Source organism: Ambystoma mexicanum, chromosome 8 (assembly GCF_040938575.1).
Source record: "Ambystoma mexicanum isolate Mex_15411 chromosome 8, UKY_AmexF1_1, whole genome shotgun sequence".
Classification (NCBI taxonomy): domain Eukaryota; kingdom Metazoa; phylum Chordata; class Amphibia; order Caudata; family Ambystomatidae; genus Ambystoma; species Ambystoma mexicanum.
In genome coordinates this window covers 868,165,198-868,237,286 of record NC_090929.1, presented here as the reverse complement: position 1 = coordinate 868,237,286, position 72,089 = coordinate 868,165,198, and positions in this window count along the sequence as shown.

Here is a 72,089-nt window from a genome sequence, read left to right as displayed (position 1 = left end):
GGGAGACTATGATGCTATTGCCATCAATGTTAAAGGACTTGTAGGAGTTATTTAATTTAGATGGCCAGAGTTGTGATCCTATAAAGAGCAACTCGGTCTTATCATCATTGAGACACAGTCCGTGATGAGCGATCCATGCTTAAATCGTATAGGTAGATGTTATTGAGTGTAGCGGTGTCAGTGGCATGATCAGCAGTGATAGGGATGAGGATTTGGTGTCATCTGCATAATTAGTGTAGGTGACACCCAAATCCTCCAGGCCAGCAAATAGGGGTTTGGTGAAGATATTATATAACGTTGGGGAGACGCATGACCCTTGGGGTACTCCACATGTAACCGTTGTAGGTTGGGCTTCAGCCTTAGGGGAGAAGATTCTCATTGTTCTATCGGTTAAAAAGGACTACATCCATTCTGTGGCGTTCAGGGAGAAATGAGTATTTGCACAGCATTTGTTTGGTCCATGAGATCAAACACAGCTGAAAGGTCCAATAGGAGAAGAAGGGCTAGTTTTCCTTTATCTTTTATCTTTTAATTCGTCCATTTGGATTTTTAAATCCAAAAGGGCTGTTTCAGTCCCATGTCTAGGGCAGAACTCGGACTGACATAGTCCAAGAAGCTTACTGGTTTCTAACTACTTTTGAATTTGGTGATATGCTATCCTGGCTAGTATTTTAAAAGGAAGGGCACAGTTGTGATTGGGCGGTAATTAATTGGTATGTTTGGGTCAAGTGTGGGCTTCTTCAGTAAGGGGTAACACCCACATGCTTTTTAAGTCTGTTCGGACACAATTATTTCTGAACGAGGCATTAATGAGCATAGTGATGAAGGGAATCAATTGTGGTGGGCAGTCTTTGATGACTGTACGTGGGCATGGGTCACCTTGGCACCTTAAGGGTTTAAGGCTAGAGATAATATGCAGGACTTCTGGGTTCATGACATCAGTGAATTCAAATTTAGGAAGGCCCTTGTTGGCTGTGACATTCGGGAGCTTGATATTTGGTTCAGTTGAACCCCGGACTAGATTTTCTTTTGCTGTAATTTTAGATTGAAGTAGGGTCATTTTATCTAGAAGAGCATTCTGGATATTGGAACACCAGATAGCATCATTATTTCAACTTTCTGCTTGGGGGGATTCTAGTTTTCTGGGAATAGAGAACAGTTCCTTACTTTTAGAATCGGCCTTGTCAATTATTTCATTGTATACTGAACTTTGTGTCAGGAGGACCTCTTGTTTGTTTGTTTTTGTTTTTTGTTTATTTTATTTGTATAGCGCACCTGACCCAGAGGTATCTGGGCGCTTTTAAGTACAGGTACATGAATAGGCAAAAACAGTTGAATATACATTGGGAGGGTATAATACATTGGTAGGTACATGCATCAGTGCCAGACAATTTAGCATATGGTTATGATCTATACACATATTACGTAATGGTTGTTTAGTTCTTGCTGAGTAGCCTTGCTATAACTCTGCTCCTAAAGTGGTCAAATACTTGTAGGGTCCTGATGTCGGATGGGAGGGAGTTGCAAAGATGGGAGGCTAGTACCGGGAAACTAGAACCACCAAATCTTTTTAGGTTAAACCTAGGGACAGCCAGGCAGGAGGTGTATGTAGAGCTAGTGATGCGTGTGGAAGTTCTCCAAATGAATTATTCCGTGAGATAGGGAGGGGATGTGTGGTTTAGTCCTTTGAAGGTCAGACATAACGATTTGAGTTTGATCTTATCATTGATAGAGAGCCATCTGTGTTGAATTCTGGTTGCAGTGATGTGTTCATATCTGGCAATATTTAAAGCGGCTCTGAGAGCGTTATTCTGCATAGTCTGGAGTTTGTTAATCACTGTTTTGTTGGCACCTAGGTAAAGCCCATTGCAGTAGTCTAATTTAGAGCCTATGAGAGCTCTGGCTAGGGTGAGGCAGTTACCAGTAGATAACATGGATCTGCAGGCTCTTACCAGTTTGCCTATGTAAGCAGTGGCTGAGGCGGTCATGTTAACTTGTTTGCTGAGGTTAGAAGTGGCATCAAAGTAGAAGCCAAGCGTTTTTACAGCTTTGGTGATGTGGATGTTGTTCCCATATATATTGAAGATATTGTAGTTAGGGTCAAATTTGTTTAAATTCGCTGGGGAGCCCACTAGGAGTAGTTCTCTCTTATCATCATTCAGGCAGAGGCCATGGGTGGCCATCCATGCCTGAATTATGGTGTAGATTTTGTTTATCCGGCATACGTCTGTGTCAAAAGAGCCCGTCAAGAGTAGGGGTATCTGGGTGTCATCTGCATAGTTGGTGTAGGTGACACCCAGACGATCCAATTTAACAAACAGCGGCTTTGTAAAGATGTTGTACAAAGTGGGTGAGACGCAGGACCCTTGGGGCACACCGCAGGTTATCGGTATTGGGTCAGCTGCTGCGGTGGGTGAGAATACTTGCATGGTCCTTTTGTTTAGGAATGATTGTATCCATGTGATTGCAGATTTGGAAAGTAAAGTTGCTGTTTCCAGGTGATCGCAGAATACTTTATGATCAACCAGGCCAATCTACCTTTGTCCTTCAAGTCATCAATCTGGCTTTTTAAGTCAACTACGTAGGTTTCTGTCCTGTGAGGAGGTCTAAAACCAGATTGTCGCAATCGCAAGAGTTTGTTGGCTTTGAGATAGTCCTGGATTTGTAAGTAAGCAACCTTATCTAGAATCTTTAGTAAAAATGGGACCGTAGTGATCAGTCTGTAGTTGGTTGGAATCGTGGAGTCGGGAGTTTGTTTTTTAAGTAGAGGGAGTACCCAGGATTCCTTCAGGCTGCTAGATACTACACCGCTAGTGAAGGAGGAATTGATGAGTTTGGTAATAAATGGGGCCAAGTCTCTGGCTGCATCCTTGACATCCTTATGCTGGACAACTATTGCCCTGGCAGTTGGATGGTTTCAGGGAGGCAATGATTTTTTGTTCATCCAGTACAGATACATTGGAGAATTTGAAGCCATGAAGCAATGGGGGTGGGGTTGGGTGGTTCTGTACTTCCATCAGGTGTTTAGTATTTGTTTGGTTAGTAAGTAGTTTGCGTTTCTCTGCTATTTTGGTCTGAAGATTGGTAATTTTATTGGCCAACGCACTTTGAATGTTGGTACATTCTTTTGTGCATATATCTATAGATGGGTTGTGTGTCTCCATTTCTCGCAGGATGGAGAAGAGTTCTTAATTTCTAGAGCCTGCTTGATTTATTCTGTTATTATAGGTCTCTCGTTTGGTGTGGATGATCTCATTTTTGTATTTAGTGGATATGGAGACTAAGTTGGGTTTGTTCTCAGGGGAGGGTGTGAGTTTCCAGAGAGTTTCTAGTTTTCTTTTTTCAGTACGGAGCACTTTTAATTCAGGGGTAAACCATGAATTCACATGGGCTCTCGGTTTTGCTTTGCGTATTTTGAGAGGTGCTATTGAATCAATAGCTTTGATCATGGACGCATTATAGGCATCTACGAGGACGTTGGGGTCACTTGTGTTTGGTAAAGTATTGAGAGTGGGGATAACAAGGGGCGTGATTGCCTCAGCCGTAATGTTCTGCTTGTTTCTGGTAGGGCATGAAGGTGCTGTGGGACAGGATTTGTTATGAGTTTATGCTGTGGTCATCTCATACTGGATAAGGTAATGGTCTGTTCAGGTTTGTGGTGTAATGCCATTTACTGAGATGTTACAGTTTAAATCTGCTACCCAATCCAAGGTTCTTCCTTTCTCATGAGTGGGCTGGGTGATTATTTGGGAGATTCCATGTTCAATCAAAGTATTAGCTAGTGAGTTGGCTGGGATGTCGGGTCGTTACAGCCTAAATTAAAATCTCCTAGGATTAAGGTTTGCGAGGTGGTTTTGATATTTTCAGACAGTAGGGTCATTATATATTCTTCGAAGGCATTTGAGGGTCCTGGAGGTCTATAGATAAGATGAATAGAGGTGGTATTTTTGTGAGAGGTTTGGAGTTTTGCATAGAAGATTTTGCAAGAGGATAATGTGGGTGAGGGGATAAGTCTCATATCAAGAGAGTTCCTGAAGATGAGGGCAATACCTCCTCCTCTTTTTATAGGTCTTTCAGCTCTGATGATGGAATAGTCATCGGGAATGGCTAGTAATAGTGAGGGGGCCCGCTGCTGCATGCAGCCAAGATTCCGTTACTGCTAGGAAGTCCAAATTGTTGGAAAGCATGGTTTCAGCTACGTTGGTAGAGTGTGCTACTAAAGACCTCGTGTTGATTAAGGCTCCTTTCAGGGACTTAGTGGAATTGCCTGGCTTAGTGTTGGCAAGTTTAGTTTGGCTTAAAGTTGCTAGGTTGGCCAGCACAGTAGTGTCAGTATTAACTAGTTTCGTGGAAACGTGCTTTCTAGAGTGAGCAAGGTATGTTGGCCATGGCTTCTTTGGGCGAGTCGTAGTAGATGTGGGGTAAGCATGGCTGTTCTGGTTACCATTAGGGGTAGACTGTAATCTAGTGTGGAGTCTAGCGTTTCTGGATTCAATACTAGGGTAGGTTGAGGGCTGGTTGATAGTAGAATTTGTGGATCTCCTGCAGAAGGTGATGTTGGGTGTGGTCCCCTTGACAGTCCTTGGTATGTTTAGGGTAAGTTTGGGTAGATAAGAGGTAGGTTTGATTATAGCATCTATGATGGTATTTAGTGCTGGTAGAAAAGGCGTGGCCTTGATACTGTGATCATTAGTGTTGAGGGAAGGCATGGTGATTAACGGCTGTGGTGCAAATGACATAAACCAATTGGGAGTTAGTATGAGGGCAGGTAATAGTAGCTGTTGGGTGAGTGGGAGATGCATAATGTGCTAAGTGCATCCAGTTGCGTGAGAATGCACTCTGGGCGGGTACAGCTAGGAGGTGAGCGGAAGTTATGGGCGGGCAGTGATGCTGTTAGGATGCTGAGACAAGTGAGGGTGGACCTGACTGACAAGTATTCATTGAAGTGGTTCGGGAGAAAGGCTAGTCAGGCAGGATCAAATGGTCTAGAGCAGTTTGGGCAGGTAATCCGGTTGCAGAGGCAGTTTAGGACAAGGGCTAGGGGAAAGCTATGGGTGACATGTGTTACAGCAGACTGGTTGGAATCAACATGCAATCACGTCATAACATTTCAAATAAACAGTAACTCGTCCGATGCAGTTCAGACAGGTTGGTCTAACGTAGAATCACTAGTACATTTTTTTCACTGCACCAACTCACAATTTCTTTATGAACTGATGGAATATCTAGATCAGTCATTAAAGAATAGGCTTGGCATAATACACTTTAAAACAGGATTGTAAGGGGAGGCTTGAAGCTGATTAAGCCACAAAGGATTATGTTGTATCTGTACTATCTTATATTTTGCTAAGATTTTAAACATTGTGAATACTATGCAAGTTGTTTATGTATTATGTTAATGGAGAAATCTGAATATAATTTTAAAGAAGAAGAAGTATATTTTAAAACACTAACAGGCTACCAACCATAGACTTTGGCTTTCACCACTGGCTACAGCTTTAAGTTGTGTCCCCTGTATATAATATACACTAATCAACCATTAGCCATGAGCTTTAGCACAATATTGGCCAGTGGCACAATCATTGGCTGCGCCCACTATATATTCTAATATATAATTGGGCCTCTGTAGTCATGGCTTTTGACCATGAACAGTTTGTACATCTTTTGGCCATATCCACTATATTTTAAATGACTAACATTCCATAAGAGATTGACTTCAGATGCGCGCACTATGTATTATACAACACTAACCAGCCCCAATCTATGGCCTTCGGCCGCGTCCACTGTATATTAGATACACTAACCAGCAACTAGCCATGGGCTTCAACACAATACTAGCCAGTGGCTATGGCCTTTGGCTGTGCCAACTGTATATTCTAATATGTGAATGGGCATTAACTGTGGCCTTTAACTATGGTTACTAACTACAGTTTTTATGTTGTCCACTTTATATTTTGGTAGGGGATGATACAGCTACAGCACATCATTTCATTTGTGTGTGTTATTTTTTGTGCTTAGGCGTTCCCTTGTTTTATTTGAAGTTTTAAAGTTTGGCTTAGTTTGTTTTTCAGTTTGCATAAAAATGTGCGTGTAGCCCCGGCTATTAAGCAAGATCTGCAGCCGCGTCAAATAGCCGTCGCTATGAAAGATGCTGGGTGGGGAAAAAAAAGATTTCTGTGAGTTTGATTGTTTATTATTAATTATTATTATTAGTATTAATACAAATTTACATATTTGAAGGTTTATTTGAGAGATGTGTGTGTTAGTTATGTTAACCACTGCTATCAGATGGTGTTCTTTATAATTTTTTTCTTCAGTTCTAATTGTGTGGCAAGTATATTTCAATGTACTTTTTAACTTTCACTAACATGGACCTACACAATTAGATTTGTCAATGAATGGCAATTATATGTAGGCATTTCCTTTTTGTATTCATGTTAGTGAGGTTCAAGGTTTATTTGATTGTATTTGTTATACTTTTAATGCACTTTCAGCTATGCAGTATCTTTTCTTTCATACATCCAGTGAAGGAATTTGCAGCCTCTCTACCTTACACATTAACCATACCCTCACCTCTTTCTTCTTATTCAATTGACATGTTTATAGGGATTTTGAAGAATTCTTGGCTAGGTCGGTCAGGTCTAACATGGTGACATTTTAGTTTCACTTCAAATTATATAAAATAGGCAAATGTTTGCTTTCCAAGATTTTTCTGTAAGGTCGCGTCTCAGACGTTTAGTGGTAAAGCCAAGAAAAAAACCACTCAAAAAGTATTCAAAAAGTATTCAAGAAAAGGAAAAAAGACAGAGAATGAGACTGCGCCCAGTTTTAAGAAAATAATATTTAATGCGTTGAGGTGCCCTTTGTGATGACACGTGTTTCGGTCCCTTAATAGACCTTTCTCAAATCAGGGCTGATTATAGTGAATATACAGTAATTAAGTGCCAAAAATAACAAAAAGACATTATGCTAGATCACATATTGTACATTAGCAAAAGAATGAACATAGAACAAAGAAAAAAGTCACATATCCAATTCATATGGATGATAAATCAAAAAGCAAAACAATAATGCAAAAATAAGATGAGAGACAAAAATAGGTGGGGGATTGGGAGGGACAGGAAGGGTCAAGAGAAAGGCATAAAAGGCTCAATTCGGGGCAGTAACACGGCCCCTCCTGGGTCCTTCCTCATTGGCCACGCCCCCTGGACAAATTACACCGGCCCGACCCCGAAGCGGTGAAGCCCGCGGCGGGGCAAGGGCGCAGTGTTTGGCGCCGCAGGTGTTCGGCATTCGTGGTGGGAGGCCCTTTCCGGATGCGGCTGGGGAGAAAGTAAGTGTAGGGGAGTGCTTACTTCGGTGGCTGTGCCTAAAGGAGTAAAGGTCCGGAACTGTTATTGTGATTGAGGTCTTGGCTCGGGGGGATCCGCCATGCACCTATTAAATTCATTAAGGTCCCACAATGGCCATGTAGAACTCAAGAAACCCTCTCCCATCTTGCCTTTCACCCTGCTCCTGTGCTGCTCTGAGCCTGCCCCCCTTAGTATTGAGCAGCCATCAGCGCGAAAAATTGTGGTTATTAAGAGACAGAGCCACTAAGGAGGAACAACTGGAGCTAAGGCCCTTACTGCGGACTCCTCGCTCACCGATACTGCCTTTGCTTTTGGGGAAGTGACTTCTTCTAGCTTCCCCACTACTCTCTCGACAGAAATAGAAGCCCAGCAAGCCCTCCAAGTTCTAAGGGACAGTAAAATTGATCTGGAAGGTCTTCGTATTGGAACCTATGGAGGGGCTGGGGGTCAGGTTGGCCTGTATCATCTACATGGGGGTTGGGGGGGCTTAGCAACTAAGGTGGTAACCAAGGAGTCATCTATAACCGTAGAAGTTACTACGGATGGACGGCTGAGTTTGGGAGACCTCGCGGACATAGCCCCAAGCAAAGGTGGCACGCTAGTCTGTCCACCCCCCGTTGCAGTGGAGCTCCGTGCCCCTACTATGACATCCTGCCCATCATTCCCGCTTCCTGCTTTTGGTGAACCATGCCCGGGGACGGAGGGGGGATTGGTCCGGCACCCAGAGTCTACCGGTGGCTGTCAACCATCCAGCCTCCCCCTTGGTACTTCCCCTTGCACCTCATCGGGTGCGTTTTGTCCAGAACTTGCACATGCTTTGGATGTTGTTGAGGATCTCGATCCTAACTTTGGCTCTGGAGTGGTTGGGGGTTTGCCCAGTTCCTCTGCTGCCCCTTCTTCCCACAGAGGATGGACAGTCTATCGACGGCTCAATACATAACCATCCCCTATGCTCTTGTAGCACCTGTAGTGAGCAAGGGTCTTCATCCAGTTCAGTAGCCAGCTCCTATCTCCATCTCTCCCCACTTAGGACTATCAATCGACAACGTCGTAGAACTATCATTGACATTGGAACAGCTACTGACCCCCCAGCCAGCGGTTTCTTTATACCTAGGGGGGCCGGCTGTCAATGTAATCAAGTGCTGGTGGAGCTAGCAGCTATCAGAACTTTGCTCTCAACCCTTATAGAATCTAAGGGTTGGGCTATGAGGGATGGGGTGCCTCCGATTACTCCAAATATGTGCAAGGGCCCGCCCGATCCTCCATGGGTATATCATGGGGAACAGGCTACCCTGTGCCCTCTAACTGTACTTCCTACAATCACCTCCCTTAGCTTGGGGCTCGGGAATGCAGGACCAGCAAATTCCACCAACTCCAGTGCAAGAAGTGCTAAATTTAGAGAGCCTCACAGGGCGCCCAACCCCAAGGCAAAGCCTACCCCCTTGCGGGTCTATGCTCCACAAAGAGAGAGCCCACAATGTCCCAACCCAGGGAAAAAGAGAGTATATGGTACACGGGGTAGTGGGGTTCCCTCCCTGCCCCTACCTCAATGTCAGCCCAGACATGTTAGGGTGTACCTTCATGGGGTTCCCAAACTGGCGAGGGATGTGCAAGAATCAAAGGATGCCCTGTTAAATAAAACCTTACACTTGCTACGGTCCACTACAGGTTGTGCCTCAGTGTATAGGGAATCCATGGTGGGTTGTGATAGAGTACCAAGTGGGGGGAATCAGTTCTGTGATACTGTGGAATTGGCCTTTAGGGACCAGAGTGTGGCAAACGAAGTCCTGGGACAATGTGAGGGAGCTGGCAGGACGCACATGAGTGGGATCTTAATTAGTCCACATCCCTATACAGGGTCTGGGTGCACCTGGCGGCCAATTCTGAGGCCATCTCCATTGTCTGGCGCTAACCTTATCCCTTTGGGTCATGATCGGACAAGCACCTTGGTAGAGAGGCCACCGTAAAGGGCCGTTTTGGGACAGAATTAGGGATTTAATGAACTGTGGAGTTATTCTTTCTGTTTGGGAGTAGTAATTGTAATTGCTTATATGTGATGTTTTTGCATTTTTTTGCGTTTGATGGATTTTTTTGAAAAACCGAATACACTTGTTTGATTTGACTTGTTAATGCTTTGTCCATTATCTCATAATACCTTCTTACAGTGTATGGTGAGTAATAGTTGTATTACCTCTTATTCTTTGAACTGCCCCTATTATTTTAGCTTTTGCAGAGAATATCCGCTTCCATTAACGGGTTAGATCCCTTTGAAGAAATGACATAAATTACAATTAACTAAAGCATTCTGCAGATGCCGCTCGGCATTGTTAGTCTAATGTAATAGGCAAAGTTTCACCCAAGGTAATGCGCATCTTAATCCAGTTTCCTAGTTCCCAGTTAGTATACATAATTAGTTTTCCTTAAGGATTAGTAGATGTTGCCAGTGGCTTTTTTTTTAAATCCTGTGTTTAATAGTCGTGTGATCACAATATTATTTCAGTTATATAGATTAAATCTTAGTATTCCGCCAGACTTGAGCCAGTGTTCTATTTAAAGATGCAGCACACACAGTGCTCGCAGTCTTTCATTAAATTGAAATCGTAAAGGGAGAAAGAGAAAAACCGCTGCACTTCTGAGACGGTCTCTCACCTGAAACTGCATGAATCGAGTATAATCGTGCGCCGAGTGTCCAAAGGGGGCGTCCAAAGTCGTCCCCTTCGTTGTTAAACTAAGAGTGAGTCGCCATGACGACGTACTCCAAGAGTAGTCCGTTCTCTAATTTTGAGGCCATTGTTGTTATAGTATCGAAAGCAGCGGCCATTACTAAATGGAGGAAGTTATATGCTTCATGTATTACTCGACCTAGTCCATTTAAAGAACTAGGTCATTTAGGTGCTTGTTAGAGAGTGCTAATTGTTTAGATTCAAATCATCTCAAAATTCACCGATCATTTACTTGTTTATAAAAATGATCTGTATATTGTAGTAAGTCAAATTTAATTCCTTGTTCAAATACAGTCTGTGATAGTTGCTTGGGTGATGGCTGCCTACTGCATAACATTATCTCAAAATATAGTTAGCTGCCATTAGTGCTACCAGGCCAAAAGTCTCGAGCATATTTTTAGGTGACATAAGTGTGTACAGAGGTTATATCCTAAATCTTAAACAATTATCAAAAGAACAAATATCAAAAAAGATTGTGCAAGCGTGATGACGTAGTGTCAGGGTGCTACATTAGTATGGTACCAAATTCTCAATCTTCGCCAATCTAGAAATGATTACATATTTGTTGATATTTAACAGGTGGTTGATCAGTACTGATGTACATAACATTTGGGATGGAACATTGTTCACTTAAAAGGACTGTTGGCAATAATGTATATAAAGTAATTTTTTGGGGTGTGGTAGATAACTCGTCAGTGGAATCTCAGGTGTCCTGATTTGTCATGGGTACTGTTTCTATCTGTGTGACTGTTTTGTTTCCCATGTTCTCTGTGTTTACTTAACCTACCCCATTCTCTCTTGTTTTCCAAGTTTACTTAAACTACCCCATTCACTCTATTGAAATTCTTTAGCATAATAGCACTTGTTTGTTCTCACTCAGTTTATATATGTATGTTTATTGATTATAGTTACAATTTGTATACTTGTATTGTACCCCTACAGTGTTAGTAAATTAGTGATGGCAATGTACATTATGGAGAGGGTCATTTCTCAATGTCTAGTGTGGCATCTCCTGGAGGAAGCCAATTGTGGCATAGGCATCACATTATTCTCATAACTGAAACATAAGGACACATTTCTTTTAAAATACTAGTGTTTCTTCCTATGTGATTGTTTTCAACCCCTTCTTCTCCGTGTTTACTTATTCTACCCTATTCCCTCTTGTTCTAATTCAAAACAAATGTTGGTACACAAAATTGGGATGAACTGGGTGAAGACTTCTGGCAGATGCATTGGCATTAGAAAGAAAAGATCCTGGGAAGGGCTTTCGCTCATCCAAGTGGTACTGCTGCAGATGGGAACAGCACATAATTAGACACTTCATCAAAGCCTCCTTTCTGAACCTCTCCAGTATGTCTGATGACTCTTAAATGGAGTGCTGCACATATTCAGGTGTTTCAAGACTTTGGCTGTTCGTGGCAGCACCTTCAATCTGTGAAGGTTGATTCTACACAACCACTGCTCACAGCTTCAGTGAAGAGGGAAGACCACATGTAAATCAAAAAGGCTGGAGCTCAGGATGGGGCAGTCCATCCAGAAGTATGTTTTTTTCCCAATTACCCAATGATTAGTATGTGCAAAGAGAACAACAATGTACTGTGTTCCAATGTTGTATCTAATATTGTGTTTTTTTTACATTACATTTGAGGGTCAAAACATGTATGGATTGCTTTTCATTTAGTGTGTTCTTTAACTACTTGTGTTTTCTTTTTTTACAGATAGAAGGAACTTAATGTATATGAACTTGTCTGAATGTATACAAACAATAGGTGTGCCCCAGTGGGCAGGCATGGGCGGGGGCAATATAAACATTAAATACAAGGAACCTCAGAAAGGAACCCACGCACAAGACAGTCCTAATTTCTGTCAATGATTTTATGGTTGAATCTCCATCTTATTTATAAGGCATATGCTTTCAAGGAAAGTCACAGGAACAACAGAGCCAAAGAAAAAACCTAAGGAGTACATGAAAATAGATTTATTATACAAAGAAACATATTCTTTAATGTATTTCAAAAATGTTTTTTACACGTTTTTAAAAAAACAACATAACAAAAGATGAAAAGGAGACATACAACAAAGCATATGTACATTATGATTTCAACAAATAATTGGAATAGAAAATAATGCAATAAGACAATTAGTAAAAAGAACAGAGAAAACCACACAAAGGCAGTTGTGCCTGTTGGGTTTTAACCAGGGCGTGTAAAAAATTACCCTGGTTAGTACAGAATTGAATTATTCATAATCAACTAATGACATGTAGTTATTTGCCATATCATTGACTGCCAACGTGTATGAGAAATCATGGAGTAGTTCCCGGGGGTGCTTCCAGGAGGGAGCGGGACCCAGCAACGGGAAAAACACGTTTCGACAGGCCTAAATAGGTTGGTGTGGTAGAAGCCTTCCTCAGGGCAGAGTTGATGTAGTCTAGAAGTGAATCCCCTATGAATCTATAAAGGACAGGGGAATGTCGTGCGGCTGCTGTCCCGGGGTGTCGGGACTCTGGTACTGCTGGTGTAGGTTGCTGAGCCCCATCATTAACAACGAGATAGCCTCTGCCATTCCCACGAGAAGTAAGAAAAAGATCACAGTGGAATATCTGATTCCTCTGATCCTCCCTACACTTAACCAACTCCCCGCCACCCTCAACCCCCATGACCTCGTCGAAGGCTATAACAAAATCATGCACACAGCCTTAGACTCCATTGCACCTTCAAAACTAAGAAAATGCAAACCCAAAAAGCACCTCAACCACTGGTTCTCTAATCACCTTAAAAGTCTCAGAACAGAAAAACGCAAAAAGGAACAGGCCTGGAGACAATCTCCCACAGACCTCAATAAATCAATACTCAATAAAATAAGGTCCAACTACAAAAAAGAAATTATAGCTGCCAAACAAGAATCCTACACCATAAGAATCGCACAATCTAACTCCAGTACCAAAGAGCTATTCACAATAATTAAAGAACTGGAAACACCAGTGCTAATTCCTGACACCTGTATGAAGGACAAACAATGGTGCACTAGTGTCCAAAATGCCCTAAACAATAAAATCACAAACCTTCAAACTAAAATTAAAAACAAGAAAGAATCCTTAACTAAACAGACCAACCATACCAACACAACCCCGCACCCCACGCCCCAACTCCCGTTGCCTACCCCCTCCCGCTTTAGCTTCTCCAAGGTCTCCACTCTAGAAGTGGAAAAAATCATCCTTAGTCTAAAGCCATCCAATTGTCAGGGTGACCTCTGCCCCCCTCAAATCATTAAAGATGCGGCAAGAGACCTCTCGCCATTCATCACAAGACTTATCAACGCTTCCTTCTCCTCAGGCACCGTCCCCAGCAACCTCAAAGAGTCCTGGGTCCTCCCCCTTCTCAAAAAACTTTCCCTCGACCCATCCATTCCCACCAACTACAGACCCATTACCACCGTTCCCTTCCTGCTCAAGATTTTAGACAAGACATCCTACCAACAAATACAAAAATTCCTCGAATCAAACCATCTACTCGGTATTCGGCAATCAGGTTTCAGACCCCAACACGGGACAGAAACAGCCCTTATCGACCTGAAGGCTCCAATCGACACTCTGAGAGACAATGGGAAAACTGCCCTACTGCTCCTCCTAGACCTATCCGCAGCATTTGACCTGGTCGACCACAAAATCCTATGCAATCACCTCGACTCTGCTGCCCACTTCTCCCAAGAAGCCATCGGCTGGATTGAGTCCTTCTTAGCAATAGATCCATGCATGTCTTCTCTACCACAGCGGCCTCAGACCCCGTCCCCATTACATGCGGAGTTCCCCAGGGTTCTTGCGTCTCACCTACACTGTAGAACGTGTTCACGAAGCCCTTGTTTGATGATCTAGATGGTCTGGGTATCACCTACACTAACTCTGCCGATGATACCCAGATCCTCATCCCGTTGACGGGAGACTACACCCATGATTTGGCCTTGGTGAACAGGGTGTACCTCATCATCCAGGCATGGATGGCATCACACAGTCTATGCCTGAATGATGACAAGACTGAACTCATCATACTTGGATCCACTGCAAACCTAGCCAAACTAGACCACAATTACACCAGCTTCAGAATAGACAGGAACCTAATTAAAGTAGCCAAGGAAGTGAAAACATTGGGAATATACATTGACTCCTCCCTCTCTTTCCATAAACAGATTAGCTCCTTGGCCTCCTCCACGGCTTACACATGTAAGCTCATAAGAGCAGCCAAACCTTTCTTATCCACCCAGAGCTGCATTACATTATCCAGAGCCCTTATACTATCAAAACTGGATTACTGCAATGCCCTCTACGTAGGAGCTAGCAAACAGATTATCAACAAAATACAGACGCTGCAAAATGACGCTTTCAGAGCAGCGCTCAGCATCCCTAAGAAAGAACACATCTCCAACACTAGGAGAGCCCATAACTGGCTCAAAACTACAGACAAAATCATGCTCAGAGTAGCCTCACTTACACACAAGTGCCTCAACAACGCCGCCCCCAGCTACTTAGTCGACAGAATAAGCAAATACTCGTCCAACAGACCTACCAGAACCTCCAACGCTAATCTACTCACTGTCTCCAGATTCAAACGCACCAAAATGGGGGGCAACAGCTTCCAAGTGAAAGCAGCCCAGCACTGGAACTCCCTACCACCCCCACTAAGGACACCCCAAACCTACTCACACTTTAGGTGCAACTACATACACTGGATAAAGAACAATGACTGCTAATCCCATCCTACCCAGACCCGGTACACACCTTGTAAATAAGTTTACTCGTAAACCTGCATACCCACCTTGTAAATATATATACACTTGTAACCTGCATACTTCCTTGTCTTTATCATGATTGCTGTAACTGTTTTCTACCCAATTGTAATTACTGTAAATACTGCAATGCAATGCTATGGGAAGTGTAACTAAGCTTTGAATAACCTTGCTGCTCCTGCGCCCTCCTACCCTCGGGTTTGGTGCGCATTACAAATAAATAAACTAAACTAAACTAAACTGAGCTTCTGCTTGCTCTGTCAGTCAAACACTGGGAGCACGGTAACAGTCGGTACTCAGTAGGAGATAGGAAACATGTACGCCGCAGGTCAGTTCCAGGAGGACTGATGTGGCGTGAAAACGATGTGGCAGCACAATTGTAGCTTACGCGTTATTGCAGGGGCGTAGAAAGCAGAGATGCAGATTGGAAAAGAAAGGCAGAGCGCGAGCAATGCCGTTTCATGAGGGAGACTCGCAGCAGGACGTCTGCGTCCGTGAAGCAGCTGCAAGTGAACGTCGTCTGAATGCAGCCAAGTTAGCCCCATGTTCCGTATCCTCTGCTTTCATTTTCATCATCCACTTAACATAACTCCATGATCATTAATTTACTGTAGTGACACATTTTACCTACTATTGTATCACTACTGACTCGTTCGTCATTCCTGTTTCATACTCAGATTTTGTTTTTATCTAATAACCACGGCTATACCAAAAAGGGAGTGACTGGTGTTTTGAGGATTGTGCCAAGCCACAGTAATGGCTGACGTGTTTACCCATGACTACCCTGCACCCACCTGGTGCACAGCATTGCTACCCATTGCTAAAAGTGGCACCCTGTACAGCTGCGACTACACACCAGCAAATGGCATGTTGTGTGTTTGTGAAAGTGTGTGGGCCATGTGCAATAACAGCCAAACCGGTGAGGCTTCTCTATAACCACGGCTATAGCAAGCACATGTGTTGGCGCGTCAATGCTTTCTGTCTTTTCATTGGTTGTTGTGGTAGACGCAGCTATTGTTATAGCTGCATCTATTGGACCATACATTTTCTGTGCAACAATCATATTTTTATGTGGATGAAACAGGTCAGAATTGCATCTGCGTTTGTTATTGTATGCGCTTAGGTGTTGCCCTGTTTTTATTTGAAGTTTTGAAGGTTAGCTTAATTTGATTATGAGTTTGTAGAAAATGTACGTGTAGCCACAGCTACAAGGCAAGTTGTGTAGCCCCGTTGAATAGCCACGGCTACTAGAGCTGCTGGGCCGGGTTTTGTATGTGTTTCAGTGTTGTAATCGGCTGGTGTTAATGTTCTAAATGTGTACTTCTTTGTGATAGGTTGCAGTGAATATGTGTCAGCCATTTTATACGTTTTCTTACAATATAGTCCTCTTTTTCTGCTTTTGATTTTGGAAAGTATAAAACCAACAGTTTTGTCTACTTTTCTCATTTTCACTTCAGAACTCACACTGTGCTCATGGTGCATTTCTGGTTACCTATGACAAAATATTATTGCCATGTATCAGGTATTTGTCATTGTTTAGTTGATAGTTTTATTTGATAATATGTAGATAATGGGGCTTTGTGATTTGTGAACAATTGTTGGAAGTTGTTTATTAGGAAAGAAAATGTATTTTAGTGAGGTGCTTGATATAGAATCACTAAGTTTACTTCCTGCACACAAAATAAAAGAATGATCACAGAGCAGTACAAAGGTAATTTTATTTACAATGCTTTTATAATAATATATTTTGGTTTTTATTAAAGAGATTATTGGGGAGATCTGAAAATGTGTCTGCTTTAAAAAGACTTGCTATGACGCAGTGGGCCTCATTACGACCCAGGCGGTAAGTTACCGCCTGGGTCGTACCCTTACCACCATGGTGTAAACTACGTTTACACCATGGTGGATGGCGGATTTACCACCCCATTCCAAGGTGAGTGGGGCGGTAAATCCCCATTTCCCATTTTACCCTTCCCCATTCCCATTTTTGCCCCATAGGGCATAATGGGAGTGGGGAAGGTGCTAATTACGCCACCGTAAATTACGGTGGCGTAATTAGCACCATGGTCCCTTAGCGCCATGGATTTTAACGCCTGCAAAAAGCAGGCGTTAAACTCACCATGGCGCAAAGGGACCTCGGAATCAGGCGTTAAGGGTCGGCGCCGTTTACGGCGCTGTTAACCCCTTAACGCCTGATTCGTAATGAGGCCCAGTGTGTTACTGTGTGGTTATCTATACCAGAAAATATATTGTTTTCATTTGTTGTTTTTTGTTTTGCGAAACCTGGTGTTCAATTTCATCAAAATATGTTTGATTTTTTCTATTTGTAAAGATACACTCATAAAGAATATAGGAATGGTATTAGTTGTGCAAACTCCTATTATGTAAAAAAGAAATAGAATGTTTTACCCTTGTTCGAATTGCCCCAATAAATACAGGCGCACTATGGCCTTCAACAATACATGCAATTTCAGTCCACAATTAATATTTGAAGTATGGGTTTTTTGTGCCTACTCTATTCATGATTTTGTTTCTGTTTTTTTTTTGTAAAATAACAGGGTCAAAAGAATTGCCACTGCAAAAAATGCTTATATATTTGTACTGGCAGCAATTGCCTTGGTGTTCTAAAATCAATCTTTTGTAACCATGTAGGGTGCAATTTCACACCATGATGCAGTTAACATATTTCAAACATATTAATTTGCAGTCGTGCAGATGCGGTATAGGTAGGATAGGAGGAGGAACAGAGGAATCAACCGAAGTGGAGGAGAGTGACAGAGACGTGTTTTTCTGCAGCAGATACCTGTGTGCAGATTATAGGCCATGGGTTTGTACATTTTGATGGAAATTAGTCTTCCGATAGGGTTCCTCTATATTGTGTTAAGGAAATGGATGAGGGCTTAATCAAATTAGAGGTTGCAAAAGTTTAGGATGGTTTATTGAAATCTTCCATCTGTAATAGCTTACAATATGAAACACAATGAACTTTTCTAATGTACTTCTTACTCAAATGCTCCTTGACAAAGAAATACTGTCTATAGTTTTCTGGGCACACTGGTTCTTCCATGGAGTTAAGGCAAATATTTTTAGCATACCAAAGCACATATTCATAGCTTTCGCTAATTGCATTGTCTTCTCTGTGCTGAGCAGGTTTTCTGATAGGTCTGAGCAAATGAGTAGCACTGTTTTGGAAGGAATGGTATTCATTTTGCTAAATCCTATTATGTAAAAAAGACATAGGGCCTCATTACAACTCAGGCGGTAAGGGGTTTACGGCGCCGTAAACAGCGCCGACCCTTACCGCCTGAGTACGAGGTCCCTTAGCGCCATGGCGGATTTAACACCTGCTTTTAGCAGGTGTTAAAATCCATGGTGCTAAGGGACCATGGAGTTAATTACGCCACCGTAATTTACGGTGGCGTAATTAACGCCTTCCCCACTCCCATTATGCCCTATGGGGCAAAAATGGGAATGGGGAAGGGTAAATGGGATTGGGGACTTACCGCCCCGCCAAACTCGGAATGGGGCGGTAAGTCCGCCAACCACCATGGCGTAAACGTAGTTTACGCCATGGTGGTAAAGTCACGGCCCAGGCGGTAACTTACCGCCTGGGTCGTAATGAGGCCCATAGAATGTTTTTTTCTGGTGCAAATTGTAACAATAAATACAGGTGCACTATGGACTTCAGCAATACAATTTCAGTCCACAATTAATATTTAAAGTATAGGTTTGTTGTGCCTACTCTTTTCATGAGATTTATTTTCTGTTTTTTTATGTAAAATAAGGGGATTTAAAATCATTGTCCTTTTAGTAAAATGTATATATATATTTGTAGTGGTAGCAATAACTTTGGTGTTCTAAAACTGTTCTTCTGTAATCATGTAGAGTGCAATCTCACACCATGATGCAGTTATCATATTTCAAACTCATTACTTTGCAGTCGTGCAGATTGGGTATAGGTAGGATAGGAAGAGGTTGGGTGGAGGTGGCTGGAACACAGAAAGCAATTCAAGTGGAAGTTAGAGATGCAGACAGGCTTTTTAGCAGCAGAGAGCAGATTATAGGCCTTGGGTTTGTACATTTTGATGGAAATGAGTCTTCTTATAGGGTTACTCTATATTGTCATAATGGAACTGGATGAGGTGCTTAATCAAACTAGAGGTTGCAAAAGTTTGGGATGGTTTATTGGAATCTTCCATCAGCAATAGCTTACAATAGGAAACACAATGAACTTTGTTAATGTCCTTTTTACTCCAATGGTACGTGACAAAGAACTACTGCCAGCTGTTAGTGACAGTTTTCTTGGCATACTGGTTCTTCCATGCAGTTAAGATGAATATTTAGCATACGCAAGCACATCTTCATACATTTATTTCATTGCTTTTACCTCTCTATGCTGAGCAGGTTTCCTTTAAGGTTTGAGCAAGTGATTCGCAAATTGCCCAACACAAACTCACAACGTCCAATGCAATTTAGACATATCCTTGGTGTTTATTTTATTCAAATGTTGAAATGTTACAGCAGGATATGTAGTCGAGGATTTTTAAGCTAGTGATATATATACAAATCAAACAAAACAGAACAAGTAACAAATGTTTATTTTTCACCAAACAGGTGTTTCTTAAATAGAGGATGTACAAAGTCTGAAAGAATTCAGAAAAAATGAATATATTTTTTGGGGTTTTATTTGATGAACTATTTGCCAAATCATTTGCCACCGGCTGCTGCTGCCTTTGATGTTCCTAACTCACTCAGTTTAGGATCTATTTATATCATGATGGATTTTTTTTTTTACGTTGCGATTGTACTGTTGGCTTTAGGCAGTAGGCATATGGCTTTTGGGGCCCATCTCGTCAGAACCATAGGGTCTATGCTCCCCCCTTTTCTCTTTCACGTTATCACTTTTATCCAGGTGTATTATCTTTGTGATTGGTACCAGCGCATCCAGTAATTTATCTTGCCATGATTTCCAAGCTGCATCAAGACGTTTCTTCATGTGTTTAGAATACTTGCCCATGCAGGTGAGCATTCTTTCATCTATTTCAGGTGTTTCGGCAATTCCTTCTGGCGGATGTTGTCTTGGACACTCACAGGGTAATTCATAGATTGCAGCACAGAGGCAGCGCACACGAGCAGCGCAGAGAGGCAGCTGTTTAGCGCACAGGGCTGGCGCACGCTGGCGCACCTCATATTCATGGAATATCAAAGCGATTTTGAGGGCTGGCGCAGAGAACATCCCGCAGCGGCAGTTATGCCCCCAAGAACGCCCCTTGCGCAAGGATAAGGCATTGAAATCCCCAATGCAGTGCAAAGGGCCGCGCTAACCCTGCACCAGTTCACAGGACCGGTACAGTGTATTTGGGGGATGCACAGGAAGTTTCACACGCGATAGGCCTTGGCCAAGCGGGCTACGTGTATTCTGAGGGTGCGCGGGAAGTTATACACGCGATAGGCCTTGGCCGAGCAGGGTAGGTGTATTCTGAGGGGTGCGCAGGAAGTTTTACACGCGATAGGCCTTGGCCGAGCGGGGTATGTGTATTCTGAGGGGTGCACGGCAAGTTATACACGCGATAGGCCTTGGGCGAGCGGGGTACATGTATCTTGGGAGTGCGTGGGACGTTATACACGTGATAGTCCTTGGCTGAGTGGGGTACGTGTATCTTGGGGGTGCGCGGGAAGTTATACACGCGACAGGCCTTGGCCGAGCGGGGCACGTGTATCTTGGGGGGGCCCGGAAAGTTATACACACAATAGGGCTTGGGCGAGCGGGGTACGTGTATTGTGAGGGGTGCGCAGGAAGTCATACACGTGATAGGCCTTGACCGAGTGGGGTACGTGTATTCTTAGGGGAGCGCGGGAAGTTATACACACGATAGGCCTTGGCAGAGTGTGGTACGTGTATCTTGGGGGTGCGCAGGAAGTTATAAAAGCGATAGGGCTTGGGCGAGCGGGGTACGTGTATCTTGGGGGTGAGAGGGAAGTTATACACGCGATAGGCCTTGGCCAAGCAGGGTACGTGTATCTTGGGGGTGTGCAGGAAGTTATACACGCAATAGGGCTTTGGCGAGCGGGGTACGTGTATTCTGAGAGGTGCGCGGGAAGTCATACACGCGATAGGCCTTGGGCGAGCGGGGTATGTGTATTTTGAGGGGTGCGCAGGAAGTTATACACGCGATAGGCCTTGGCCGAGCGGGGTACGTGTATGTTGGGGGTGCGCGGGAAGTTATACACGTGATAGGGCTTGTGCGAGCGGGGTACGTGTATTCTGAGGGGTGCGCAGGGAGTATCACACGCAATAGGGCTTGGGCAAGCGGGGTACGTGTATTCTGAGGAGTGCGCGGGGAGTATCACACGTGATTACGGTGGACGAGCGGGGTGCATGTATTCCTGGGGTGCACCAATGCGAATTGGCAGTGTGTGTCCTCCCAGGTGTGCACTCTCCCCCCTACCCAGGCCCTGCAGGCAGCCCACAACACAGGGGACTACCCTGCACCCCTGGCCTTGCCCCCCAGCCAGCCCACATATCACCATGCACAAGTGAGCACCCACACATGTCCCCATGCACCCCCACCCACCCAGCAGTGACAGGCACCTGCCAGCAGGCCCGACTCATGTCCCCCTGCACCCCCACCCACCCAGCAGTGACAGGCACCTGCCAGCAGGCCCTGACTCATGTCCCCTTGCACCCCCACCCACCCAGCAGTGACAGGCACCTGCCAGCATGCCAGCAGTTCCCGAATCATGTCCCCCTCCACCCCCACCCACCCAGCAGTGACAGGCACCTGCCAGCAGGCCCCGACTCATGTCCCCGTGGACCCCCACCCACCCAGCAGTGACAGGCAGCTGCCAGCAGGCCCCGATTTATGTCCCCCTGCACCCCCACCCACCCAGCAGTGACAAGCACCTGACAGCAGGCCCGGACTCATGTCCCCCTGCATCCCCACCCACCCAGCAGTGACAGGCACCTGCCAGCAGGCCCCGACTCATGTCCTCCTGCACCCCCACCCACCCAGCAGTGACAGGCACCTGCCAGCAGGCCCGAATCATGTCCCCCTGCACCCCCACCCACCCAGCAGTGACAGGCACCTGCCAGCAGGCCCCGACTCATGTCCCCCTGCACATAGTGACAGGCACCTGCCAGCAGGCCCCAACTCATGTCCCCCTGCACTCCCACCCACCCAGCAGTGACAGGCACCTGCCAGCAGGCCCCGAATCATATTCCCCTGCACCCCCACCCACCCAGCAGTGACATGCACCTGCCAGTAGGCCACGAATCATGTCCCCCTGGACCCCCACCCACTCAGCAGTGACAGGCACCTGCCAGCAGGCCCCGACTCATGTCCCCCTGCACCCCCACCCACCCAGCAGTGACAGGCACCTGCCAGCAGGTCCCCGACTCATGTCCCCCCAACACATCATCATGATCCACAATCATGGGCCTTATGGCCACCCAAATCCCACTGCACGCCACCCCTGTCCAAAGAGCCAACCAAGTATTCCATCCACCCCACATTGAAATGCCCATTACATGACACAACCCAAATGGCAAGTATGTACATCAACACATGTCCGTCACACACACACACACAGTGGGTGCCAGTGAATATGAAAACCAACATCGTGATATGCATGAAACCAATGAGAGAATACCACAAATTGAAACAAAAATGTATTGAACACAAAATGAAGGGAATTAAATGAAAACACACAATAATGGCAATAAGAAATAAAATGCAGCATGTCCCAAAATTAATAAAATATATGAAATCAGAATCCAAATAAATTCAAATGAAGATGTGTCCAAAGTCTGCGTCCAACAAAGCAAATCCAAAGGGAAAGAAATAAGTAAAATCCATTGCTCCATGGTGAAATAAAAAAAGTAATGATGAAAAATCCACTGTTCAACTATATACAAATAACAAATCCAGGGTCCATGAGCCCAACTATTGAAATGAAACCTACAAAAAAGACTACCTAATTAAGAACTATCAACAAAAGGTGGGGCATAGTCCAAGCGCCCCAAATGAAAGAAAAACATAAATGAAACCTAACACTAACTAACTATATACAATGGTGGCGGGCAAGTCCTACGGCTCACTTGTTGATTTCCCAGGCAACGCCTCAACAAACTCCTGTTCTATGTCCTGGAGGCGGGCCTGTTCCATGGCCCCGAGGTTTCACACGGATAACACCATGTCCACTTCCAACTCGCTACAAATTGCCTCGAGGCACTCGGCCCGCCTCAGCGCCCTGCACATGGAGTCTCTGCCCTGACCATAGTGAGCCGTGCTTCTTCCACCCGCCGCCGCTCCGCATCTATGTGCTGGCCCAACCGCTGCCACACGGAAGACACTCCCAATCCAGGGTCCTCCTACCCTCTGGACGATGCCTGCCCCTCTGATGTTGATGGCCCCGAGCCATCATCGGTCCCACATTGAGCCTGCTGCTGCTGTGCCTGTGCTCTGGCTCTTGATGCCTGCATGTCCTCCTGCTTCTGGGGTGTAGTTGTTGGTGTGGCCACCCCTGCTGGACCTCCGACTCCCGACTGTTGCAGAGATGTTTCCTCCACCACCCTGGCCGCTGGGTCAGAAGCAGCTCCACAGGGTCCAGCAAACAGAGGAATCCAGCACTGGCGACCCGTCCCAGTGGGTTGACGCGGTCAAAGAGGCATCCGAGATGACGTGCAGTGTCTTCATGAAAACACTGCAGGTCATCTCACATGCCCCGTTGACGCAATGCCACCCCAGCCAGGACAGGCTCAACACGATCCCGGATTGCCACATCCGCAGGGAGAGGAAGGCCAGTTGTTGTGCGCTCATCCCCTCCCTGAGAACGGGTCTCGACGTAGGCATCCCTGCTGGTGCGGGATGATGCAGTCACAGGATCGGGGACAGGATTACACACAGGCATCTCGGCGGTGGCCTGTGCTGCCTCCTGTCCCTGCCCATGGACTGCACCATTAGCACCAGTGGAATCCCCCCTCCAGACCCCGTGTCTGTCCCTTCCACGGCCTCCTCCTCAACCAAACCCCCCACCAACCTGGATAACTCTATGCCATCTTCCTTCATCGGACTCTGTGGGGTCTCAGCTGCCCCTTCTGCTGCCTTGGACGCGGCACCAGACTTCTCACTCCTCGACGAGATTACAACCTGGCAGGGGATCCGGGCCTTGCATCTCCGGCTGGCGGTGGGATCCCTGCCGCTTTGCTCCACAGCACTGTCTCTGCCCTCTTCATCAGTTGACGCTGCAGACAGGGAGAGATAGAACACAGGCATCAGGGCACTGTACAATGGTCTGATAAACACATGACAGTTGTACATGAGTGGCAGTGTCAAACTTCAGACATGGCATCACACTCCCCAACACACATGTCATTTCAACTCACATACATGAGAAAACCAACAGGAATGTTGCACCTTGCAGCACCATCCATACACAAACAACAGCATGAGCAGCCGAAGGTGAGCCTCACATCACATGCAACACGGGGAGTGCAGAACACATGCACACACGCCACCATACATACATGCATCTGTACATCTCCACCACCTGTCGCAGTGTTAACATCGCCATCCATGTCACATCTGGCAATCAGCTTCCTACATGTCAGTGTCACATGCATCCATGGTGTATCACAGTTGCACACTTGTCAAATACACACACATGCACATGTACATAGTGCAGATACATACAGGTGGAACCACCATCCATGTGTGACACCACAACCATACCACTGTACATACACAGAAATGTAAAAATGTGTGCACCCACACCTGAATTTGGCCAGCATGCTTACCAACACGTACACCATTGATGTGTCTCAGATGTCAGGGCCACCACTGTAACCAAGGTGGATCTGTTGCATGGGAGGGAGCAACCTGGGCTCGGGACAAAGGTAATGGGACACAGGCAACCATATTTCAGGACTCTGTTGTGCCCTTATTGCAGGAAATGGGCTGGGGGCGGCAGAAAACGCTATCCTGCACCTAGACCGGTGAAAGACTACATTGCCCAGCATGCTCGCGGGTTCGCGAGCCAAACAACTACTTGCCGGACCACGCCCGACCTACAGCGCATGCGCGCGGTGCGCGCAAGGATCCCTGCTTGCGCTGATGGACACGGAGCAGAGAAGACGTAACGGCAGAGGGCTCCTGCAGGCAGCGACTTGCGGGGCCACCCCCGCCTGTGAGAACTGCAGGCCCCGCTCACCCAGACAGATAAGTGCTTCTCCTTCTCAGTGCATGCTTTCGCAAGCGATCAATGTGGATCGCTTGTCAACAGTAAAACGAGACCAGTGTTTGTAGAGGCCCTCGTGGGGAATACTTCCTAGGCAATCAGGCGCGCGTACGCGCCGGACAGCTGGGGAAGGCTTGGGCACGCCACGTGGTGTGGCAAGACTTGGTTGCAGACCTTTTACGAGCACCCGTAACACCGAGTGCAGTAACTCGGCGTCTTGTGGAGTAGGATGTTGATGTTTGTAAACCGTGTGAAAACAACACAGACTTGACCTGGCCTCACGTATGTTTTGGTTCTCTTGTAGCGGAGCTCCGCAGAACTGACAGCACGAACATCTCGCTCTGCGCTGAGGCATTATGGCAAGAACAGGCAGTCGCCTCGCAAGCAATTCCGCAGTAACACTCAGAGCTAAGTGCTGTCTCGATTTCTACCTATTGGGCGAGTAGTAGGGCTGTGGGGGGGAGGTCACAAAGGTTCAGATTGTGCTTGGGAGATACCAACCCAGGAAATGCTTGATTAGGGGCGTGATGGAAACGCTCATGTATATGGTTTTATGTTAATGCTCATATACGGTGTCTAAGCTGGAGGTTTTGGGAGCACGAGTGTGAGAAGGTGTACCTCGAACTCAGGAGCTCCAGCAGGGAACACCAAGGTGAACCTTTCCCCAGTCCCCTTACCCAATCCAAAACCACTCCCTTACCCACTTCCCGGTTACCCTAATTCCCCTTACCTATCCAATCCAGCGGACCCTAACCCTCTTTCCCCGGCGGGTCGCGGTGGCCTGTGTTTCCTAATAAGCCAGGCACCAAGACCCAACGGGGAGGTAGGTGTACGTGCTGCCTCCGCACAAGACGGCGAGCCCGACAGTAGCGCAAGCCCACGTATCTTCAAGCGCCTGGGTAGCACGTCACCATGGAAGAGGTTTTAGCAGCCTTGCAAGATTTAAAGGGGGAGTTACAGGCCACCCGCCAAGATTATGTGAATCTAGCAGGGCAAGTGCATACATTGACCTTGCAGAGCACTGCCCAAGCTACTCCTTTTCCCCCGGGATCACGTTCCTCCCACCCCAGTCCAGGTGCATGTATCTACCGAGCCACCAATACCATTGGCAGCTCCAGAAAGGTACCATGGGGACCCGCAACGGTATAACCAATTTATCATGCAGTGTCAGCTACACTTTATTACCAAACCCAACATATTTCGTAGCGCCCAGTCTCGCACTGCATTTGTAATATCATATCTGGGTGGGGATGCAGCTTCTTGGGCCACGCCCTTGGTAACCAAAGACGATATAATATTATACAATTGGGATACCTTTCTGGAGGAGTTTGGCAAAATATTTAACTGCAAAGCAGGAACCTTGATTAAGGATAAAGAACTACTCACTCTGCGCCAAGGAGCCAAGGACTTAGTTACCTACGTAACCACGTTTAATCGTTTAGCGGTGGAAACGGACTGGCCAGAGGAGAAGCGCTTGGCTTTATTCTACCAAGGGTTGCGGGAAGATATGAAGGACCTCATTGTGCAAGTAGACCCCCAGCCAGAGACCTGCTCTTCGATGATAGATCTTGCTTTGCGATTGGATCAACGACAGAGCGAAAGAAGGCAGGATAGAAGGAAATGGGAACCCAGACCCGTAGCTCGATTTGACCAACACCTAAAGACTACCAAAACTGAGAAGCCAATCGATGAGCCTATGCAGATAGGAACAATTCGTGGGCCATTAACCAAGGAAGAAAAGGACAAGAGGCGTAGGGAAAAGCTCTGCCTATATTGCGGTAAGGGAGGACACTTTGTTAGGGAATGTCCCGCGAAACCTAAAGGGGAAAAGCCGGGAAACGAGAGCGCTCGCCAGTGAGGGTGGTCCAGGCGAGCCAAGCAGAAAACACCCCGAAGCTTTTGGCTAATACCAATCACGTGCAAGTAGTCCATGTAATGATCCCAGGGCAAATTAGCTGGGGCACTCGACAGGTGCCAGTCTTACTGATGATTGACTCTGGGGCCACGGGCAATTTTATTGATCAGAACCTAGTAGAGAAATTAGAAATACCCCTCCTTGATAAGGAACGTCAGGAGGAAGTTAAGTCGGTAGACGGTTCGCCGCTTACTTCCGGTCTCATAACAAAACAAACTAGGTGGGTACATCTGGAATGCACCCCCGAGCATCACGAAGTCATCAGATTCGATGTAATTGCAGCGCCACAGTTCGGAATGATCTTGGGATTACCCTGGTTAAGGAAGCACAACCCAGACGTGAACTGGGCTCAAGGCTCGTTACGTTTCTCATCCAGTCATTGCTCGACGCATTGCCACCAAAACCCAGTTGTGGTCCCGGAAGTGCAACAGATGCCAAGTCAGAAGCACGTGATCGGGAGTATAGAGAGTTTACCAGTCGTCTACCAAGCTTACCGGGATGTTTTTAGTAAAGCCGCAGCGGAAACCTTGCCACCTCACCGCACGTTTGACTGCAGGATCGATCTAGAACCAGGAGCAGCATTACCGTGTAGTTGCATTTATGCCTTGACGGAATCAGAGAACAAACACTTACGGAACTACATCGATACAAATTTAGCTAACGGTTTTATTCGACACTCCATGTCACCAGTGTCATCACCGTTATTCTTCGTCCCCAAAAAGACCGGAGAATTAAGAACATGTATTGATTATAGAGCGATTAACCGAATAACTATAAAAAACCGATACCCGCTGCCCTTAATCCCTACCTTACTGGATCAGGTACGAAATGCTAAGATCTACACTAAGCTCGACCTACGAGGGGCCTACCATCTGGTGCGGGTGCGCGAGGGGGACGAGTGGAAGACTGCATTTAGAACCAAGTATGGGCTCTACGAATATTAGGTCATGCCATTCGGCCTCTGCAACGCACCCGCCGCCTTTCAGCACTTCTTGGATGAGGTTTTGCGGGGTTATTTGGATCTCTTCGCCATTGTCTACATAGATGATATTCTCATTTATTCTCAAACCTTGGATGAGCATCAGGACCATGTAAAAGCTGTTTTGCAGCGTTTAAGGGAGCACCAGTTGTATGCCAAGATCGAGAAGTGTGTGTTCCATCAAACTACAGTGGAATTTTTGGGATTCATTCTCTCCCCAGAAGGCGTAACCATGGACAAAGGCAAAGTGCGAACCATTATGGAATGGCCATCCCCCACGACTGTCAAAGACGTGCAAACAGTGCTGGGATTTGCCAACTTCTATCGGCGATTCATCGATGGGTTCGCAAACATGGTGCAGCCGATTACTTGTCTATTGAGGAAAGGTGTAACGTTTCAATGGGATGCCGCCGCTGAAGCCAGTTTTCTGGCCTTAAAGAAGGCCTTCACCACAGCTCCGGTCTTATTACATGCGGACCCGACTCGTCCTTACGTTGTCGAAACGGACGCCTCGAGTTATGCTCTCGGGGCCATATTGTCCAAACGGGATAACACCGGTCCGTTACATCCAGTGGCGTACTACTCTCGTACCTTGTTACCGGCGGAACGCAATTATGGAATTGCAGACAGGGAATTATTGGCTATTAAGGCGGCATTCGGTGAGTGGCGTCACTACCTGATGGGAGCTCAACACACTATAACAATTTTGACCGACCACAGAAACCTGCAATTCCTGAAATCAGCCAAAGCACTAAGCCCCCGTCAGTTACGTTGGGCCATGTACTTTGCCGACTTCGACTTCATAGTCACATACCGTCCAGCTGCAGAAAACAGGAAAGCGGACATCCTATCTCGTTACCCGGAATTGGAATCCAAGTGCGAGATGGAAGAACCAAAACCTATAGTACCACCAACATGCATCGTGGGTAGTGTGGTAGTTGATGACATGTTTGCCAATATCAGAAAAGCATTGACAGCTCGTGATTTGGCCCAGTGGAACGATCCTGACAAGAAGAAGACTGTAAAGGATGGACTACCTTTCTTCGGCACTGCTCTATATCTCCCCACGTCAGCAACTCGTCAACAAGCCATTGAGTGGTGTCACGATTCCCCATTTGTAGGACACCCCGGAGTAGCCAAGACTTACGAGCTACTAACACGTCATTTTTGGTGGCCTCGGATGAAGCAGGATGTTCAACAATACCTACGTATGTGTGAATGTTGTTTGAGAAACAAGGCGGATCACCAAAAACCAGCCGGGTTACTACGCCCCTTGCCCACGCCGCCAATGCCTTGGCACACAATATCACTGGACTTCATAGTAGACCTACCAAGGTGCCATGGTTATACCACAGTGATGGTAGTTGTGGAATCACTAACTAAGCTGGCGCACTTCGTACCTTGTAAAGGGGTCCCCACGGCTCAGGCTTTGGTTCACCTTTTCCTCCAAAATATTGTCCGTCTACACGGCATACCCCTACATATTGTTTCGGATCGTGGGGCGCAATTTACATCACGCTTCTGGCAAGCTTTTTGCACCAATGCAGGAATGCAGTTGAAATTGTCTACCAGTTATCATCCGAGACGGATGGGCAAACCGAACGGGTGAACCAAACACTGGAGCAATACATACGGTGTATGACATATGATAACGAAAACTTGTGGGCAGACGTCATCTGGTTGGCGGAGCTGGCATATAACAACACCGTGCACGCATCTACCAAAGTATCTCCTTTTTACGGCACTTATGGCTTCCATCCGCGCTTTCAGCCAGTACCAGTGGTAACGAGTACAGAGGTACAGGCTGTTGCCTCGCTCAAGGAACATTTAGAAAAGGTCTGGCAGAGTATGATGGCTAATTTGAATGCAGCTAAAGCATCCTATAAAAAGTACGCTGATGCTGGCAGGGGACAAGCCCCGACATATCGAGTTGGGAATAGGGTGTGGTTGAACACGCACAATCTGCACTTGGTAGGGCCCGCAAGTTCCAGCCCAGGTTTGTGGGTCCATTTCCTGTGGAAAAGATTCTCAATCCAGTTGCTGTCCGCCTTACCTTACCAGCACAAATGAAGGTGCACCCGGTATTTCATGTGGCATTACTCAAACCAGCCCCAGCGTCCATCCTCCCAAAGAGACCTCCCCCAATAACTGTAGCCGGGGTTCCTGAGTTCGAGATAAAAGCAATTTTAGATTCACGTTTTTGCCTGGGACAATTGTATTATTTGGTGGACTGGTTGGGTTACGGGCCTGAGGAACGCTCCTGGGAACCAGCGTCTAATGTTCATGCTGCCCGACTAGTACGCAGGTTCCACAAAGATAATCCCGCTAAAGCAGGACCTGTTGGGAGGGGGAGTACTGTCAGGGCCACCACTGTAACCAAGGTGGATCTGTTGCATGGGAGGGAGCAACCTGGGCTCGGGACAAAGGTAATGGGACACAGGCAACCATATTTCAGGACTCTGTTGTGTCCTTATTGCAGGAAATGGGCTGTGGGTGGCAGAAAACGCTATCCAGCACCTAGACCGGTGAAAGACTACATTGCCCAGCATGCTCGCGGGTTCGCGAGCCAAAGAACTACTTGCCGGACCACGCCTGACCTACAGCGCATGCGCACGGTGCGCGCAAGGATCCCTGCTTGCGCTGATGGACGCGGAGCAGAGAAGACGTATCGGCAGAGGGCTCCTGCAGGCAGCGACTTGCGGGGCCACCCCCCGCCTGTGAGAACTGCAGGCCCCGCTCACCCAGACAGATAAGTGCTTCTCCTTCTCAGTGCATGCTTTCGCAAGCGATCAATGTGGATCGCTTGTCAACAGTAAAACGAGACCAGTGTTTGTAGAGGCCCTCGTGGGGAATACTTCCTAGGCAATCAGGCGCGCGTACGCGCCGGACAGCTGGGGAAGGCTTGGGCACGCCACGTGGTGTGGCAAGACTTGGTTGCAGACCTTTTACGAGCACCCGTAACACCGAGTGCAGTAACTCGGCGTCTTGTGGAGTAGGATGTTGATGTTTGTAAACCGTGTGAAAACAACACGGACTTGACCTGGCCTCACGTATGTTTTGATTCTCTTGTAGCGGAGCTCCGCAGAACTGACAGCACGAACATCTCGCTCTGCGCTGAGGCATTACGGCAAGAACAGGCAGTCACCTCGCAAGCAATTCTGCAGTAACACTCAGAGCTAAGTGCTGTCTCGATTTCTACCTATTGGGCGAGTAGTAGGGCTGTGGGGGGGAGGTCACAAAGGTTCAGATTGTGCTTGGGAGATACCAACCCAGGAAATGCTTGATTAGGGGCGTGATGGAAACGCTCATGTATATGGTTTTATGTTAATGCTCATATACGTGTCTAAGCTGGAGGTTTTGGGAGCACAAGTGTGAGAAGGTGTACCTCGAACTCAGGAGCTCCAGCAGGGAACACCAAGGTGAACCCCAGTCCCCTTACCCAATCCAAAACCACTCCCTTACCCACTTCCCGGTTACCCTAATTCCCCTTACCTATCCAATCAAGCAGGCCATAACCCTCTTTCCCCGGCGGGTCGCGGTGGCCTGTGTTTCCTAATAAGCCAGGCACCAAGACCCAACGGGGAGGTAGGTGTACGTGCTGCCTCCGCGCAAGACGGCGAGCCTGACATCAGACATGAGAGGACTCACATGCGGCAGGCTCATTTCCTTGTACATACACATGCATACATGGCCCAACAAAGACATATGTACAACCTGCACACTCCTGCCACACCTCAACATGCACAGCATCCAATCAGTATGCATGTACACTTAACGCTCGACTACAGATGGGTCTGCCTCTCAAGGACCTGGAGCTGGAACGCTGGGCATATACGTTCCAGGACCCTCATCTGGTTGTTGGTTAGGCAGACCCGGCACCCCCTGGCATCCACTGCCTTCAAGAGGTGCCAGGCATTGTGGAGGGTCCTGGACTTGAAGTCCTCCCAGCGCTTCCGGACATGTTGAATGTCGCGGACTGCCACCCCCTCCACATTGATGGCAGTCACGATGTCCATCCAGATCCTCTTCCGTCCTTCATTGTCGGCGTCCGAACTTCCAAAGATGGCCTATACTGCCCCAGGACTTGCTCCACCAGGATACCAACTTCACTAGCACTGAATCTGGTAGCCCTCTGCCTCTCTGGCTGGGGGTTGCCAGTGGTGCCAGATGGTGTTGTGTCCGACATGGCAACCCCAGAGGCAGGTGTGGGTGGCCAACTGTGTCCTGGGGCTGGGCTGTGGAGCGATGGAATACCAGTCGGGAGCCTTCTGTTCCAGCAGGGGTGGTCACAGCAACTTCACCCCTGCAGATGGCTGACGTGCAGGCACCAAAACACAAAGGGCACGTGGGCAGCAGGCAGGCAGGCAGCAGCAGATGGCAGGTGGGAGCGTGCTCGGGGCTCTGGGGGGCAGGAAAATGGCCTTCTGAACAGCAGCGTGGTCTTCTGTGTGTTGTTGCGTGGCCAGCTTGATACGGAGTGATTTGGCACGTGAAAAAACTGCACGTCTGCGTGTAATTAGAGGAAAGGCCCTTAGTGCGTAAGCGCGTCTGTGACGTGACGCGCAAGGGCATTTCCCTCAACAAGGGTGCATGTTGATTGTACACGTGCAAAAACTGCATGTCCGGATGTCAGTGCGTGCAATTGGAGGAAAGGGCCTTAGCGCGTACGCGCGTAAGTGACGTTGCACGTGTGGGCTGGGTTAAAAGGTATGCGTAGGATGTCATTTTCTTGTACATGCTTTTTGTGGAGAGCGAGCGGGTGATTCTTGTACTTCTTGTCGGTTCACATGCGATTACTTCACAACGGTTCCAGTTCGTACTCCCTGTATACTCAGACAGCGTTCAATTCTTCTTTTGGCGGGGTGTTGCCAACGCACACACGTCCGTCTTTTTCACATTATTTTTCCAGGCAGACAGTGAGTTGCACACTTATTTTTCAACTGTGGTTGCCCCCGTGTATCGCGTACCCATTCATGGTGTCATTAGAGGCTGCGTGTACCACGCGTATGCTTATTTTTGTGTTTCTGGGTGCCACAGCGTAGTGCGGGTTCTTCATTCCACGCACGTGGTCTACCAGGGGTTGCGTGCACATTAAATATTGTTTTCGGTGTGCCGGTGCGTTGCGTGACCCGTCATCTTCCCCCAGGGGTCACAGATAGCCTTGCTAGAGCACTAGGGTACATATTCCATCTAGTACCCTACCCCTTTCACCCCGATTGCCCAGGACAATTGTTTACTGCAACTCCCATATGCACAACAACATCCCTGCCATGGTTGGAAGGCGACCAAGCAGTAAGCGAGGCAAAGGTGGCCGACCTCAAATAGGTGGGCACGGTAGGGGATGTGGCCAGGATGTGCAGAGTGGCCCAAGAGGCCAGTGTGTGGATGACCAATCAGGGACACCTATGCCCCCCCCAATGGTTCAGGGAGATGTAGCTGACACCATCCCAGCTCAGGCCTTGTTAAACCGGCCCATATTGTCAACCGAACCTGCACAGGACGACTCCCAGGCTGACTTCCGTGTCACCAAGTCTAAGCCACGTGTGGCGGTGAAAGTTGCTTTCATCAGGCCCCGTGGATCTAGGGCAGCAATGTCATCTGCTGCCCCAAGTAGCCAGGGTGAGGAGGCTGCAGGGGCAGCTGCAGCTCAATCCACCCCAGCTCCGAGCATCCCAGCTGGGACAGTGTTGGTCCAAGTCCATCACACCGAGGTTGGTCCTGCCAACATCACCCAGCAGCCAATGCCTGCAATGAGACAGTTGGTCATCGTGCCTTTGGCTACTTCCAGTGCCCAGTCCACCTGCACTTCTGCCCCTACCAATCAGAGCAGCGTAAGCCACTCAGGGTCCACACCACCTTCCAAGACGAAGAAGGGTGCTCTTGCGGTACAGGCTGGACCCCAGACACGGCTACCCACTCCGGCACATCAAGGAAGCCTAGTTTCAATGATGCCGAACTAGATGCATTTGTGGGCTATGTGTCGGCCCATGGCCATGAAATGGTTGTGACTGCAGGGTGCAGGACTACGACTGCTGAACGTAGGGCCCACTGGCGGACCACATTAGTTCCCTTGGATTTGTGAAGCGCACAGCTGATGATTGCTCTAAGCGGAGGAATGACCTGAAATGCAGAGCAAAGAACAAGCTGGCTTCAAATCATGCCTCTACTCTGGTGACTGGCGGTGGGTCTCCACCAGAGGAGGAACAACTCACTGAAAATGAGTCTATCGCTGGAGCATTCATCACAGAGGATCAGATCCAAGGCGTGGGAGACCTACCAGATCTTGAAGCAATGTCTGGTGAGTGACCATGCATGTGTGTGAATCCATGTGTATGTTGCTTGGGTGATGTGTTCTGATTGAGAGCCAGGTGAGGCTGTGTAGTCATGACTGCTATGGGTCACCCATGTGGCCCCTGAAAACCATGCCCCGGACTTGTGTTTCCGTTTCACAGTATCCCTTCTGACCACAGTTCACTTTTTGCACGTGATTACTGCCTTGGCCTTCAGCTGTCTTCTTGCCACAACATTGTTCATACTGTTTTGCTGTTCATTATGCCAGATTGATTACATTATTAGCATTTTTACCAGACATTTTTGTGGCCTACTGTCCCAAATGTGACATACTTCAGTCATAGACTACACAGCACAATGGGCCACATTTCTTGACTTATTATGGGAAAGATTTGAACAGTCAGGCTGATTGAGTAATGTGCACCTACACATGGCCTGCACACAATCATTTTGGGCCCTGTTTGAATGTTGAACATGACAATTCTATCCTCTCATGTCGAAGTGATCAACCATTGATGTATCCATGTGCCTGCCATCACTGCATCAGTGAACACTGGCTTTGTTGCAGCGTGTGGCACATGAGTGTTTTCACACTCTTTTTTTCCATGTTTTATGTCATGATGTCCATCTCACATGGATGGGTGACACTATTGATTTGCTACCATCTGGGTGTACTTGTCTAATCTGCCATGGCTATGGTACGTGCCGTCTGTGTGCTGGCATGTGTCATGTATGTGGTTTGTCCATGACACTCACAGGCTAATGTTTGATGCCAGTGCTATCCAGCATGCAGCATATGTGTTGGTTTCAGTGTCTGCTTTTTGCCTCCCCTTCCAACTCATTGACAGTGCATGCATGCCAGAGTTATTGTCATGTGTGACATGTGTCATTTATGTACTGGTCTCTGCCTTGTCATGCCTATGTGCGTGTGCTATGGTGCTCATGCCTGTTTCCACTAGTAATCTTTCATGTTTTTGCAGGTGATGAGGCACTTGATGCTGTTGAGGAGGAGGAGATGGTGCAGAGCAGGAGTACTCACAGCCACAACCGGGCACCAGTGGAGGACGTGGGGTAGTGGTGTGTGAAAACCCAATCATCCTTCAGACCATCCTGTCCATGGGTGTCTCTGGGTACATCTCTGGAGACCTCTATAAATCAGGTGCTGAATCAGACATTGAGACATATGTCCCGTGGTAGGTGAGTGTTTCTGCCATGGATCCTGTTCTGTCCAACCCACCTATACCGGGGGTAGACCCCTGTATGGGGATTTCAGTGTTGGAAAGTCTGCCTTTGGCGGTTACGGATGCAGGGAAACACTCCACAATATTTGTTCCTGTTCCTGGGCCAGCAGATCAAAGGAGGAATGCAGTCCTGCAGCCTCAGCCAGTGCCAGCACAGCAAGGTGTGCATCACCTTGCCCCAAACAGGTGTGGTGCCCGCCAACACGGTGGTCGTGCGCCACCAGGCAATTCTGTGTGGGAGAACTCCAGGTACACTATAGCAGCACAACAGGGGGCATTGTGTGAAATGATGGCTCAGGCAATTGATAGAGTGGCCACTTCCATTCTCCCCCCTGAAAGGCAGATGGAGCTCCAGCAGCAGGCAACAGAGTCCATTTGCCACTTACACAGGGAGGACATGTTGGCGTCTGACAGGGAGCGACGGGCTGGGCTGGAGACTCTGCGCACAGCCATATCTGTAGAGTCAAAGGCCCACAGGGAAGCCCTGAGGTTGGAACACAGCTCCCTCAGAGATAATCTGTGTGAACTTGAGGTGTCTCGGAGTACAAGGGCAGAACAGCAGCTGAAGCAGCTGACACGCACACTGTCAGCTGAGCTCCAGGCAACCCATCAGGAGATCTGGGCATCACACGAGGCCAAGGAGGCAGAAATGCCTGCTACCCATGAGGTGCTGAATGGGGATCTCCGTACCATCATCCTGCAGAACCAAACATTTCAGACACGCATGCTTGCTGCCATGGAGGAGCATGCCAGGGCTTTGCGTGGTCTGCCTCCCATATCACACCCACCTTCTAATGTGCCACCAGAGGGTGATGACAGCGACGGCAGTTCTCCCACTGTAGCGTAGCCATGCAGGCCATGAGCCCATGGAGGTATTTATTTTTTTCTCAACATCCACTCATGGGGGTGTTGGGGTGCACCCTGTACCTCATCCCTCCTGGGTGCCCCACCCCCTGATCCACACATGGCCATTTTTGATTTCTTTTTTTTTTTTTTTTAAACAGTGTGTTTCTTTGTGTGGCTCCTGTAGGCATCCACTGTGTATTCCAGCTGGGCACATGCAGGCTTGTCCTGTCTTTGGGTTAGATGCTTGAGTTCCTGACACACACACCCCTCCTGTTTCTCCTTTCCATGGGCTTGCAAAGGGAGTGACTAAGTGGCAGTAACTTACACAGTGGCATTGGGCTCCCATAAGTTGTGTGGACAGTCTGTAGCCAAAACTGTGTATGCATCCCTATTAGGTATTGTAGAAATCTCCACTGCATGGTGGATTTATGAATGGTTCTACATCCATGACTTTTTCCTTATATACATGTACCTTCTTCATGTTTTAACAAGCCCTTCTACTTTGCAGATGCAGTTCATGTTGTATGCAGTACACTGAAACATTTGCCTACCAGCAACACTCTGCGGTTGGAAGTGGTCGATGTGCTGCCTTAGTGAGGTTGTGACACTTGCACTACTTTGATTTTTAATTCTCATATATTGCCACTGTTTGAACATGTACGGATGTTTTCTCTTGCTGGTAAGTATTTGTTCATGTGTGTTGTTTTTTTCTTCATTATTGAGAGCAAATTGTCTGTGGCCTGTTTCCATTTAGGAGAGTGCACTTTGTGACACTTGTGTCATGCATTGTGCATTCATTTGGTTGCTTTCACACTGCATGCCATGCCATGGTGTGTTGGGGAGGTGTTGGGTGACATGCCACTATTTTGATGTGGTATTTTGCAACCGGGTAGTCATTCATGCTGCATGAATTTGTGCCTTTTTCTGACACAGCATTGGGTGTCTTTGAGTAACTAGGGATGCACACAATGTAGCACTTCCAGGTGAACAATCTCAGGCTGGTATGGTTGTGACAGTTAACTGTCCCTTTTGTCATCATCATTGATTGTGAGCTGGTATGTGCCAGGCCTGTGTGCACTCTGCAGGGGTGGGAATTTAGGTGAAGTAATTTGCCACATGCCCTTTCACCTCCCATGCGCAGCAGCCGTGCATGTGGTTGGGGATGTGGGGGCACCACCATGTCCACCGGCACGCCCTGCCGGGTTGCAACGTTGTGCAGGACACATGCTGCCACTATGATCCTGCACACTACTGGGGGCGCATATAGCAGCTGCCCACCAGAACGGTCAAGGGAGCGAAGGCGTGACTTGAGCACTCCGAATGTGCGCTCCACTATGCCCCGGGTTGCAATATGGGCTGTGTTGTATCTTACCTCAGGTGGTGTGGTGGGGTTCTGAATTGGCATCATCATGTAGGTGCTCAGAGGGTAGGCACTGTCCCCTGGGGAGGTGATAATGGTTGTCATTAGTGGGGTTTTCCCATTTCTCAGTTTCTGACATGCAGGCATGTGCAGAGGCATTTATACTCACCAATTAGCCATGTGTCGCCATGCCGGCCAGCTTCCAGGTCTCGGTTTAGGGGTGACATTCTGAATATGAAACTATCATGGCTGGACAATGGATAGTTGGCATACTGAGGTGATGATTCCCTTGGCATCACATACAACCTGCACGTTGATGGAATGCCAGTGCTTGCAGTTCCGATAGATAGGCTCAGTGGCCCGGGGTGGACGTAGAGCCACATGGGTGCAATAAATGGCACCTAGGACTTTGGGGAAGTGTGCCACCCCGTAAAATTGCTGGACAACACCCTGCCTTTCTGCAGGTGTTTTGGGCATGTATATGTGCCTGCGGACTGAGGGGCGTGCACCCATGATGGCCAAAACCTGGTGTAGGCAGCGTGACTGCATGGCTTGTGACACCCCCTGACTATGGCACTTGTCCGCTGAAATGAACCAGTAACCAAGAAGTGCAGTACATTGAGCACCTTTTCCAAGGTGCTCAGTGCTTGCGAGCACAGGGTGTGTGATGTGAGGTCATCCTCCCACTCCCTCACAAGGTCTAGGATTATGTGTGGTGGAAACCTGTACCTCCCATACACCTGGTCATCAGGCATCCCAAAAAGGCTGGTCCTGGGTAAAAAATGCGGGGCCTGGCTATCCGCCTCCTCCTGCGGTGTCCCACAACCACTGCTGCGAGGAACGGTATATTCATCGTAGCATCTGAGCTTGTTTGTTGTTTGCGCGCACTTTTATGCTGCGCCGGCCCGCTTCCTGCTCGTGTACGTGTTTCTGGATTAGCGCGTCTTTTTTGACGCACACCTTTCCCCTGTTCGATTCCATAGAATACGTGTTCTTAGCGCGCGTGTGGGAGTTGCGAGCATTTACCTCCTGTACTTCCCCCGTAACGCCCACATTTTCACGTGTCGTTCCCCATTCCGCGTATTATGCCCTATGTTCCGCCCACTTTTCTCGTGTGAGCTACACGATGTGCGCTTTACCTGTGCGCGTAGTGCATGACGTTTAGTGACGTGTGAACCTGCGTGCACCACCCACGGATTTGGCGCACATACCAGGTTTTACTAGCACAGCGCATTCCTTGAATTAATGAACGGCTGCATGCGTGGCTTTGGCACGCGTGCGCTGCTATTTTGACGCTTGCACTCCCCTTTTCGGCACACATTTATTCCATGAATTACCCTCTTAGTCTGTAGTTTGTTTCTGGCTTTTTTGGCCAGTCATGTTCTGATCCCCCTCATCAGGTAGGCCGCTTTTTTAGTTGGGGGCTCCCACTCCGATGACCAGAGATGAATGAGAGTATGTGGGTCAAAGTCGTCTGTATTCTCTTTCAGATTTTACCCAGTCTTTCTTTTCTTGAGAGGTCTTTTGTCTTTATTTTTACTGGAAGATGATAGTGTTTTCGCCTCCTCTTCACTGGACTTCTGCTCCCACCAGCCATTGTTTTCCTTGAGCAAGCTGAGTGAGGATATTTTTTGCCATCTGCTTTCTTTCAACGTTGACCTCATTTCTTTTCCCTTGCCACCTTGCTCCAACCACAGCTTTCCCAGAGGTGTGCAGACATCATGTGCCTTCTTGGGTTTCTTTTTTTTTCCCTCCTGTTCTATTCCCGGCTCGCCTGTACTTCTGATCTCATCCATGCCTTGAGAGAAATTAAATACAATCTACATGAGGGATAGATGCTACGAACTATGTCTCAAACTAGCACCTAACACTCTCTTGGTGGTCTGCCCCATAGTGGGCTGCAGCCTTTTTTGGCTAACATGTGGTCTTACCTCTTCACTGGAGCTGTGACCGGTGGTTGTGCAGCAGTGCCACTTGAATGAGTTGGAGGCCTTCCCAGGATTTGTTCTTTCTGATGCAATACATTGGCTGGAAGTCTTTATCCACCTCATCCAAATTTTGTGTACCAAACTTTGTTTTGAATTGGATCACAGAATTAATTGTGCTGATTTTTGTGAAAAAGTTTAAGCATAATTTCCCTCAATTCATATACCTAAGAAAGCACTTAATTTCTTGAGAGCCAACAAACTTCTGTGTCCTGTAGAAGCTTTTTAAACCTTGCCCACATTTATTCACAAATATGAGAAAATAATCGTGATTGAAGAGGTCTACTTTTAATGTAATTGACTGTTTGAAACACTTTGTCCAAACAGGATGCACTGCAGTGCGCAACCATGAATAATGACCCCACCCCCAGAAAAATAATGTTATATTGATCATTGCTACTAGTGCTTGTTGGTGAAAGGTTTACCAAGTAACTGCAAGAACTGTTGGTGCTTTAACGCCTTAATTGTTCCTTATTTTTACCCACTTTTACCCTAATCTCCTTTCGCTTGTCTTTTGTTCAGTTTGTCTATTTTTTATTTTATTGTTTTTTATTTTTTGTAAGTTTTGTTTTTCCACTATATCTTGAATGTGTTAATTGTTCTAATGTTATCCATGTAGACAGTTTAAAGTACAATTAGTACCCAACATGAGATAATCAGATTGTTAAAAATAATTTGATTGGCCCTCACCGGGGCCTTAGCAGTCTCACAAGACACCGGTCACCACTACTTCCCTCAGTGTTCGTTCTGCATGTGACTGCCATGGAAAGGGAGAAGGAACTATGTATACTCCCTTCTCCCTTTCCATGACAGCTATTTTCTTTGGTTTTTTTTCCATCTTTTTAATGGCTGTCATGGAAAGAGAGAACAGACTATATGTAGGCCCTTATCCCGTACCATGGTGGCCATTTTTTTGTTTAGTTTTGTTTACTGTTGTAAAAAGGGTGAACTGACTTCATATTCCAGTCGATTTTCGAAATGCCATGGTGTCTTTCAACTGGATAAAAACACTATTATTAGCCTGGTCTAATGGGCCAGAGTACTAATAGCAATAAGCCCCGAGCCAGAGGGGCATTAGTACATCACATAGTGCTCCAGGGTCTTCGTTAACTATGGGCCTTGGGGGATTACCTCACACAGTAATGCACCCCCGGCTCAGGGGTTGTTGTCATATAATCAGTTTTTGGAACACAGATGTTCAATATGTTAAAGACTTAGGGCCTCATTACGACCCTGGCGGTAATCGCCCGTCATTACCGCCATGGCGTAATGAGCGTTTACGCCGTGGGACGATGGCGTAAAGAGCGCCACATCACGACCCATCGCGCACGAGCATTACGCCATGGCGGTAATGCAATTAACGCCATGGCGGAAAAGGCCCCTACCGTCATCGCTAAGCGAGCAAGGTGCCCTTCCGCCAGCGTAAGTAGCGGCCACCGTAATTTACGGCCACCGTAATTTACGGCCACCGTAATTAGCGGCGGCCGTAAAAGGCCAAACCGGAAATAGCGTCATCGCGCCGGAACGGGAAGCAGCCCGTCGGCCATCTTTAAAAACACAATCCATCGCCATCCTACCAAACAACACCAGACCCAACCCTGACACCTGTCCCAACCAAACACCCACCCATCCAAGTTCCAGAAAATGCCAAAATCCGTGAAAAAGGCATGTGACCGCCAGCGCCAGGAGCGATTCAGCCGGGAGGAACTCTGCATGCTAGTGGAGACCCTGCAGGAGAACGCAGGTGTTGTATTCTCCCCTGAAATGACCAGGACAGCAATCGGGAAGAAGAAGGCCATCTGGGCCCTGGTGGCTGAGCGCGTCAGCGCGGTGGGGACCGTACCCCGCACCCCACAGCAGTGCCGGAAGCGCTGGGATGACCTGCGCATACGGGTCAGAGCCGTCATCTCGGCAAACCGCAACCTTGCCCAGGGAACCGGTGGAGGGTCGGAATCCCCCCTGAAACTCCAACCGTGGGAGGAGATCTGTGCTACCACCATCGGCATGGAATCCATCGAAGGCGTTGGAGGGATGGAAAGGGGAGCCCCGACATCAGGCGATGAAGGTAGGTGCCTCATACAAGACATGCCATAGTCACAGCAGTCCAATCATGTGTAGCACAAGGTTGCCCTAGAGTGTAAATGCAACACAAATCAATACTGCCCATAGCCACATGCGAGCACCACCCTGCATACACTGCTGGCACCCGCATACCTGCATCCACATACCACACCAAAAGGAGACAACCTGCATGGCACTGCCTGAAATCTGCCTCATCCACTGGCCAAAATAATGTCAACCATTGTCATTCAGAAGTCCGTAGACCCATCAATAACACCCTCCCACCTTTGCTCCACCACAGGCACAGAATCACACCCAGAGGACCAGGACACCCCTGCGCCGAAGAGAGCGAAGTCCAACGACAACCTCCCTGCACCCTCAACCTCAGCTGCAGTGAGGCAGACCCCACGACAAGCAGGTCCCACTGCAGGCATACCGGAGGTCCCACCGGCAAGCACCCCTGTTGGCAGCAGGCCAGCAGCAGCTGCTCCACCTCCACCGACATTGCCTGCCACAGAAGGCAGGGGGTCAGCGGCCAGCAGCAACATCGGGGAGACAGCTGCAACAGCTGCATGTTCTGACTCGGACATGGAGCAGGAGGTCAGAAGCCCCACTGACCAACTACATTCCCCCTGTTTCTCAGACGCCAGCCCCCATGAGGGCGACACACAGGGGCACACTGAGGCAGAGGAGTGGCCTTCCACCCCATGCCCTGTCCACACTCCACAGAAGGGGACCAGCCCCTCCATCACTCCACCTGCACTGGCCATGGGCCAGCACGGCCAGCTGTCCCTCGAGGACATCACTCAGCGGCAGCATCAACTGTCCGCAATGCTGGATGAGCATGCTGCGGAATGTGTGGGGGCTAGGTTCAGCATTGAACAGGCCACGGAGACACTAAGGGCGGAAGTGGCGCAGAGCACTGCCACCCTGAGGGATGCCATGCAGGCCATGTCCAGGGACATCTGTGCCGAACTTGCGGGCTTGCGTCGTGCGGTCACTGACCTCACCCACACACGACAGGAGCTGCATGCACAGGGGCAGCCAGGGACATCCTCCACTGCCAGTTCTGCGCAGAGCAGCCCCGTGCGCCGTTCTGGACGCAACCTGCGCTCCACAGCCAGGGGTGCCCCGGGTGCCGGGAGAGGGGGCTTGTGACGGCCTGTGGACACGGTCACAGGCATCTGTTGACAGCTACATGGGGTGTGTTGGGGTGTGCAGGGGGGAGGTGGGAGGTGGGAGGGGGTGTGTTGGGGTGTGCAGGGGGGAGGTGGGAGGTGGGAGGGGGTGTGTTGGGGTGTGCAGGGGGGAGGTGGGAGGTGGGAGGGGGTGTGTTGGGGTGTGCAGGGGGGAGGTGGGAGGTGGGAGGGGGTGTGTTGGGGTGTGCAGGGGGGAGGTGGGAGGGGGTGTGACACGACAGTTCATAGTTCCAATACACTTTTTTCTTTCAAAAAAAGAAATGTGTGGACATTTTCATTGCGTATGTGTGCTTTATTGGTGTACAGTCCACAGTGTGCATGTCCCAGAGACACACAGTGCCCCAAGTGCAGTCTCCATGCGATAAACACCAGCCGTGTGTGCTAGAAGCAGTGGTCGATGATACTTTGGCGCATGGCACGCCCCTCCTGTGCATCGCCTCCTCCATGTGGTGGCGGCCCATCTGCACCCTCCTCATCCTCATCGTCAGGTGGTTGCAGTTCTGCGTCAGGGGGCAGGGGCACATTCCGTCTGACGCACATATTGTGCAGCATGACACATGCCATGACGATCTTTGCCACCTTCTCATGGCCATACAGGAGTGCCCCACCAGACCTGCTGAGGCTTCGGAACCGTGCCTTCAGGAGGCCGAATGTCTGCTCTATGACCACACGAGTACGTGTATGTGCACGGTTGAAGTCCTCCTCGTGCTGGTTCTGCGGGTTCCGGACTGGCGTGAGGAGCCACCTCTTCAGGGGATAGGCTGCATCACCTGTATGTAGGCGAGAATGTATGTGTCAGTCATGTTGTCTGATCAGGAACATGATGTTCCACCATGGCTGGCATGGAACTGTTACCTTGGCTCACTTCTACATGCACTAATTGATTCACACTATGCAACCAGTATATGCTCATTGCTGCCATGGCCTGTTTTGCATGCCATCACCCTATGTATGCAGAGGGGTTTTGTGCATTGTGAGTGCCCTTCCTCTGTATCCGTTCTCTGTGTTACTCACAGCCAGGTGGAGTATGCATCTTCCCCCCCCCCTTTCTGCCAGGTGGAGTATGCATCTTCCCCCCCCCTTTCTGCCAGGTGGAGTATGCATCTTCCCCCCCCCCCCCTTTCTGCCAGGTGGAGTATGCATCTTCCCCCCCCCTTTCTGCCAGGTGGAGTATGCATCTTCCCCCCCCCTTTCTGCCAGGTGGAGTATGCACTGGTACGTCATTCCCATGCCCACTTCCATGACATTGCACTCACCGAGTAGCCAGGATCTTGGGCCTGCATGTCGCTCCATGTAGCGTGGTATTGTGGAGTTCCTCAGGACCATTGAATCATGGGTTGATCCGGGGAATCGGGCACAACAATGTGTGATGATCTTGTTGGAGTCACAGACCATTTGCACGTTGATAGAGTGGAACTGTTTCCGGTTGCGGTACGGTACCTCCATGGCACGTGGAACCACCAATTCCACATGGGTGCAGTCGATGGCACCATTGCAACCGGGTATGCTGGCTAGTGCATGGAAACCCACTTTGGTGTTTGCAATCTCCTGGGCAGTCCGTGGTAATGAGATGTGGTCGCCTGTGTGCTTGAGGAGGGCATCGAGCACTTGGATGAGTGTTCGTGAGAATAATGGTTGTGAAATGCCATGCAGGTGCCCCACTGTGTGCTGGTAGGTGCCTGTGGCAAGGAAGTGGAGTACAGCCACTACCTTCAGTAGGGGGGGGATGGCGGTTGGACTTTCTATCATGCTGACGATGTCGTCGTGTGTCATGTCTACGATGGCGGTGATGGTGTCCCGGTCCAAACGGTACAGGGTGTGGATCTGCTCAGCAGTGAGGTTGTTTGGATTGGCTCTGATGCGTGGGATTGGGGGCTGCCTGCGTGGTAGCACTGGCTGTGCTGGTGGGGCTTGCTGGGCCTGCCTTGCCCTCCTTCTCCTCCTGCGTCTCCTCTGTGCTGCCTGTTGTTGTTGTTGTTGCTGTTGTAGTAGCACATGCATTGCTATCAGGTCCTCCAGCCCCAACATTGCTAGTCGTATTGCCATCATTGTGGAGTGTGACTGGGTGTGGGTAGGGGTGGGGTGTGCTCTTTTTGTACTCCCCTGAGTCTGTATTGCCTTCACCTGTGCTGTTTCTGTGCACCTGTGGCAGCTGCATTCACTTGAATTGGCCCTTTACGGTTGGTTCGCGATGGCGTTATTTGCACCATGGCGGTAAGGTACTTAGCGGCCTCGGTGATGGCGTTAGGTGCATGTCCGCTTGGGTCGGCATTTGCGTACCTTTCCGCCATGGCGCTAAGTACGGTGTGGGCGGTCGCGTGCGCGCACCCTTAGCGCAGTTAGCGGCAGCGTTAACTACGATGCCGCTATTGGCATCGTAGTTTACGGTCAGGAGTCATGATCGGACCTGGCGGAAAACGATGGCGGTAACCATTTACCGCCATCGTTTTTCACTTACCGCCAGGGTCGTAATGAGGCCCTTAGACTAAGAAGACAGTAATTCCCCAAACTCAGCTGTAAATTGTTTTCTTTACATTTTATTTTTTTTATTGAAAAGTAATATGCGTAGAAAAAAAGAAAGAGTTGAAAATATAGATCTTCTTGTTATATGTATGAATCCTATTTTTTTCCCTTCCCAGTTCCCGCCTGTTATTTTGATATCCCCAAATAGGTCCTTTTCATGGTCAACTTTTCGGATATAAAAATAGACAATAAAAACAAATACTGTATATATGTATCAAAGACCTTTGTTTGATCTTTTTGATACAGTGTGTGTTAAGAATAAATACATATCCTTATGTATTTCATTATAGTCGTGGTTATCCCCTGTGTCAGCCATGGTAACCCCACCTAGTCGTTGCCACATTTTTCTGCGCATGCATCCTTGGTACCCGCGGCTATAAAACCGTTTTAAAAAAACATATGTACATGTGGGCAGTAGTCTTGTAAAGATTTATTTTAAGATACATTGAGTGCGTTCTTTGCACACATTACTGTAACACTTTAATAAGGTTCTATTTCTCAGCAGTACATATATAAAAGTTGATTAAATATGCAAACAAAGTATTTAAAGAACAGGTTTATTTGGGGGGAATATGGTTGCACAATTCCTTTTTATTTTACTTTCTACACTTGAAATGTCGTTTTCATTAGCCCGATTCTCAGTATTATTAATGCCAATTATGTCGGAGTAACAAAACTCTTGAAATTCAAGGAAAAAACTTTAGATGCATGGACATTAAAGTGACAACTTAATGCACCAAACCCCAGAAATTCAGCTAAAACCACCTTAACCTTGCACACCCAGTTGCACAGTTTTGACCACTATGAGCAATTAAGCAATCTGTGTTTAATTTAAAAACATTTGCGCAAACAAATGGGCTCCTTTATTACTATTAGTAAATACAGGGAACTGCGCTTAAAAACGGTGCCATTGGCTGCATTCTAAATTGCAGAAAAAAACAATATGCATACAGGCAATAGAGTTAAATCGTTTTCCGCGTGTTAAAGTGAATCTTAAAGTTATGAGCGTTTTTCTCAAAAGAGCAGCATGTTTGTATTTCATTGGCGGACATTCTATATATTAGTAACATACTAAAAATGCACGCGGACAGGTACATTGTTTTCAGGCAAACACAAACATAGTTTATGAGAAAACAAAATCAAATAAATGTCATGACTCGTGCCACATGCACAAGTATACAAATACTAATAGGAAGTAGCAGCACATTAAAATACCTTATGAGAATATGAGAAGTGTATGTTGAAAGAAAAACGAAATCCAGCTCATTTATTGATCCACCTTTCGATTGTGTATTAAGACATTGGCCCTCATTAGGACCCTGGCGGAGTGGGTTTCCGCCAGCGCTAATCGCGGCGGACCCGTCCGCCGTACTACGAGTTCCCTTAGCGCCATGGAGGTTTTCTCCGCCTGGTTTTGCCGGGCGGAGAAAACCATGGCGCTAAGGGACCTCGTTGTTAATTACGCCGCCGTACTTCACGGCGGCGCAATTAACTCCTTCCCCACTCCCATTATACCCTATGGGGCAAGAATGGGAATGGGGAAGGGTAAAATGGGGATTGGGGATTTACCGCTCCGCCAAGGTCGGCATGGGGTGGTAAATCCGCCAACCCCCATGGCGCTATCGACGGCTTTCCGCCGTGCTTCGCGGTGCATTTAGCACCGCGAAATCCGCCAGGGTCGTAATGAGGGCCATTGAGTATCCCCGTTCTGAATGATTGAATATGATCGTGCAGAGTACAACATAATTAAAATAAAACTGGAGAAAAGGGTTGGTATAATAACGTGAAATCCCATCATGAGGTTTATTCTAATGAAAACCAAATACAGGTCTGCTAATATCCCGGTGCCTCTTTAAAAACCCACTGCCATCAGACTAACGTAAATACAAAATAATCCATGATGTTGGATGAGCAAATGAGGGACATACATTATGCGGCAGTAAGTGGAGGATTGCATTGGTACATACATCGAATCGAGGTTAAACCAACTTTTTCCATTGTATAATATCTTCATATTATGTGTACTACTACTTTCAGAATCCAAAAAAATGGGAAGAACATATTGCACTTTATTGAGAAGATTAATGGAGCAATGCAGGCGCCCTGCAGCAAATCTGCATTCAGCAGTTATTATAGTAGATTAATGAAGTCATTGGAAGATGCATGAGAGATGAAAGGTGATAAAGTCGAGTCATCACAGCATCAGATGTGCATGCAGAGTAATGGTATGCCTGTGTGTTAATAAGGCTTGAAGACTAGGAAGCAGTGTCAGTGTGTTAGAATTCTTTGAAAACCAAGTCATGTAAAACAAAATCAATTTCTCATTCTTCGACCCGCAACCCTTCCTGCTGAATAGACAAAATGTTATTTTAGCACCACCTATAAAGGCTTCTGCATTTGGTTTATGAGTCTTGTGCAGTCCTGGTCAACTTTTTAAATAGTGATGTGTGGGTTTGCATACATATACAAGTAAGTGAAATTCAGATACGTTTCTGGTTTGTGTGCACTTTGATTTGCACATCCACCACAGGCAAAACTAGAGTTGCTTCAGTGTGTAAGTGAGCTAGGGTAGAGAACGAGAAAAGACAATTTATGGATTAAAGGAGGAAGGGGGCAATGTATTGAATCACACAGATATTTGATCAGGGTCATGATGGGATTGGCAAATAAGTGGAAAATCTCATTTTCCATGAACAGCTTCTTCTGCACCAGAACATTCATACAGAGCCAATAATCTGCAATAAGGCACACTAGGGTCGGGTGGATTGGGATTCCTTGTAGTAAAGACTAAAAAGAAATAAGCTAGAGCAGGAAAAGTCTGCAGGAGGAGGGAGAAAGAGTATAGGAAATAATATGGAAAGGTTGGAGTTGGGATGAATAGAGGGAGCAGTGGTAGAACTCTAGACAGGGAGAGAGGCAGAATACGATGTGTGGGATGCAAATGTAGAATGGAAGTGGTCCATTGTATCTGTCCTGGTAACTTGTTTCAGAGACAGGTTGAATAGCAGGGCAATGGGCAGTTTCTTGTGTTTTATTTCTTGTAGTTCTTTGAATCCATCCCTGCGATGTGTGACTTCTGATGTTGCCTTGGCTTCCAGTGATGTTGAGCTTCTGGGTAGAGTACAGTTGTGTTTTGGTACTGACTACTTTGTGTGTGACACATGCTGTCTTGAATGTGATGCATGCTTGACGGGGTAGCAGTTAAACCTCCCTGATGATGGTGTAATGTGGTCAAATGTCCTTAGTCCTATGATGAGGTGTGCTCCATCATGCTAGACAAATTTGTGAAAAAGCATAAGCTGGTATCATGCTCCTTGGATCCTCTTGGTGAAGTGAGTATTAAATGAGAGTTCACAACAGATAGTAAAGCAGTGGGATGTTGCACTGAGTAAGAGCTGACGTGTGATTTCATCAAGCTTCATGTCAATTAGCCAGTTTTGGACTTAGGCATATGTAAAGGGATTTCCTAGTATTTTTATGGTTAACCTTGAGGTAGGCACTTGGTATCCTCGCTTGGATAAGGAACAGCCAGGGCTTGAGTCAATGGAACGCTTCAGTTTACAGGATTGTTCTTGGATCTGTGGTTCCCCATTTGGATGAGTTGTTCTCTGTTGGAGAGGTATTAGGTGAACCTGCGGAGGACTGTTCCATTGAAGCCATTCAGCGAGGCAAAGATGCAGAGTAGAGCTTTATGGTTAACAGTATCACAGAGTGATCATGTAGGAAGAGTAAGCAGGGGGTCTATTTTGTCCAGGATGCATAGGGTGTCATATATAACTTGCATGTTGGCAGCCTATGGGCTGCATCATGTTTGAAAACTGGATTGGTATTCCTGTTGGAGATTGTGCTCCATTATTCTTTTGTGCAACTGGATGTCAACAGTAGTATCAATCACTTTGAAAAGGAAAGGTAGATGCATGATGGGGCTATGTTTGGTCAATGTGGGTTTCTTCGGCGGGAGAGGATCTGTCCCATTTTAAGTGCATCTGGGAAGGTGCCTTGTGTGAGGAATGCATTGATGACATTGAGAAGTGGTATGAGTCGTCTACATTTGATGATGTTCAAAATGGCGAAGGGAGGAATGCCTTTGTAGTTGGTGGGTTCGAGGGCCGAAAGTGTGTTGTTCAGATAATCAAGAGTAATTGCCATGAATTGGTGCATTTTGATATATTGCAGGCTGGTATTGGTTGGATGTGTATTATGAGTTTGGAGATGACAATGTATCACCTTGTCTGTGAAGAGGCTGTTTGTGATGTTACATTTGTCATTGGATTATGATATTTCAGGGCCTGCATCAGATTGATGCAGTGCATCAATGCTTGGAATATTGTTTTCTTCTTGCCAATTGCTTCCATGGATTGTGTTGTGTATGGGATTCTCAGGGTGATGAGGCGTTCTACTTGGTGGGATTGTCTCCAGAACATTTCTTTTCTGCAGATGTTGTGCTTGCAGTCAATGAGGTCCTATGTCTACCAAGGTTTGTTGAGTGTGACTTTCAGGGATTCATGGGTGTTGATGGTCTCAGTTAGGGTTCGTTTGGTAGCCCACAGTTAGACATTGACAGTCTTCAAGAGCTTGGATGTGGAGGCCAAGATGTTGATGTTTCATTTCTGTGTGTTCATGGGGAAGACCTTGAAAGTGAGTTGAGGTGTGTGCCTGGTTTGGTTGGGCCAGATGGGTGAGAATTGTGTGGAGGAGTATGATGGCTGCATGGTGTGTCCCGAGTTACTGGATACCAGGTTGATTGTGTTGATTGTGTTGCATTTGTTGTAGGATGGTTCTTTGATGAGATGTTTGATATGTATGCTGTTTTGCAGCTAGAATCTTGTTACTTTGTGGCTTGTGTCACAGACAGGTTTAGATCTTTGACCAGCATGCTAGCAGTGCTGTTGATGGATGCTGCTGTGATGATGTCTGTCACTTCATCGAGAAATACCTTATTTGTTTTGGTAAACTGCTAGATCAGGTGGAAGGTACCTGTCTGACCATTGGTGAGCAGGAAGTGGCAAGGGCAGTGCTACCTGGATGCATGTTTGGTGAAGCCCTTCAAGAGTGCATATCCATGAGGTCTTCTGGATAATAGAGTCCCCTGTCACATTTCCCTTTGTGGCCCTTGTTTTGGAAGCTGAAACATGTGGGTGAACAATTCCTCTCGGGTTCTCAATGCATGTAGTAATATGGAAAAACACAGATGAGCATAAGGTTGTTTTGTGTTTTGGAGGTGGAGTGGTGTTTGTGATTAGAGGAATGTAGGTGAGGTTCTGTTGGTTGGGAGTAGGAGCCAAACTGGTTGTGTTATCTTCAGGATTTTACCACAATTAAACCCTAATTTGTTTCTATCATAAATGTTAAATGTGTCCAGGGTAGATAGCCGGCCTCCGTCACTTTAGGTCGAAATAGAAGAGGGAAGGATGTACTCTCCAGAGAGGTAGACCTGCAGAGGAAGCAATGCAAGAAATAATAAATTAAAGAAATGTCCTTAAACATTTATATGAAAATAGCATTCATTATGAAAGCACGATATACACTAAAAATACACTAAACACATTAACAACCTACTTGTGCAAGGGAAAGACACTGTGTAGGCTGACAGAATATCACAATCAGCAGAATGGCGGTGAACTGCACTTAAGAAGGGATTAACAATTTAACAATTTGACTTTAGAAAACTTTAATTGGGCCAATGGGCCTCATTATGACCCAGGCGTTAATGGGTTAAAGGCGCCGTAATAGGCTGCGGGCCGTTAACCTATTAGGGCCTAATTACGAGGTCCCTTTGCGGGACCCAACCTTAACAGCTGGTTTTACCAGCCGTTAAAGTAGGGACCCGCAAAGGGACCTTGGTGCTAAGTACGGTGCCGCAATTTGCGGCACCTTACTTAGCGCCTTCACCATTCCCATTGAGCCCTATGGGGCAAAAATGGGAATGGGGAAGGGCCATGGCGGCATGGGGAATTACCGCCCCGCCAACCTTGGAATGGGGTGGTAATTCCCCATTCCGCAATGGCGGAAACCGACGTGGACCAAGGTGCTTATAGCACCATGGTGCTAATAGCACCATGGTCCTCTGCCTGGGTCGTAAAATTGACCCAATGAGTGTCTCTTGGCAAGATAAGGCATGCTGGTGAGGTTAGTTTGATTGATTGTAATTGATAAAAACACTTCTCAGTAAAGGCAGCAATATTTTTGGGGTGGTTGTGTGGATGGGGCTTGATCACATTGGCAGTGCATCTAGACAGGTTTATTCAGTGGCTTGATGGTGGGAATCAGGAATTGACTAGGGGGCTTGACATCTATGAGTCAGAGAGTCAGAGTCAGTCCAGTGAAGCTCAGGACTCAGGTGTGACGACCTTGTAGTAAATGACGGGTTTCCAAGATAAAAAAACATGTAATTGTCAACGTCTCTTGTACTGGTGTATGTCCCATGAGACACTTTAAAAAAGGACTACTCGAAAAATGTTGCAGTAGCCAAACCTGAGTCTCTTTTCAGTTACGTGACGTACATGTGTGTCATTAATATCTCATGGATCTCATGAGGCTTTCAAGACACATAATGTAATTGTTTGCATTGCCATTTCCTCTCCTGTGATTGTTGGATCTTTGAAACTGCAAGTCCCAGAAGGTCTGTTGAGAATGCAATGTTTTTCACCACAGAGTGTTTTTTTTAAATGTACGTTCAAACATAGGATTGTATTCCTCAGGTTCTGAAAGGGAGAAACTTGAGTAGTGATTAAACAACTTGGTCCTCTTTCAGTCCGCAATGTTTTAAAAGTACAAGAAAGACGTGCTCGATGCAGGACACGGGATTGTCACAAATACAGTTTGCATGAGGCCTGTAGCTCTTGTCAGTCACAGCTGTTGCAGTTCCTTTTATTGAAGATGTCTGAAAGCTCAGTAGGCTGGTTTTAACAAATCACAAGTGCTGGAATAGAGGGATACCTCCCCAGTGACCCCTGACATAATTGTGGGACTTCTAGTGTTTTGTTTCAACAAAATATTATTTCTAAACGTACAAGCTTCAGATTGCCTGTTGCCATGGTTGGGTGGCAGGCACAGTGTTGCACGGCGACACTGTGTCTGTGACTAAATCATTTTCGCGCTGAGAAACCATGTGCTCGTCCAGAATTACAGCTGCATGAAGTGCCTGCTCTAAACGTGACCTTCAAGTATTCTAAAATGATGCCAAACCCTCTTAAGGGTGACCCTCCTTCGCCCCTACCCAGGACTCTTGGCATTGTGGCCCAGGCCTTGGGGGAGCTGTTAGGGAGAATTCTCATTCATTGGCTAATTTCCCTTACCTAGTGAGTCCCCCAGCAGCTTTGCCGGATTTCTGGAGTTTATTTTTTTCACTTGGTAAGAGTGTACCTCTATTTCCCACTCTTACCTGTGTTTTGCCATGTGTATTTCATCTGAAAAAGCCTATCACGGGTTCAGGAGTTCTATCAACTTCTGAGGGACTGGCCAACCATATCCCCTATAGATTCAAAAAGAAAGATGTCTCTCAAAGGGTGTGTAGGTCATATAGCTTACAAAGGAAAACCTTTGATTGTAACATTGAGCACAGAGCCGGAAGTCACCACCAAAATGTTGATGGTCTCTCTAGGATGTTTATAACCGACTAGAGGTATGAGAATCATCCTTCAGTATGAGAACCACCTTCAGTGCAGTGACAGAGGGTTGTCTTTTAGACTTCCCACCTACTCCATTTCTGAGGCTGACTACAGTCCCCAGAAAAGGGTAAAGTTGCCATTTACTTTACTTAGTCAAATAACCACAGATCCAATACACCCCATCTTACATGGAGTACTGTGAAGGGTTAATCCTTAGCTTTTTTATCTGCACCTTCTAGAGCATTGTTTCGCTCTTTTAACATTTAGACTTGGCCGGTGGCAGTGGTATCTAGCCTAACTTTTCTACCGCAATTATACTATATAAACGTGGTAAATACTCTTTCTTTTGGCTCCGGTTGGGTTTATTCGCCATTTCTTTTTGTTAAAGTCCTTCTTGTGTTTTACTTTGCATGGCAAACCAGGTTTGCCTTCTTTGTTCACTGTCTTTTGGCGGGCTTCTGCCAAGAAGCCCTCCTCTAGGCACCTGGGTGTGTAGGTGGGCTGAATGTGAGGGAAGGGTGTAGTCACCCCCTGCACAGGGTATCCTAGGAAACCCAAGTCGCACCAGGGTAAGCCACAAGGGAAACCAAATAGGTCAGGACAGACCCCCATTCCAGAGATAACTTGGTAAATGCTTTAGTTGTGGGTCAACTGACCATGTGACAGGAGATCTCAGATGCAAGGGTAACCTTGCAGGGGTCAGCACTACCTCCTTAGCCTTCTCCCCAGAGGAAGAAGTTCAGATGGTTAGTGCCCTCTTTCACTTGTTTGCTGAAGAGCCTTTGGCTCTTCAAGCAACTGTATCCTTAAAGTCCAAGGGTCTGGGTAAGAAACAACATAGTGATGTGTATGACTCCATTCCTGAAAACTCTAGGGAGTATTATGTGGACAGTGTTCTTGTCAATGGCCAGGACACCCCTGCCATGAGAGACACTGGGGCCAGCAGAACAGTTATGGACGAAAGATTTTTCAGGCCTGAGGATGTTGCTAAGGCACCCAAAGGCCCCACCAAACTTGCTGGAGGCCCTGTCCAAATGGTTCCTATTCTACAAGCTCTCATTCAGTATAATAAAATGACAGTAAGGATCCCTGTCAGTATTCAGAGTGAGGTGCCTGGAAGAGTCCTGTTGGGAAATGATCTAAAAACTCTAGGAGTAGTATCCAATACCCCCAGGCCTCCCAGTAGGGAGAAGCAGAACCAAACCAAATTGGCTAGTGAGGCCACCTTAAGGGACCACTCTGAGCCTGTGGGGACCTCTATAGAGAACCCCACTACAAGCCCTGATGTTAGTAATTTGACCTCTAACCCAGGAAAAGTTCAGGCTAGTATGTTAGGGAAATGGGAGCCCAAACCAAGCTCCATCATTATTCCCCCAATTTTAAAGTCTTTGGGCCTCATTCCGAGTTTGGAGGTAACCACGCTGCTATTTGCGGCATGGCTGCCTCCAAACTCGTTCCGATTCCGCCCTGGTGAATGGAGTAATTACCGGTCCATTCCAAGGTTGGAGGGACCGGTAATTCCCCATTCACCAGGGCCCTTTCCCATTCCCATTTGAGCCCCCATAGGGCTCAATGGGAATGGGGAAGGCGCTAATAACGGTACCGTAAATTACGGTACCGTTATTAGCACTAAAGTCCCTTTGTGGGTCCCGTCATTAACGCCTGCTAAAAGGAAGGACCCGCAAAGGGAACTCGTAGTAGGGCGGTAAGGGTTTAATGGCACCGGTCTCGTTGCCGGTGACCGTTAACCCTTACCGCCCTACTCGGAATGAGGCCCTTTGACTCCCCCTGCTTCTGAGGAAGAGGTGGATAGACCAACGAGACCCCTCTCTGGGCCTAAGAGAACTGGTAATTCTCAGTGCTGGCGGAACACCAGAAAAGAAAAGTCTAAGACCAAAGACCTTCAGACTGTTGGACCTTCTACAGAAGACTCCGACCCAAAGCCTAATGTTAGGAGAACAACTCCTAAAGTAGGTAAGGTTAGATCTAAGAGGAAGGGGAAGCATGTACCTTCCTCATCCCCAGCTCCTCCAACCAAGATGCCTGAGACCCAACCTGCTCCCAAAAGAGAGGTGGTGAGGACCCCTGGAAGCCCCTCTAGATCTAATGGAATCCTTTATAAGGACCCCTTGAAAAATCCTATCACAAATTCAGGAGTTGTATCAACTTCTGAGGGACTGGCCAAACAGATCCCTATAGATTCAAAAAGAAAGATGTCTCTCAAAGGGTGTGTAGGTCATATAGCTTACAAAGGAAAACCTTTGATTGTAACATTGAGCACAGAGCCAGAAGTCACCACCAAAATGCTGATGGTCTCACTAGGATGTTTATAACCGACTAGAGGTATGAGAACCATCCAGGAGTGGATTAAATCCTCCTGTCCCTTAGTCTGGGGGGGGGGCGAGTGTTAGGGAGAATTCTCATTCAATGGCTAATTTCCCTTACCTAGTGAGTCCCCCAGCAGCATTGATGGATTTCTGGAGTTTATTGTTTTCACTTGGTAAGAGTGTACCTCTATTTCCCACTCTTACCTGTGTTTTGCCATGTGTATTTCATCCGTTTTTGTGATTGTGGACTCTGGGGTACACCACTTCAGTAGCCCATTCTTTTGTGTGTTACACAGCACCTTCAGTGCAGAGACCCAGTGTTGTCTTTTAGACTTCCTACCGACTTCATTTCTGAGGCTGATTACAGACCCCCAGAAAAGGGTAAAGTTTCCATTTACTTTACTTAGTCAAATAACCACAGATCCAGTACACCCCATCTTACATGAAGTACTGCAAAGGGTTAATCCTTAGCCTTTTTTATCTGTGCCTCCTAGAGCATTGTTTTGCTCTTTAAACATTTAGACTTGGCTGGTGGCAGTGGTATCTACCCTAACTTTTCTACCGCGATTATACTATATAAACGTGGTATTGTTTTAGGCTCTTATATTAGCCTAGAACATAAACCCGCTTGACCAAATACTCTTTCTTTTGGCTCCGGTTGGGTTTATTCACCATCTCTTTTAGTGAAAGTCCTTCTTGTGTTTTACTTTGCGCGGCAAACCAGGTTTGCCTTCTTTGTTCACTGTCTTTTGGCGGGCTTCTGCCAGGGAGCCCTCCTCTAGGTGCCTGGGTGTCTAGGTGGGCTGAATGTGAGGGAGGGGTGTAGTCACCCCCTGCACAGGATATCCTAGGAAACCCAAGTCGCACTTTGCCATGATTGGCTTAGGTGGTTGACGGGCTGGACAACCCCCCTGCTGTGTGATTGACAGCCAGGCTGTGTGAATGGGGGATTTTTGCATAAAAGGCAGGACTCTTGGGGTAGAAGTCAAAGTCGCCACTGGAACTACAAGGAACCGAAGAGAAGCGGAGAGAACGATGGCTGCTGCAAGTATCCTGTCCCGGTGAAGCCCTGCTGCAGTCTTGAGCTATCTACCCTTCGATGACCAGAGAAGATCCAGTCTGGAGTCTTCTTCCCTTGAGCCTGGTGGGGATAACCAGCTCACCTTATACAGCCAGAGGATCCTCTTCGTGGTCCAAATCGCTGCACACTGCTGTAGTGGTCTGGATAGCCATCTGAAGAGCCTCTCCTGTTTTTAAGGAGCGCACCTTTTATTCACCATTGCTGCTGCCGGTTTCATCCCTGTGTGGTGCAGACCCCTCCAGACGTCCCCCTTCGTACCGAAGCTCTAGGAACCGTGGGTCTGCAGGAAACTACCAGGAACAACTGCTGTGGCACCAGCTTCTTCATTGAATAAGGTACTGTGTTCTGCTTGAGGAATTAGGGTGAATCCCTTCTTTCCTCCTCCAAGGCTTGCCCTTGTCTTCCCTCCTTCTTATAACTTTTGCTTCCTCTGTTTACAATATCTAAGTACTCCTGGCAACGTTGAATCTTGAACTATCCGACTGTGTGATCCTCAACAACAGGAACCCGGTTCCACTTGACACTAGCTCCAGCCTCTTGACTCTTGAATTTCTGTCAACGAGTGTTCTCTGATTCTGTCTGCCCTGACAAAAGTATTGCCTATGATTTTTACCCTCAACTCTCTCTGGTTAACTCAGGTGCTAAGTGTGTTATTGCCCCGGTAACATTTCCTGCTGCGGATATGCGTATCTTTAGTAAGACCGAACTGTCATTACTGTCAAAAAGTGATCGCATATGTATTCCCAGTAACGTCTTTTGTTTCACAACAACGGTCCGTTAAAACATAGGGTACTGACCTTGAGTTATACTGTACCAAGTGAATTGGTTGGTTGTAGTGTATTTCACATGTGGTTTTTGAATTAATAGAAGTGTTGTGTCTATAAAAAATGGTTTAAAAAATAAATGTACTAATATTTTTTTACCTGAAACCTTGAGTCAGTGTTTGCTTGAGTCACAGTAATTGTGGTCCCTTTGTGTAATCTCTGCTACTGCTCATATACTCTTGAGATAGGCCTGGCTGCTCCGCTACTGCTACCACTTTAACATAGTAGTACAGGCTTGTACCAACGGTGAACTTGTATTACCACTTGTAGTCTCAATTGTGTGTAGTAGTCCCTAAGGACACTGAACAGGATTCTGCCTAACAGGAGCTAGAGTGATGTTTGCATTCATTGCATTCATTGTATTGTCGGTGATGCACTCAGGAGGCTCCTGCCCACTCTCTGCCAGGTATTGCTGATACGCAGGATGATTATGTTGGCAATGACCTGTTAGCAACAAGGGTTGGGGACTATAAGGGCGTTCCACAGACTGAAAAAAAGTGCAACTTCTGGGTTGGGGAGACTTGAGCATGCCGATATCCTATGCCTGATTGGTTCATTGCCTGCTGCCCGCCCTCCTCCTGCATAGTAATTGTGGTTAGGCTTTTGCTGATTTCTGTGCCCCCTTAACAGCCTACCCCGATGTGGGGTATCATTCTGTCTTCAAAATTACACCCTTTCAACAGGGACGTAATTTCCCCCAAAATCCAGGGGTAGCGGAAGTGACCTCACACGACCATTGACCTCTGATGACATAACACAAAGTGGTGTCATTTGACCCCACCCCTAAGTGACAACACATGACGTGATGGCACATGACCTTGTACCCCGTGTCAAAACAGGATTTGGCAACATTTTTTAATACAGAAACATGAGGCCACAGACAAAGATGTGATCGCCCGGAGCAATATAATTTCTGTTGCTGTGGCAGACGCATGTCGTCCTTGTACCAGATCTTAAAATATCAGTCTTTGGTACCTGCCCTAACCTCTCACTCTTCCACCTGCACATTATACTATCTTCCAATCTGAATTTCCCTCTACATTCATCACTCACACCAGTCAGTCACTAATGTACTATGAAATCCCAAACACACCTCTTGCATATGCTTGATCAGCCTTAAGGGTGCAACTAAACCTACATTTGCGGGAGGGCTATCCCTTGAAATGTTGGGAGAGGTGCTAACTTCATAGACGGTGCGGAGGGGTAAACTTATTTGTGTGGGGGCATATAACTTCTTTACGCATTCTAATGAGACTATTCTAGCGCAGCTTCACTGTTACAAGCAGTTAACTCTCTCCTGTAAGTCTTATAGCACCTGCTGAAGGACTGCTGTGAGAATGAGCACTCTCCTGTCCCTTCTCTACCCTTCCAATCAATCCCCTGGCATGCAATCGGTTTTGTAGGGTGTAGGGTAACTCAAATAGATGCATGTCACCAAAGGGTAAATTAAAACCACGAAAGAAAACAAAGGTAAGAACAATGAGGAAAAGTCAAAATTAATACCCAAGTTCAAAATTCAGTTATATGAAATAATATGTTATGTGTTAGGCATCCTTAATATATCTATCTGGTGAGCAACATATGCATAACATATCTTGAGTCACTGAGTAAAATTGCTTAGTGATTAGCATATAGGTGTGGTAGGTGCAAGCCATAAGGCCGCCTGTAAGTCAAACAATCCAAATGTTGGCTTAGGTGTACATATCAGGTCAGAATCTTGATTAAATAAGCAAAGTATATATTAGTTATAATTCGATACAATAAGGTGTGGTAGCAAGTGGCAGGCCTTCAAGCGGCCTATCATGCAAATATAGCCAGTGCAGAACGGTGTAAACTGTAAGCAGAATGAGTAGGGAAGGGAAGAAGGAGTGCTCTGTAAATGGTCTTTGTAGGACCAAAGGATATCTAATGCAGTTTTTAGGCGACATAAGTAAGCAGTAAGCTGTGGAAAATAAAATGGTGAAAGGGTGTTAAAATGTAATCAAGGCCTCATGCATAGGTGGATTTAGTACTTGAATTAATTCATAATTACATACCAAATCAGTTTTGAGGTCTTTCAAGGGCTGGTGCTCAAAAATTGGTAGTTAGGACATGAAAGTAAGGTTCTGCATTTATTCTCTCAAGTGTCTTTTCTCAGGTGCAGGAATGCGCTTAGAACATTTTAAAGAAAAAAACACAATTTTGCCCTGTGCGAGAAAACACCCAGAGGTGATTAGGACAAGTTTTTGAAATCACCACAACAGAAACTAAATATGTGTACAATGTTGTAAAGCAACAGAGGGGGGTATCTGTACTCCTTCTCTCTATATGGCAGTGTCGAAGCACAGAGCACCCCAGCCAAGGTTCTCTATTTTGGTATTGTGGTCGAGCAACGAAGGCTTAGCACTCAGGAGGTAATGCGGGCTGGTTCTTAAGTACATTGTAGTCCCCAAGCACCCACAAAGGAAAGTCCACACACTGGGCCTCATCACGAGTCTGGTGGTAACCCTTAAATGCGGTGGTAGCGCTATTACCGCCGCATTTAAGGGTCCGCCAGATCATGGCCTTGGTAGATTTCCCCCCAGCTTTAAGCTGGGGGGAAATCCACAGCAAATTTGTTGATTTTCGGCGCTATTACTGCCGTCGGGAAATCCGCTGGTGGTAATAGGGCAAATTTTCCCCATTGGGCCCAATGGGGAATGAGGAATTCCTGGATGGGCCCAATGGGGAATGGGCACTAATCGTTCTGCCAAACCCGTGATCCGGCGCTAATAGGGCCAGGGGTTTGGCGTTAGGGCTAATAGCGCCGGCGATAATAGTACCGGCGTTACCGCCAAACTCGTGATGAGGCCCAATATGTTAGTGAAAACACAGTCTTTATATAAATAAGGTTCAAAGTTATATACACAATAACACACTTTGTACTCTGGCAATACAATACTATAATGGCAAATATATACAGGTCTACATGGTACCACTCTTAACTATTGATTCCTTTGAAATGCATCAGCTATAACTGTTCAAATGGCTTACGAATCAGATTATAAGATAAATCAACGATAGACACAGAAAGAAAGCAAGTTAAATCAAGCAATGGCAGAATCGTCTATCCCACTACCACAAGACAGTTCTGTGTGAGGATCCCACCACCTGGGCAACCTGTAAATAAAGCGTATTTGACAAGCCCAGTCCAATTATACTCAATGTATTCTCGATTCCTTCTGAAAGGTTCCACAACCCCAAAATACCTGGTTTCCTAGTGTTTTTGATGAGTTGTCGACGGCCCTTCTTGAGTTCACTCCCTTTAAGGCATAAACCACGGGTCGTCGAGGGTCAGTGAAGAAAAGGGTGAACAATTTTGTTGCGGCAGCAGCTTCAGTTCTTGAGGTGCTTGTTGACGATCGGTCGAAAACGTCCTGCAAGCTGAGGCATGCGGTGCACCTCGATGACGAGAGTTTGTTGCTGCAAAGAGATATTATAGAACTTTGGCCCAGCAAGGGCGTCGGGTCGTCAGCGTCTCTGCGGTCTTCGGGTGGTGGGAAACCCACCGGCAGATTCTCCTCGGTCGTCGGTGGCCATGACTTTCTCCGTCCGGACAAAGTAGTCATCGGTGATGAGCGAGGGAGTCCTTGTTTCAAATGTCTTAGGCAATGCAGCATTGCGGCTCCAGTTGACGAGGTTCGTCGTCGACGTTGATGGAGCTCAATGTCTGGGGGCTTCGCTTTCTGATTCTGGGACGGTCCCCTTCTCCGGTCGGCAGCCTTTCGAGGGTCTGACATCCAGGGAGCTTTGGCAAACATCAGTTGGTGCACGATGGTCCCTCATAGCTCAGGAAGAGGTCTCCTAGCTGGGTCCTCTCTTGGATCAGTTCCTTGACAGTCACGCCGCTTTCAGATTAGTGAAGGACAGCAGCAGTAATTCTTGTTCTTCCAGCGGGCTTCAAGGTTAAGCATCAAGTATCAACTTCAGCTTCGGAAGGATTTCCATCAGTGAGAGGCCCCCAGATAAACCGCTGATATCCCATTCACTCTGCTGGGTCGCACTCAGGCAACCAATCACTAAGAAGGGGATTAGCAGGCAGCCAATCAGGCTCACAGTGCATTCAGGCCATTCTTCTCCATCCAGACACTCACAACACGGAATGTGGATTCGGACAAGCACTCTGTCATTCAGCACTCCACACTGCATTCATACCAGTTTCGGGCAGGGCTGTCTCAGTCATTGTGTCAAACAACAGATACTAGACACACATAACATGAAATGCGTATTCGTTACACACTCCATTCACCCAGGTCCCACCCCACGGGCGTACCCACAACATACAGTCATTCGGAAGGCTCCAGCCAGTCTGGCCTGGACTTTCCCACAGCACCATATATGGAACTTCCTCCCAACAGCCAGTCAGGGGGAAGGGACAGAGTCAGGCCTTCCCAGGACTTCGGTAGAATAAGGTTAACAGGCAGTAGAAAACAAGAGGCCACAGGAGCCATCTTGTTTCTTATGAGAAATCATCTGATTCCAATGACAGGCCCTGGGTATCCCAAAATGAAGGCTACTTAGAGCACCTGTCAAATTCAGCCTGGAGCTGTCACCAGCCCATACCCTGCTCTGTGGGCCACACACAGGTGCCCAAAAAACATACACTAGGGGCACCTCCACCCAGGGGTGCCATAAGGGTATCCCAATGGTCTGTACACCAAACCAAAAAGAGGAAGAGCTGCACTGCCAGGAGTCCCGCATGGATTCCTGGGCAAAAAACAATACAGAACACACATGAAAAAGGACTACAGGACAAGGACACGGAGGCCCTGTTCCTCCAATGCATTTCCAGCATCACAAATGTGCACTCCCATCTCTTCCTACAGAGATGAGGCCGCAATGGCGATGCGCTGTCTCTTTGTTCTGCGCCCAGAAGTGCCTAGTGGCAAAAACCTACGTCCTACAACACACCAGAAACAAACAAGCAGATAAAAACTGCCAGAGGATATTTCATAGTTTGTGACCTGCAGGGCTGAATGCCCGCTTCTGTGACCAATGAGCAGAACCTACCAAGCCCTAAATAATGCTGGCGAGTGACAAAAATGTCAGCCCTTTCGCTTTGCAAAGTAAACTATTGCGAAGAAAGCACATATCTGTATTTTTCTCCCACATGTTGGCATAGGAAAATACAAGGCAGGTGCTTATTTATGCCTACATAACTGCAAGAGTCTGGGTAGACTGCTGCAGTGCCAATTTACTATATGTTGCCCTGTTGCAAACTGCTTGCTTGAATACTGGACTTGACAATGTAATGCGAAGCATGTGCAGGCATGTAACGAGTAGCTTAGTGTGTTTATCCAACTGATGCAGAAATACATGTGTTCATTTTTTATTTGCACTTTAATATCTATGGTTTTGCCCATTTTCACCAATGAGGGGACAACTGATGTGCACATAATCACACAGTGGGGTTAGTGGAGAAACCGGGACTAGCATTTAATCATCCTACTGCAATTAAACAAGTTCTGCATCATTGTTCCTAACAAAAAGAGCAGCATGTTTTGTAGGACCTGACATTTGCAATGATGAGAAGTCGCCTGAAGCAAACGTTATATAGCAGGCACGTCGTTATTATTATATTGTAAACAAAAATATTGATTCAAAGCGGGTCTCCATGTTGCAGGTTTATCTTTTAAAACAGATCAGCAAAAGAAGCCTGTAACTAACCTCCTGTGAAAAGCAAAGCCCCCCATCCCCACCTAATTTCCAAGCAGCAGTGAGGGCCCTTGAACCTGAGTGCATTCGCAACAGGAAGTCCCTCCCACTGACCCCTAGATTTCACCCTAGGCACCCATCTGAAAAAGGCATTCCAGGCCGCGGGCAGGAAAGAAGGATGCCACCCTCGGGATCACACCTCCCCCACGCTGAGGAACAAACTATGTGATGCCACTTCCTGTTTTGTCAAGGGGTGAAAGGTTGTGTGCCATCACTTCCTGGGATGTCACTTGGCGTTGGGGTGAAATGGCATCAATCCCTGTGCTGTCAACAGAGGTCAAGGGTCATGTGATGTGACTTCGCTATCCTGCCATATTGGTGAAATGATGTCCTTGATGCAAGCACTGGAAAGGCAGGTTTTTTTTTTTTTGCAAAACAAGTTGAGAATTTTTAATGCGTGCTAGCTGACACAATATTGAAACTTCTTTTCAGTTTTAGTTTCAATTTACATAGATTAAAGGTAACATTTCTGCCTCACATTGCGGGCTACAACAGGCTACAGATTGCACACACAAAGAATGTCCGATAAAAGCAGATGTTAACAATTGGTTGTTTCAGAATAGACATAAAATAGGAATTGTTGGCCTTAAAATTGGATTTAATTGCACAATAGTGTTTGTCAATGGTAATTCACAGTCAACCGCTGTTGTTGTTTCTCAGCTTCAGGAAGAAAGCCAACAGGCAATGTTGGCAAAAGTGACAAAATGTATACCGTTATTTTATACGGTCCAAGATTTTGAGTTTTTGTGAAGAAAACGTGTCTGTCTATTAAGAAAATAACTCGTCTAGGAGTTTTTCTATGTATATAAACATTGAGAAATCATGTTTACCCCCTGATGAAAGTCCATAGCATTTAAAGCTTATGTACGGACAGAAACATGCGCACGTCAGGTTTTTCTTGTCTATATGATCTAGACCAGGTTTGCAACAAACATTGAGTGGTGTTTTATTGGATTGTTTGATTCTATTTACTAAGTGTTTTGTGTGTTTTCACAACTGTTTGATAAAATAATGTTTTTGACTTAGTTTTATTTCTTATGTGTTGTTTAAAAACGTAAATCTTTTAATATATTTTTTGGGTGGAATCTAAAATGTGTATATTTATAAGAAATCATTGTTCCTTGTAATTTTCTGGAGGCTGAAAGCAGCAGGGGCTGGTTTTGTCTGGATGCAGTTTCATTGATGTGTGTTTAGTATGTCTCATGAGATACAGCGGCAGTCAGTGACAGGGATGAAGGGATAGAACCTTCTTCTTGTCACATTGGAGACATGATGATTATAGCTTTGTAATAGAGTTCAAAGTGGGATAAACCTTTTTTTTAAATGCAATTTTTTCGACAGACACCAAATTTGTAAGCCTTGCAAAATTACCTTGTCAAAAGAAAATTGTAATTGAGACACATAATGAAGTTACATGTAAAATGAAGGGCTGGGTGTATTGTTAAATCCCATTCCGCCTGCCACTGAAGCAAAATTTAAGATTTCGATCCGTTTCACCCAATCTGCTGTTCTGCCACTGCATGACCCCAAAGTGAATTGAACACAATGCATGCAAAATGTCCTGTGCCCTTGTGCATACCTTGCACAGTTAAAAAAGAGCAGCACTAAGTTTCTGCCTCTGTACACCCCAGTATGGTTTCTGAATCATGAAAAGCTGAGCATGAAACCTCATCTGTGCTATTTGGCCTATCCCATTTTTGGAAACAAAATTTATTAGGCAATATTTGAATGGAAAGGTAAAGGTACAAATAGCTTGTCTAAAAAGAATTGATGCAAAATATAGGAAATTGTCATTTGTTCCAACTATGCGATGTTATAAATGTAAACTTATCCTGCAGTTCTATTATGGTCTTCAACTCTTCCCGAGATGGGCTATAGAGGAACTAGATAGATATGAGGCAAGGATACTAAGATCTGTGTTTCGATGCTTACCTGAGTGTGTTTCCGCTGGAAGCATTGCACTATGAGGTAGTCCTGTGTTCCATCAAAAGCATGGTTATGTGGTGCAGAGTGTGCTTATTTAGAAAATTGATTACTAGTGCTAAAGATACCATTTATGATATGCTGGGAAATGGGATACGAACTGGAACATGTGTATTAGAATTCCTAAAGGAATTACCAATGGAATCAATAGCATATTTAGCTACTTTTGGAGCAACATGTGAGATGCTTATATTTAATCCAAATATGGCAAAAAAATATTCGGAGCAACTGGACTGGAATATAATCTGTACTAGGGTTGAAGGAACTAAACTATATAACCAGTTGGTATCTGGTTACAAAAGAGGAGGTAGTATGGAGCCATACCTGATTAAATTTCCAGATAAAAGATGTCTGAATGATTTTATGTGTTTTAAATGTAATGTGTTGTTGACCAGGGAAATCACAGATTTGTGAGAAAGGGGACTGATACACCATCACTGTGTCGATTCTGTGGCGTCTCAGGGTTGTCAGAGAGACTGCAGCACTTATTAATTTACTGTAACTCGCTGAGAAATGATCGTATACATTATTTCCTGAAATTTGTGAATGGGGACAATGCTGATCTTGAAAAGTTATGGTGCGAAATGTCATATGGGAAAGGTATCTCCCTACAGTGCGCAGTGGTTAGATTTCTAAGAAATACTTGCCAATTAGTATCGCCAATACAAATTGAATAAAGAAATGAATTGAAGATGTATATTCAGTGAACAAAATGACGTAGGTGGACTGTGTGTACCACTTTTGTATTGATATGGAAATAGGGAGATAGTCCGAGTTCATAACAACAGAAGTAGTGAAGTCTTATTATTAGAAATTGAGTATATTTGTATGTCTAATTTCTCATGAAATCAGTGATTTAAGTGTAATTGGTTCTCTTTACTTTGAATCATATTAATTGTCATTTATACTGGTTTTAGTATTGTATGATGAATTCTTCTAAATTAAGTTGTGTTCTTTTGTATTCTGAACTGTTTTGTAAAGTTTATGTATAACCCATACAAATAAACAAATAATAGTTTCTGCCACTGCACAAACTGTGCATGAATTGAAAATAACGGCATACAGTTTCTCATGCCGCTGCATGCACCCAGTACAAGTCAAACAAAAAGCTGTGTGAAGTTTCTTGTACCGCTGCAGGAACCTGACATGGTATGAAAAACAGTGCAAAGTTTCTCGGGCCGCAATGCGAAACCAGTATGGATTGAAAATAAGCCTGCACAAAGTTTATTGTGTGGATGCACAAAAGTAGCATTGGTTAGGGAAAACCACAAGAAGTTTCTCGTGCCACTGCACAAAACTACCACGGATCAAAAAAGAAGTGTGTGGTTCTTTCATTGCTTTGGATTGTCTGAATATATATTGTTTTATCAGTTCAATAGTGCTAAATTGTAGAGCACAGATCTCCAGAGCTGGTCTCATCTGTCTACCATCTGGCTTTTTTTGCGGATCCTTTCATGTATGTAGGCAAATGAGCACTATGGTGTACCTGTGGGGTTCACTATTATTTTACTCTGCATACTATTCTCTCCTTTATGTTCTCTGTGGGTCTCAAGTGAGCTTTGCTATTTTCTCAGTAGTCTTTGTCTATGTCAACAGTGACTCTGAACTGTATTGCAGTCTTTAAAGGCCTGCAGGTTTATCTAGCAGTAGTAGTCATTTATATAGCACCTTTTCCCATTTGTATGGCCTCAATACGCTTGTGGTGGGAACACCCTCATGGACCGAAGTCCAGGTGTGGGAACATTGTTAGACAAGGCTTACAATGTGTGTGTGCATTCAGCCAAAATTAGGAATTAAGTGGGCTGGTTAGGCTAGTAAGCAACCTAAGAGGTCAGGCATATGGATGGGTGCTATTGGAGGTCACGCCAGTGTGCTAGTGCAGGAGATTCATTATGTAACCAGTTAGACTGAATATTGTCTTAGGTTGTCGCTGTACTCTAATGGCAGAGGTTAGGCAATAAAGACAGGCTACCCTCAAAGTCCTCTAGGAGCAAATAGACTGGTATTCTTAATACATCTTCTACGCGTGGCAGACAGGCTGCCTTAGGAGTAGGGATCATAGGATTCCCTAATTGCAATAGACAGGCTAACCTTATAGTCTTACTTTATAATTTCAAAGTTCCATAGAGGGCTTCCAACAGCCATCTTCAAAGTGCAATATCGGAGCTAACCTTCACAGTTTCCTTTAGGACAGTACATGTCCTAGCCTTCACGGTTCTTAATGTGCAGTTGGCTTCGAAGTGATGGGGTGCTTAGGTCATATGTAAAGGCTGCATTATCACTAGATTGGAAAAAGACATGTTGGCCTAAAAACCTCTTTTAATAAAAGTAGACAGGTTGTCATCATTGAGCTTATGAACTCTGCTTTGAGTACGTTCTGAGTGTTTTATCACCAATCCCCATAGTTCTTTGACTACTGGTATGCTACTGTTATGGATCCTCAATGTATGTGGCCAGGCGGGATTTAATGGACGGCTATCATAATACATTTCTTTGGTAAAATATTGGCTACTATCAAACGGTTGGTGTGCACCAGTCTGCGAGAAGGCAGCCTGGTGGGCTGTTGATTATTCGTCTATACTGGTTGGTGTGTGGTTTGAGTGTGTAGGGGGGGGCTGCGACAGCATCCCGCATCCATATGTGAGTCAATGTATAATTGACTTGTTGGAGTTTAGATATGCGGGAGACTGATGCATGCAAATGCTGCCATGATGGCAGGGGTGGGGGAAGAGGATTTCAGGTTGGTGTGGGGAATAGCCAGATAGTGAGGGTCTTTCTGAGGAGAAATGGCTGTCAATGCAGCGGATGTGGAGTGGAAGATTCAGAAGATGGGGGCCTAGATTGAGAATGAGGATCCTCCTACTTTGGTCGAGTTGTAGTGGGGAATAACAATGAAAAGAGCAGAACCGGATCTTAGTTTTCTGGTGAGTTGATAACATGTGAGCTTATCCCAAAGGAATTCGCAACCAGTGTTATGGAGGGCATGGTGAGTGATACACATGGCCTTAAGGGTAGTCTGTCAGCTGATAGGGAGCCAATGTAGCACTCTGAGTGTGTGGCTGATATGTTCTCTTGGTGAGAGGACATGAAGGAGGTGGCTAGCATGGGTTTGGATTCTTTGGAGTTTCCTGAGTTGGTATTCTGGCACACCTAAGTAAAGGGAATTTGCATAGTCTATGCACAGAGAATGCTGGCAAGGATGGCAGAGATTCGATGTGGGTAGAAGAGGTAAGGGAAGATTCATCTGAGGATGCGTAGGTGGAAGAGGCAGGTTCTGGACACAGAGTTGATGTGGTGTGAGAGAGATAGATTTCACTCCAGCGTGCATTCAATATTTTTTACAGAAGTGGATGCTGCAGGGATGGGTCATAGGGAGTGTGACCAGGGGATAGGTTGGGGAAATAGAGCAGATTTGCTGCATGTCAGGATTTCCATTTTGCCGGGGTTGAGGAGATGGCTGATTTCAGAAAGGCAGGAGAGGTCAGGGTGGGGGGAGGCTGGTGACTTGGGGATTTTGTGGATGATCTGAGTGTCGTCTGCATAGTTGTAGCAGATACATTACTGAGATCAGTTGAGTGCAGGGTTTGGGCTAATGTAGCTATTGCAGAGGATGGGACAAAGGGAGGCTCCCTGTGGGACCCTTATCAGAACAGGGCAAGAGAGAGGAAGTGAAAGGATGGAGTAGCATAATTTGCGAGAGGTTCGAGAGGAGGAGATCCATGTTAGCAGAGCATCTTTGATTCCTAAGGAGTGTAGTTTGTCTGTGAGTATGGTTCAGTCAATGGTGTCGAAGGTGGTAGGATAAGTCTAGGAGGATGAAAGTGGCACATTCTTACGAATCTGCTGTTCTTTTTAGGTCATCCCAAACTGACACAAGAGAGGACTCAGTTCCTCGAAGGGGTCTGAAGCCTGTTTGGTCTGGATCAATACGATTGTTGGTTTCTGGGGAGAGGCAGAGCGGTTTGTATGTTGTGCAGTTTGGCAATGAAACGGGCGTTGGAAATAGGGTGGTAGTTGGATGGAATGTGGGGGTTGAGCAAAGGTATTTTGAAGAGAGATTTGATGCACCAGGCTTTGAAGGCATATGAGAAGATACCAGAGGATAAGGACTGGTAAATGATGGACCTTGCAATTCTGCCTTCACATGTTGTCCTTAGGATGTTCTTAAGAAGAGCGGGGGGCCACGGGTCTTCAGGAGAGCCTGAAGGTTGGCTTTAATCTAAAGGTTTGAGGAAGTCATGGTGTGAGATGGGGGAGAATAAGGTGAAGATTAGTCTAACAAGGGAGTAGGGCTGGGATTAGGTGGAGAGTGGGGAAAGGTAAGGGGCATCAAGGCTAGTTTGGAGAGGATGGAGCATGTCGCTCAATGGCGATATTGTAAAAAGCTTCAGATAGGGCATTGCAGAGTGATTGGGACTTAAGGGGGGGCTGGTGAGTAGCGAGGCATCTAGAATTCTGTGAAGATTCTGTGCAGTTCCTGGATAGGGTTACAGCGATTTGGTTCCCATAGACTCATTTTTTTTGTGGCTTTTCTCATTTCTGACTGGTAGGACCTTGTCAGGCTTGCAAGAGAGGTTTTGTTTTGAGATGTGGGATTGATTCTCCAATCTGCTCTATTTGGTGCTTGAGGGTTTTGATAGATTTGAGGTGGGATGTGTACCACTTGGGGTTGGGGCCCAGCCTCTGAGAGTGACATCTTGTTGCAGTCAGGGAGATGAGGGTGCTGGAGAGCAAATGATCAAATGGTTCAATTGAGGGGGATCCTTCCTGGAGTGAGAGTACTTGGAGTGAGTTTAGGAGGGAGTTGGCTAGATCAGGGATAATAGTCACTTTATTCCAGAGAGGGATGAGAGAGCGGGGGGTATGAGAGGTAGGGGGGGTTTGCTGGGAGGGACAGGATGGGGAGGTCCTGACGGAGAACAAGATTGAAGAGTCATCTGTGCATCAAGGGTGTGGCCTGCCTAGTGAGTTGGGAGAGATATCAATTGGGTCAAGGTAGGTGCTTCTAGGTCATCATTGAGAGAATGGGTAATGGGGGTTGAAGGGCTGTTGAACCAGATGCTTAAATCTCTAAATATGGTAAGAGAGCGATGCTGAATTAGGGTGGTAGATAGGACCACTCTGAGAGAACCTGCAAAGTTCTGATTGTAGCCAGGGGGTCTGTATAGGATTAGAAAGCTGTGGGTGGTAGAGGAGGAGAGCCAAAACTGTACTTGCAGTGATTCATAGTCAGTGCTGCAGGGTAAGATATCCTAATGGAGCTGGGGAGGATGGCTAACGCTCATCCTCTGCTGGATCTATTCTGTACAATCAGAGGAGAGCAGAGCGAGTGACAGGTCCTGAGGTGGCTGCGCCCAGTGCCCTTTCAGGAGGTTCAGGGGGACAGAGGGGTGTGGGTGAGAGCTGTTGAGATTGGAGTTTTGGCCAGGGCAACCGTCACAGAGCTTAAGGAAGGGAAGTATGAGTAAGACAGGGGAAGAGGAGGTTGTAAGGGGGGATTGTGTAAAGGGAGAAGTGGGATAATTGTTGGAGATTGGTGTGTGGGAGAGATGTTGGGTGGGGGACTGGAGTGGGGATATTGGAGGGTGGTTCTGATGACAGATATATTCAATTCTGGATCGACAGCTTGCAGCTCTGATTTGGGAGCTGTGAGATCTTAATGCTGTGTGGACAGGTGGGTAGCGAGGGGGTAGGTGAGCAACGGGCTGGGTGTGGTGAAGAGGGGAAAAGGGGCTGCGAGTGCTAGGTAAGAATTGATGTAGTAATACTGTGTGACACTACACAACACTTATATGCTTGGTATTAGGTAACCCACCTTTTGGTGTAGGCCTGTACTACACAAGTTGGTAGTGTGACTAATCAACCAGGCTTATCTCAAGAGGGGTAAATATGAGCTGTAGAGCTGCAGAAATGAAATTTGCCAATACAAGGAGCCAAGTAACACTTATACTCAAGGTTTCAGTTATAAATAGTTATTTATTTATTAATTTAACTCCCATTTTTAAATAAGCATTCTTTAAAAAGGGCAAGATAGGTAACAATCAAATATACTTTAAAATACTTTTCCGCAAATAGCACAACTTTTAGTGGATACTCTTTCGAGATGCTTTTTACACACTTCCTTCACCCCGAGGTGACTTCATTCATAAGGACAGTAATGGCATTCATATATCACTAGTTATATTTTGCAGATTCTGAGGTTGCAGAAAGGAAAGGTTAAAGGAAAGAAAAAAGGTTAAGCAGGTTCTCAGGGCATGTGAATATACTTAAATCTTCCAATGAAGTCTAGATAAAACCTTTCCCAGCAATAACAGTCTAAAAGCAAGGTATCACCTCTGGGGGACATAAATATCAAAGTCAATGGATTAGAAGAGTCAACAGGGAGCCAGGCAGCCAAAGTCAATTTGAGCACAGTCTATGGAGCTGAGGCACTTCTTGGATAATAAATGTCTTGCACAAAGTATATAGAGTTTTGTATAAATCACTTGTAGGAGCACAAGCGGTTACACTTGTGAAAAGCAGAGTTGGAATCAACTCTAAGATAAGCCAATGCAAGTCTCAACTGGTGAAATCAAAGTTCAAGACAACAAGGTAAGTACCCCAAGTCGATACAGTACCTCAGGTTTGAAGAAGAGCGGTTAAGCTGGATTCTGTCCTGTTGCAGCTATGCAGATCCTGGGTTCCTGACCCACCACCGTGGAGACAAGAGGGAGGACGTCTGGAGGACCCGTGCTGCAGCAATTTGGATGTCATAGGCAGCTATGGGCTCTTTTCGGATCAGCTGCACTTCACCGTGGCAGCACTCGGTAAACAGCACCACCACGGATCTCGGATACCGTCTGGGCTTCCTTCACTCCTTGAGTCCTGCTCTCTCATGAGAGGACATGAGATCGGGTCATCGTGCATCTGGAGGGTCCTTAGGAGACTCCTGGAGCCTCTGGCTGGATTGCAGATGTTGCACTCGACTACGGATTTCTCAACCCCTGGCACTCGGTTCTTGCAGCAGAGAAGAAGTACAGCCATTCAGGGAAGATGGTC